Below are 62,854 nucleotides of genomic sequence, written 5' to 3' on the forward strand. Positions count from 1 at the left end.
TCAAAATACTGGCATGTAAGTATCTATCTGTTTCATATGATTTTAGTGCTAGTGTATTGGATTACGTTATAAGAACAATCCCAGTCATACTTCAAATATTTTTATTTCTTCATTTCTGCTGTCGTTGATATTTGTCACTTCAATTTATTCTCTTTAGCTATTTCCACTGCATCTCCAAATAATTTCTTTGAAAAATTGGGCATTCATAGTGAAGAGTTCTTAATTATTTTGTTTTCTTGAATAATTGCCATTGTTTTCGACGGTTTGGTTACACCTTAAAATGTTGGAATGCTTCTACCTTTTCGGCAGCTTTGTTAAGGAAAAGTTATGAGGATTTTCGATGGTTTGGTTACACCCTAATAGAAGTGCTTTTATAGCACATTACTAAACATTCAAGTGCATCATGAAAAAGTTCTTTTATAGCACATTACTAAACATAGGTTTTGTTATCCTTACAACGGTTGTCAATGACCGGGGCTTTGTACTTCGCGACCCTATCTAGATAAGTTAGGGACTCACTTTTGTTTTTCCATCCTAAATTTTTATTTGAACTTTTACACTGCGACCCATTGGGGTAAGATTCCTGGATCCGCCACTGTGTACCGGTCATATTGAAAAATCTCTCGAGGCATGCAATCTCTGCAACCAATCAGGGGTTTCTAGGAAGACGACATAGTAACCCAGAGAATCAATTTCAGAGCAGCAGCCAAGGGTTTCACCTTCACACCCCAACTCGGCGTTTTCGAATCCATTCCAAACTCTCGGGTTTTCAAGGCAAACAAACACCCACCAAATCCTTTTCCACGCACTGGGATTTCCTTCAGTTGAAGAGAGATACTTGTTTGGTTTCTAAGAAAACTCAGGAAAATTTGTAAATTTTGGGATTGGCTTTAATGCTTTATTTGCTTAAGAAAAATTAAGTTATCATCCTTCCTTTTGCTACTCCTTTGATTAAAACCTTATTTTTTATTCACTTTTTTATCAACGTCCTTGGTATTAATAACGTCATTAATTATTTCAATAATAAAATATTTTTTATTTCTAAATATATTCATTTAATGTTAAAATGTTACAATTAGTAGATTTATATTTATGGCTAAATTTTTTATCATATATTTTTATCTTTAGTTTGTACCCATTTTTAATTTGCAACCCTTTTTTAATTTGTACCAATTTTCTTTTCAGTTTTAATTTTTAACCATATATTAATTTCTTTTTATGCCCATATTTTATAAAGTTTTATTTGTATTTGTACCCATATTTTTTTATTTATTTGTACCCATGCTAATTATATGTACCATTCATGTATTTTTTTTTCAAATTTTTAATCTTAAAATGTACTCATTCTTAAATATACCAATTTGTTATATGTAAAATGTACCATTTTTTTATATATAAAATATATTCAATTTTTTTCTAATCCATTTTTAAACTTATATGGGTACACTCTTTTTTTCTTTGATTTGAGAATGTATCCATGTTAAGTTTAATCGAAGAAATTTACTAATTTTATTAAGCCTAATATCTTTGCCTCTTTTTTTTTTTGTGATTTTGAAGAATGTACCCATGTTTTGATACAATAATTTTTTGGTTAATTTTGATGAATGTACCCATGTTTATATATATATATATATATAGACACACACACGATAGTAAATTTATATTTTAATATTTTTATTCCCACAAATAATGGTTTTTTATTTAAAATCTCATTAATATAAACAACTATAAATTTTAATTTTTAATTTAAAAAAAATATAGTAACTTTCATAGAAATAAATTATCACATTAATTTCAGGAACTTGGATCAAAAATTAAAAACTAACAAGGTTTCAATTAAAGAATATTCATAACTAAGGACCGCATCCAAAGTCTCCCATTTGCTTATTTAGAAGTTAAAGACAAAAGGGTTTGAATTGTTATTAGATTTCATTAACTTGATTTTGGATTTAGGCCATTTACTTGTGTGTGTACGTTTTTGTGTGTGTGAGTGTGTGTGTGTGTGAGAGAGAGAGAGAGAGAGAGAGAGAGAGAGAGAGAGAGAAAGATAGAGAGAGAGAGAGAGAGAGAGAGAGAAAGATAAAGAAAATTGAGATTAATCAGAGGATATGTAAAGAATCCAATACAAATATCAAAAGTTTGAATTTTTGGATGCCTTGCCTGTGAAATCTTTGAATTTCTATACTTTTGTCAAATATGTAGCGTCAAACAAACAACACTGGGGGAGGGGCAAATGAAGCGCGGGACATTAGACGTTTCACGTATGCAACTTCTATCAAATCTTCTGTGTGCTAAAATATTTTCCTCTTTTGTTCAGATTCCAAGGGCTATGCGAAGCCTTCACGTCTCTTGCCAGCTACAGAAGTGAAAATCTGCACAGATAACTCAGTGGAAAAGCTTTTCTCGGCGATGACGATCTCAGCCTTTATACAAGTTTAAGTTAGGTACCGTACTAGTAATGTTTATGGCTCAAGTCTCTCTGACTTGAATGCTGGAATCCTCCTGTGCGTGATAGACGAAAATGGTGACTCAACATTACAGAGGATACCGTCGAGTGTTGAGTGTCGTAACAGACCATGCTACAGATTCGAAGGATGGCGTGCTTCACTTTCAAAGAGGTTCTGTTGATCAGTTCACCTTTGAGGGAACTAAGCTTGGAAAAATTGAAGCTGTTTGGATCAGTCTTGAATCATGTTAGACTTACTAGAATTAGTTTAGCATCCATATGCTAAGTATAAAACGATGAATGTGCATACCGAAAAATTGCTGCTAGCAGATTTCCTACGTGTACTCTTGTCTCTGGCGTATGCGTACTAGTTGAATTTCTGTAGGATCAAAACTGAATTAGAAAACTGGCATTACGCATGTTTTACCAAATCATGCTAACAATTGTTAAACTGTCCAAAATCAGGTCAATGGCGGTTAGGAAGTGTGTGCTTGACTGTTATCTGTGGGCGCCAAAGTTCGTTGGAAGAAAAAGATGAAAATAAACTACAATATACTGGTTTTTAGTTACAACTTTGAGGCTGAGGATATCTTGCTGGGGGAGGGAAGTGACAATTCCATGGTACAACTGAGACCTTACCTTGTCACCAAGCTATCCGGGCTTGACCCCGTCACCATCTTCACCAAATGCCTCCCTGAATCAAGTCTACCAGTGAGTGGGATATCCAACGAGGAAACCATGAGAGAATATCTTTGCTACTTTACGATGCCATGCTGATCTTTATTGGTACATCAGTCGCATCCTTCTCAGCTGGGGAAAACATAAGCTTCGCATTTTTAACAGGTGGAATGGACGACTTCTTTTATCTCCTGCTACTGGAAAGGTCGGTTGATGGATTGCCCGCTGCAGAATTGACTTCCACGAACACAGGACAGACCAACCAGACCTTCGGAGGATCTAAGGTTCCAATATTTGTCCTTGCATTGGCAATTGGTTTCACTTTACTCACAGTGAAGTATGGCTCGGGGGACGTCCCAATCGTATTCACGCCGAAAGAACTCATAGCTGGGATGATTGGATTGATGAAATTGAGGTTCCACCATAAAACCAATTGGCATATAAGCACATAGCAAGCCTTGTCCCTCACCAATGTGGGACAACTCTCAACACGCATCCGCACGTGTGATGGATTTTCAAGCCTGCATGTGGACAACAACTGGGTGACGTGGAGCGCGTGTGGCCATTGGGCTTCACACGTCGACAACTTGGCTCTGATACCATGATGAAATTGAGGTTCCACCATAAAACCAATTGGCAATATGGGAAGTAGCCCAAGATCATATAAGCACATAGCAAGCCTTGTCCCTCACCAATGTGGGACAACTCTCAACATGGATTTCTTGCATGTAAAGTTTCTGTGGTCTTGGCAGCAGTTAAGCCCTAGCCAATAAGTCTAAAGATAAACGAGTGATATATCTTCTGTGTAGACAACATGGTTGTATTGTATATATTCGGGAAAAAAAAAAGAAATTGCAGCTAACAGCCTAACACTTTCATAATTTCATACAAATTACACATCATTAAAGTTAATTAGATACAAAACTGTTCTATATATTCCTTGTTGATCTCTGTTTTTGTGTACCCAGTTTTTTCATACGACGAAGTTTAAGTTGCTCGATCGGGACAAACGACTTCGGGTTATACAGCTTTCCAAGATATAATGGCCTGGATCGTCTTCAACGCATGTCGTTCAAGATAACTCATATTTATCCCAGGCTGTGGGGTTAGGTTTTTTTTTGGTGGGATTCGGCACTTGATTTTGGACTTGTTTGGAAATACTTTTAAAATAACTAAAAATGTTTTTTATGAGAATATTTTTTATACCAATCCTTAACAAAAATACAAGTGAATCTCGAAAAAATATTTAAAGTGCTTTTAAAAACAAAAAACATTTTTTCTAAAAGCATTTCATTCATTTTAAAAGTGCTTCCAAATGACAAACTATTTACGTCATCTTTTGTTAGAGACTAGTGGAGTCGGACATGCCCAATTACAGTTTCTTATTGCCCTTTCTGCTTTGGGGGTTGTTTCTGCTTGCCTAAACCTTCATTACCCTCGCCGTTGTCATTAAAGCAAAAAAAAAACCGTAGCATCTATATATATAAAGGGAGAGCCCCAGAACCCCAGATTGGTGAAGCATTCCAAAATGCCAAGAATATCCCTATGTTTCCTTCACAATCAAAAACCAAAAAATCCAAAACAGGAGGACAAACTGGTAAAAAACTTAGAACCAAACATAAAACTGAATTGAAAGAAAAAAAACTAAATTTTTAATAAAAATTGAGAGCAAGAAATACAAAAAAAAAAAAATTAAACGGAAATTAAACCAAATACTGGTAAAACAAGTCCACGTAATTTATAATTGACGAATGCAATGTTGGTAACTGGTCTTGATTTAAAATAAAAAGTTGAAAACACAAAGAGACAGATGCAGTAAAAACACCAATAAAAAAAAAAATATTGGAAACTGAGGAAAGAAACGTGGGAGAGAGACTGCTGTTTTCAAACTGCTTACAGTTTAAAGGCTCTCATGTTATTGCTAAATGAATAAAACAAAAAAGAAAATAAAAAGAGACCTAATACGTTTAGAATAGAACTGCTATTCGGCAGTTCCAGGCTTGAAGCGTGTGAAGGAAACAGTTTTGAAGAAAGATAAACTTGCATGAAAATAAAAGCAAACGTGGGAGAGGAACCAGTTTTGCTGGACATGTAAATAAAACACAAAATAAAATAACCTCAAGAGAACGAATTGAAAATGTTGTGCTAGAGCCTGAAGGAGAAGATCAAATTGGCGAAAAACCAAAAAGAACTGGTAGTTCTGTAGTTCTCAATTATTAAATTTGTGTGTTTTGTTCTCTATCAAAATGCTTCTTATTCCTTAATCTTCTCTTGCATTTTCACAGGATTATTGAAAATTTTGCACTTTAATTGTAGTGGTTTGATTGTGGTTTTTGTTCTCGGCAGGTTTTTCTTCCCTTATCTTATCAAATAAATCAATTGATAGGTTAGGCTTTCATTTTTTTTTTTCTTCACAGGACTTTTAAGGACATCCACAAATTAAAGTGATGGAATCATAGTCTTCAGGTTTGGATTTTTTTTCCTTCTCTTTTTAGAGTAATTTTTAAAGGGATAAGTAGTCATAGCTAACAGCTGTCATTTTCAGATGTACAGCTATGTAGTTTTGGGCTTTAGTCTCATTTAAACCCTAAAAAAAAAGAAAAAAAAAAGAAACGGTGGTGTCGTTTTTTACTACAGAAACAAACAAATGGCATGTCGACCTAGCAATCATCTTCTTCGCGAAGCCTCCTCCACTAGATCGGGTCATCTCCATGCGACGCATTCCTTCGTCAAATTGCGTCATCTTCTTCACAAGGCGTCCTTCCACTAGATTGCGTCATCTTCGTCATGAGGTTTTCTTCCACGAAATTGCGTCAAAGGCCATGGTGCAGATATATGTATCCAGACAGTCGGATACCTGTATCCATTTGTCAAACACCGTATCCGTTGATCCAGATACGTATCCAATGCGTCTCCGACCGTATTATAGGCGTATCGTGTCCATTTGCATATTCGACACGTGATACGCGGCCAATGTGCCGTGTCTGTGCATCATAGATTTTATTATTATGAACTTAAAACAGCGGTTCCCTCCACTTAGCATCTTTAACTTTCCAAGTAATTGACTGAGCTCAAGTTGATGCAAAGATGAAAATATGTTGTAAATACACTCGCCCAAGATAATTAATTGTAAATGACACTATCCTAAGTACAAAACATATAAGCATACTGTTGTATGACACTATAAAATAATAGGTACGGCAACAACATTATCTTTGTGCAATCAAATCTAATTGGTAGACACTTCGAACAAATAGTCTGATTTCCACCTGCCAGTAACATCCAAAAAAAAGAAGCAACTTCTCCTGCATTAGCATAATATACACAACTGAAATTTTGTCCGTAAGAAAAAAGAAACTCCATACTACTTATTCTCTTTTCTTATTTTGATGGATAAAATGCACTTACAGGCATACTTTGTTTTAGTTCCTTGGTATATATGTACAAAGAGTGAAGCAAGAAAATTCCTTTAAGAACAACCAAATATACAAAGTAATCTGAAATAAGAACGTAAAAAGAAGGCATAAAGAACTCATAAAGCTATAAAATGAAGAAGAAGATATAGCACATAGCACTTTAAATAAGTTCCAATAACCAAATATTAGAACTCTAAATGCAATCACTTAAAACACAAATGGAAGACATACCTGAACAATTTTTTCGTTTGCAGTTGAGTTTGTACCCAAATTGTCTCTGGTTGCGTCATTCTCAATCGGTTTTTGAGCACCTAAAACGAAAGAAATTAAGCTTATAGAGTTAATGAAAACGAAAACTTAAACTACAAAAACTTTAAAGCTGAAATGTACATACAAAAATTGAAAATTAAACTATTTGGAGCATAATAAGTGCCATGATGTCCAATTCACTATTATTTTATAGTGTCATTACAATCTTATATATATTCATAATGTATTGTCCATTCTTGATATGATGAAATCCACTTTATTTTTTTTTCTTCGTATTCCTACACAAACCCAAAAAAGAAAGAGAACGCAATATTTTTTTTTGACAAAAGAAAAGATAACATGGGGAAAAAATATATGCAATAACAGTAACTTGCATATTAATATCAATACAGAGAAGAGCTACTTAATGTTTTAATCTACTCTTTTTTTATTTACATCTACTTACCATTGTTCATGAACTTTAGATAGGAACTTGCATCCAAATATCTCATGTTGTTTGACAATTGCATGAATAACATTTAAATCATTACTTTACGCAAAGTGAAAACCAAAAGCTTGACAACATTTTAGGACATGCCTGATAAAGAAAAAGTTCATCTTTGCACAATACAATTAAAATATATCTTGACAATTACAATGAAAAAGAATAACACAATACACTTTTAGGGGCGCGTAGCGCCCGTGATGCAAAAATGCCTCTCGCACGCATAAAACTGTATTGAAAGAAAAAAACTAAATTTTTAATAAAAATTGAGAGCAAGAAATACAAAAAAAAACAAAAAAAAAACAAAATTAAACGGAAATTAAACCGAATACTGGTAAAACAAGTCCACGTAATTTATAATTGACGAATGCAATGTTGGTAACTGGTCTTGATTTAAAATAAAAAGTTGAAAACACAAAGAGACAGATGCAGTAAAAACACCAATAAAAAAATAAAAAAATATTGGAAACTGAGGAAAGAAACGTGGGAGAGAGACTGCTGTTTTCAAACTGCTTACAGTTTAAAGGCTCTCATGTTATTGCTAAATGAATAAAACAAAAAAGAAAATAAAAAGAGACCTAATACGTTTAGAATAGAACTGCTATTCGGCAGTTCCAGGCTTGAAGCGTGTGAAGGAAACAGTTTTGAAGAATGATAAACTTGCATGAAAATAAAAGCAAACGTGGGAGAGGAACCAGTTTTGCTGGACATGTAAATAAAACACAAAATAAAATAACCTCAAGAGAACGAATTGAAAATGTTGTGCTAGAGCCTGAAGGAGAAGATCAAATTGGCGAAAAACCAAAAAGAACTGGTAGTTCTGTAGTTCTCAATTATTAAATTTGTGTGTTTTGTTCTCTATCAAAATGCTTCTTATTCCTTAATCTTCTCTTGCATTTTCACAGGATTATTGAAAATTCTGCACTTTAATTGTAGTGGTTTGATTGTGGTTTTTGTTCTCTGCAGGTTTTTCTTCCCTTATCTTATCAAATAAATCAATTGATAGGTTAGGCTTTCATTTTTTTTTTCTTCACAGGACTTTTAAGGACATCCACAAATTAAAGTGATGGAATCAAAGTCTTCAGGTTTGGATTTTTTTTCCTTCTCTTTTTAGAGTAATTTTTAAAGGGATAAGTAGTCATAGCTAACAGCTGTCATTTTCAGATGTACAGCTGTCATTTTCAGATGTAACAGTTTTGCAACTAATCTCTGTATTAGAGACCTAATTAAGTATAATTAGGTACTAAGCTTTATTAGAGAATTGTATATATATTGAGTTGTAATCCTTACACATTAAGAAATGAAATACAAAGAGTTATTTCTTATATGGTATCACCGCCTCTCTGCCTAACCGCCTCTCGATCCCTCTTTTTCTTGCGATTTTTTTTCGATCGATTTGTTCTTCGATCGTGTTGCTTCTCAGATCTTTGATCTTTGGCCATGGCGTCTTCGACTTCTTCTTATGTGCAACCTGAAGTTGTTGCTACTCCTCCTCCTGCAACTTTTTCCCCCAATTTTGCTACGATGAACCCTAATTCTTCCTCTTCTTCAATTTCTTCTATAACTGTTCAGAATATCAGTTGTATGGTTCATACGAAGCTCAAACGTGACAATTATCTCGTCTGGAAAGCTCTATTCGCTCCAATTTTCCGATGATACAAACTCACCGGCATTGTTGATGGCTCGAAAATTTGCCCTCCGCCATTTGTTCTTAATGCATCTGGTTGCAGCACTGGAGTTCCAAATCCTAACTTCGAGACGTGGTATGAAAAAGATCAGAATATCCTGATCTGGTTGAATTCCACTCTTTCTGAGGATATTGTTCCGTTTACTGTTGGTGTCGTCTCGTCTCGCGATCTCTGGTTAAACCTTGAGCATCGATTTGGTGGTGTGTCTGCCGCTCACATTCATCAGCTCCGTTCTCGCCTTCACTCTGTTCACAAAGGCGATCTCTCTATCTCCGATTATCTGCAGCGCATCAAAGGTCTTGCTGATTCCTTAATGGCTGCTGGAGCTCCGGTTTCTGATCATGATTTGATTGCCGTCACTCTCAATGGCTTACCTGATGAGTATGAGTCGTTCATTGACTCTATCATGTTCAGGATTTCTACCACAACACTGGATGAACTTCATGGATTGTTGATTAACAAGGAAGTTTTCATGCATCGCAAGAAGAAAAGTGTGGACTCCTCTGCTTCTGAGCCTTTTCAGGCATTTGCTGCGCAGTATCAACCTCCTCTTCTTCCTACACCATCCCAGTTCTATAATTTTCCTCAAGCATTTGCTGCTCAACAGTCATCTTACAGTGCGCCATCCAAGTTTCACAACAATAATCGAGGTCGAGGTTTCTCTCCGCGCAATCATCGTGGTAATTTTTCTAAGAACTTCAACAATCGTGGTCAATTCAACAATTCTGGTGGGAATCATGGCACTTACAGAAACACCTCTGGAAATCACAATCATTTTGGTGGTAATCGTGGTCAATTCAACAATTCTGGTGGTCGCACTTCCTGCCAAATATGTAATTCGTTTGATCACGAAGCTCTGGATTGCTATGCACGGATGAATCATGCTTTTGCTGGCAAAATCCCTCCTGCACAGCTAGCTGCTATGTGTGTTCACACCAACTCTAAGCCATCATCTCCCACTTGATTAATGGACTCGGGTGCCACCTCTCATATTGTTAATGATATTTCTGCGATTCAGTATCCCCGTCCATATTCTGGCGATGACAAGGTGTATGTTGGTGATGGTTAAGGTATGGCTATTCATCATACTGGTAACTCTACAGTCTCAACACCACATGCTTCTTTCCGATTAAATAATATTCTTCATGTTCCGCTGATGAAATTCAACTTACTATCTGCCTATCAATTCTTGAAAGATAACTATTGTTCTTTGACCCTTGATTCTGATGGTTCTGAAATCAAGGATCGTTCTTCGGGGATGACGCTTTTTCGAGGGCCAGTTAAAGAAGGTTTCTATCCATTTCAAGGTCTCTCTTCGGTTTCTTCTTCACATACTGCTCTTCTCAGCACTAAAGCCTCTTTGAAGACATGGCATCATAGACTTGGTCATCCTTCCTCTGCTATGTTTAGGAAAGTTTTAAATAAGCATTGTCTTGATCACATTGGTGACAAGTCTGTATCTTTCTTTTGCTCCGATTGTGCCATCGGCAAAAACCACAAGCTGCCTTTTTTCTCTAGTACTAGTTCTGCTTCAACTAGTTTAGAGTTGCTCCATTGTGATGTTTGGGGTCCCTCTCCAGTTCTTTCTGTTACTGGTTACAGATTCTACCTGTTGATTGTGGATGAGTTTACTAAATACACATGGATGTTTCCAATGAAAGCTAAGTCTGAGGTTTTTTCTCTATTTGTCCTCTTCAAAGCTTATGTAGAGACCTTGATTGGCAATAAAATAAAAATTTTGAGATCAGATTTAGGGGGTGAGTTCACCAGTTCCGTGTTCAATTCTTTTCTATCTCACAATGGTATTTCTCATCAATATAGTTGTCCTCACATTCCGGAACAAAATGGATGTGTTGAACGGAAGCATCGCCATCTTACAAAGACTGCAAGAACTCTTTTGGTTTCTTCTCGGGTTCCACACAAGTTTTGGGTTGAAGCTTTTGCAACTGCTCTTTATCTCATTAACCGACTGCCTATTTCTCGGTTGGATACATCTCCTTGGGAACTTCTCTTTCGACGTCCTCTAGATTATTCCAAGTTAAAGGTCTTTGGATGCAGCTGCTACCCTTGGCTCAAACCCTATGTTTCCTCGAAATTGGACGGCAAAAGCAAACATTGTGTCTTCCTTGGTTATAGCCTTCAGCACAAAGGCTATCGTTGCTTAGATCTCCAATCTCAACGCCTTTATATTTCAAGGCATGTTATGTTTAATGAAGAGCATTTTGTGTTTCATGATGCACATCACCTTTCTTCTTCCTCACTGCCACAGTCCACTGCCTCTACATCATCTCCACACTTCACTCTCCATTTCACTTCCCTTCAGCATACTCCAGCCTCCTCATCCATCTTTTCCTCTCCGCTAGTTCCACTTGCACTATCTCAGCCATTATCTTCTTCTCCGGTCCCGTCCTCTTCATCTTCCTCTCCATCTAGTGCTTCCTTACCTCTGCCATCTCATCCATCATCTTCCGTTCAACCCTCTATTCCCTCTAATTCTCATCCTATAATCACACGATCTAAAGCCGGCATTTTCAAACCCAAAGCTCTATCTGCCACTAAACATCCCATCGATATTAATACTTTTATGCCTACCACTTATCTGCAAGCATCTAAGCATGCTCATTGGGTTCAGGCCATGTCAGAAGAATTTGAGGCTCTTCGACACACCGGTACTTGGACATTGGTACCTTCCTCTCCTCACCAAAATATTGTTGGCTGCAAATGGGTGTTTCGGATTAAAAGGAAACCTGATGGCTCGATTGATCGTTACAAGGCTCGCCTTGTAGCCAAAGGATTTCACCAGCGGGCCGGTATTGATTTTACAAAAACTTTCAGCCCTGTTGCCAAACCAGTAACCATTCGCATTCTATTAACACTTGTTGTCCACAATGACTGGTTCCTTAATCATTGGATATTAGTAATGCATTTCTTCATGGTTCACTGAAAGAAGAGGTGTTTATGCAATAACCTCCTGGTTTTGTTGATGCTTCTCAGCCTTCTTTTGTCTGTAAGCTCAATCGCTCTTTTTATGGCTTAAAACAAGCCCATCGGGCTTGGTATGATAAACTTGGATCTACCTTGCTCTCTCTTGGCTTTGCTAATTCTAAATCTGATTGCTCTCTGTTTGTGTGCACCTCTCCTTCTTTGGTGATCGTCTTGGTGTACGTTGATGACATACTAGTCACCAGACCCAATGCCTCTCATTGCCAAGCTTTCATTCAAAAGCTCAGTACCTTGTTTCCTGTCAAAGACTTAGGTTCTCTCCACTATTTCCTTGGTCTTGAAGTCCATTGATCCTCTGATGGTATCTTCATGTCTCAAGGAAAATATGCTATGGATCTTCTTTTTAAGACGAAAATGGAAGGATGCAAGCCTTATGCCACTCCTCTTGGTACTGCCAAATTGGATCACATTGGAACTCTGTTGCCTGATCCAAAGGAGTATCGGTCCATAGTTGGTGCTCTCCAATATCTCACATGGACTAGGCCAAATCTGTCCTTTGCTGTGAACCAAGTCTGTCAGTTTCTTCATTGCCCTCGTGACACTCATTTTCAGGCCGTTAAACGCATTCTCCGGTTTCTCAAGGGTTCTGTTGATCAAGGCATCTGGTTCAAAAAGGGATCTCTGCAGCTCACAGCTTTCTCGAATGCTGTTTGGGCTGGTTGTGTTTTTGATAGACGTTCTACATCTGGTTATTGTGTTTACTTTGGTCCCAATCTTATCAGTTGGAGTGCTAAAAAGCAGGCAACTGTTGCCCGCTCTTCAACCGAGGCCGAGTATCGCTCTCTTGCTCTTACTGCTGCCGAACTTACATGGATCTGCAAGATTTTCAAAGACATTACTTTCCCTCTTTCTCATACTCCAACACTGTGGTGTGACAATGTTTCTGCAATATCTTTGGCTTCCAATCCTGTGTTTCATGCACGCACAAAACATGTGGAGATCGATTATCACTACATTAGAGAGCTTGTTCTTGCTGGTTTAGTCAAAGTGTTGTATGTTTCCACTGACCATCAGATTGCAGACATCCATACAAAGTCCCTATCCAAGGCCCGGTTTCACTTTCTTCAGTCCAAGCTTTCTCTGGGTTCTCCTCCGCTTAGCTTGAGGGGGTGTAAAGGGATAAGTAGTCATAGCTAACAGCTGTCATTTTCAGATGTACAGCTATCATTTTCAGATGTAACAGTTTTGCAACTAATCTCTGTATTAGAGACCTAATTAAGTATAATTAGGTACTAAGCTTTATTAGAGAATTGTATATATATTGAGTTGTAATCCTTACACATTAAGAAATGAAATACAAAGAGTTATTTCTTATAATTTTTTGGGTTTCTTCTCGCAGTTTTCGCATTTTTAGGCTTCTTCATTTTTAGACTCTCTTGGGGTTGGCAGACAAGGGGTTGCTTGGATTGAAACCTCGCCGTCTGGCTTCTCCTTTCTTATGAAATATTATCCCTTTCCTACGGCCAGTTCGTGAAGGTCGTTTTCAAATTGAGGTTTTGTATATTATGTCGCTTAAGATTTGATTCTTTCTATTTTGGCTTATTTTTTGTCTGATTTCTGAAACAATTTGGCTAATGAACAGTTTATGGATATACAATGGGACAGTATTATTTTCTCTCTGTTTTATGTGTTTATTTAGTTTTACTGGAGTTTTCATCTATCCCTTGAGTTTTGGCTTCTCTATCTTTTTATCTTTTGTAGCGTTTCAGGTAAATGGCGAGAATTATTCAAGTATGCGACATCATTTTAATTTCATGTGAAAAACCTTCTCTTATAATTCTGTTTGAGTGATTGAATGTGCATATGTGAGCTCTTATGTTTGGTTCTGTATTTATTGTTGAAGAAAAACAGGAAGTGAGGAACACAATAACCCTACCACGATTATGTATGAAATAAATTGGATCTATTAAAAACTCATAATTTGGGTGTGTTGTTAGGAAGAAACGCCTAAACTCCGAATTTGTATGGAACAGATTCATTATAGAATAGATTAATTGTATGTGTTATTGCTTTTAGTACAAAATTGACTTCTTTACCCTCCTACAAGTCATAGCTTTGCTAATAAATTGAGAACAATGTCTAATTTAGTTTTTTTCTTTCTTTTTATTTTTGTCGAAATGTCTTATTTAGTTTAACTCTTTTCATTTGATAATTCTCTTGCCATTGGTTTGAGATATAAAGTATTTCATTTCAGTCATCAAGTCACCTTTTTACTTCTATTATGTTGATTTTTGTCTGTAGGTACACAAAAATATGCAGATTTTGCTTTCAAATTGAGAGGCCTAAGGACAATCTCTGTTCATAGAAAAAAAAGTTGGAAAGAGAAGGCATTGGTATGGGAACATGATTGGTTGTTATATTGCTTTGGGACGTTTTGATATTTTAGAGCTTAATGAGTTTGTGGAGATTTTGCTTTTCACGTCTTGCTTTGTATTTGAACTTAATTACTATAACTAAACTTACTTTAAAATTATAGGACTTCAAAACGCAACTACGGTTAGAATTAGAGAGGACCAAGTATATATGTCGAGAAACTAGGCATTGCAAGTATATAAATTCCAATTGTATTATTGCTAAACCATATATATCAAATGTAGTTAAGAATTAAATTAAGTACAAACTACATGGGGATGGAGAAAGTTATATATAGGGGAGAGCCTAAAAATACTTGAAGAATCAAATACTGCAAAAATTTGTGATAAGTTGATGACTAAAGATGACTGCCTTTTGTCAAACAGTTTTTGACTTTTCTGCATTCTTTTATATAGTTTTTTCTTTTTTTTTCTTTCTATTTTGTCAGATTAGATAGATAGGGGCGCTGATAAAAAAAAGTAATTTTGCATTTTGCTGCACGTGATGTTGAAGGTATACAATGTTCAATGACTGAACCCTATTCCCTAAGCATAATTATACAATAGCTACACACAAAACATTGAAAGTATACATGCGTGCAGTAAGAATGAATGGTACAAATGCCATGTTCCTTTTAACATTGCGAATTACCGAGCTTTCTGGAGGGAGTATAAATACGAATGCTCTTGGTGGCCTTCATTTAATTTCTTACTAATATCATCTCAATGTTTTGGAACTTTTGACAGCCCTCTCACCAAACATATAATTTTTAGGGGTGCGCAGCACCCGTAATTAAAAAAATGCCTCTCGCATGCGCGTTAGCGCGTGCGGAGAGGCTAGTAATTAGGAAAATCACAAACCCATAAAGGCTTTGTAGCTCAAGTAGTTAAGACATTTACTCACTCTATACACATGAGATTCAATGTCCAAATCTCCTCCCTTGATATCACTTGTTTCCGGAAGAAAAAAAATTGAAGTGAATGCATGTCACGATGTCCATGTTAGTATTTTTGTCTTCAAATTTTTTTAAAAAGAACGATTTCCAAGTTAGGATTAAGATAATACATGAACATGCCTAGAAGATGTGTTCCATGAGTCAAAGATTGAATTTTATTATTTTATCATATTTTATTTTATATGTTACTTAGTCAGTGTACAATAGTGCAGTTACATATGCTTCAACCTACTTAGTAATTAATCCAGAAATCTCTGGATCGACCCATGGCATCTTCCATGTGTGAATGCAGTACTATACTTTGATAATTGGACAAAAGTTTGAGTTTCAACATGTCATTTTATACATGATATTCAAGTTCCAAAAAATTTTATTCCTCTGGCTGGATATTGTCAACAATTGTGTCCCCTCCCACCCAACCACCCCCGACCCGCCTTCTAGCCAACCAAAATTTTATTAATCTATCTCAATAGTGTCCACAAAGGTGGAGAGAACTGAAAGTGATGGAACTTCGCTCTTTCTATCCTCATAAAATATAGCGAGATTTGTAGCAATAAGTTTACTCTGTGACTAATTCATTTTTTACTTTCAACTTAGATAATATTTGAAAGTCAAATCCATTTACTTCTTCAACATATGTTGAATCCACAATTTTATCCAATCGAATCCGACCATAAACATCAAACGAGACCATAGGTCACATTTGATGCCTAGGAATAAATTAGTTAACTAGCTAAAATTAAACGCATTGAAGTAAGAAATGAACGACAATTTATAAATTATCCAAGTTAAAAAAGTTAGATAGTTTAGTTATAAAGTCCTGACATCCTATCGTTTTGTGCGGAATTAAAAATAGATTTTTGTCATGATTAATTCATCTTCTACCTTGAACCGTCGACTTATAGCCGTCTGCAGTGCCGGGGAAATTCCTAAACAAACAACAATAAACAAAAATATTCAACACTAATATTGAATCCAAAGTGCTTAATAATTAAATATACTTCCCTCGCCGACTTTAGTTTTCCAGTTCATACAAGATGACAACAGTTTTAATCTGTTTCCTCGTTGTTTCAGTCATGCTTTATTTAATCGCTATAGGAATCTTTTTCCTTCGAAGTTAATTTCCACTTGGAGCCCCAAAATATTGAAACTGAAACATCACTCCATGACAAAACACTGAAAAATGATTCAAGAAGCTCAAGGGAGCATCATATTTTGATGTTTTCAGAAAGATCCTGTCGATGAGATTGCAGAAAGATTCTATCTATGAGATTGCAGAAGAAAACAGTCTTGGCAACAACGTTTGAGTAGATAAGCTAAACACAACACAACACAACAGCCTCTTTGTAAATCACGTCACCTCCTACCCAACAAGGGTTTTGTACTCAAGTGTGTGTATTTGTTAGTTGACACCGTATAATCTACGGAAATATGCCCAAATAAAACCAGTTACAAATTTTTAATTAGAATAATGGACAATAAGCCATTTATATAACATGTTTTGGATCAAGACGGATTGGGTATATTCAAGAGGAAGATCCTATCCACCAATGCAATTCACCACTTGCTACATAACATGATTTAGAGCAAATTTTTTATTTGTTTAGTGCCCTCTAATTTGTAAAAATATTCTATTTCACTAGAGGGACACTAAACCGACAATAAAATAGCACTAAAAATTTTACTGCATGTTAGTGTCCCTATAGTGCAAACCTTCAGAAACACGTTTTGGATTTTCGATTTACTACAAACAAGAAGCGTTTGGGAAGAAAGTGAGGTGAAAATGTCTTGACTTTTAATCCAAGATTTGGCTTGTTTTACCCGTGGGCATTTCTGCAGTACATTCAACTTTTTTTAAAATCCTAGCTACAGTGATGTTACATCATGAAAGAGAGAGGGATATCTATTTAAATGCAGGTCTTCCATTTCACATTTCTATCTTACTCTCTAGACCCTTTTGAAAAGAAGTGAAAAACTTCCAAATGTGTTCCACACTTTCCTTCGCAGGAAAGACTTACATTGGAGAGAGCAATGAAAGAATTCGGTGTCGAAAATCTATGGTCACAGCAGCAAAAGCTCAAGTGATTACAGCTCCCAAGCAAAGAAGCAGGCCTTTTTTTCCTCAGCTTTCAATTCAAGGCATTCCTCTTGCTGATTTACACGTGCAAGAAATCGTTCAAAGGCAGTCTCAGACTTATAGTGTGGACGGGGAAGGCGGCCGGCGCAGGCCGCAGTTTAACCCTAGCTTTCTTGAAGAAGCATATGAGAGGTGCAAGAACCTTTGTGCAGAATATGCCAAGACATTCTATCTAGGTAAAACTTCATTACCCTTGTTTCTTTCTCCATCAAATTTTTTAACTGCATTCCAAAGCATTAACTTTATGATATTTTGCTTGCCACGCTACTGAATTCAAAATAATGATCAATTTTTTCATGACTATGAGATTTAATTCTGGTGCACTCTCTTGATGCAGGCACTTTACTTATGACAGAAGAACGTCAAAAGGCGATATGGGCAATCTATGGTGAGAATTCAACTCTCTATGTTCATGTAGTATCACATGGTAGATATTATTTAGGCCAGTTGATCAAAGCAATATGCCATTTGCAATCGAGCTTGAATTCTCGTCTTGCATATTACATTATTTTAGAGTATCACTTTGTTAAAAGAAAAGTGGTGTTATACAACTTAACATAATTGGAAGAAAAATCATGTTCATAAAGTTGCCACACAAGAAATCATTCTTTGTCAAAATAAATTTTGAATGATTATAATGTGATCTTTTGAAAAATGAAATGCAGTTTGGTGTAGGAGGACAGATGAACTGGTGGACGGCCCGAATTCCGGCTACATGACCTCAGAAGTTCTTGATAGATGGGAACAAAGATTGGAAGACATTTTCGAAGGACGGCCTTATGACATGCTTGATGCTGCATTGACTCATACTGTTTCCAATTTCCCCTTAGACATCAAGGTGCTTATAAAATATATAATTTAGTTCACTAAACTTATGATCATTTGCTGCTCATCAAATTTTTTATCTCATGAACTCACCTTCCTGTGACCAAAAGCCTTTTAGGGACATGATCGAGGGTATGAGAACGGACATAGTAAAATGTCGATACCAAAATTTTCAAGAGCTCTATCTTTACTGCTACTACGTGGCAGGGACGGTTGGCCTAATGAGTGTTCCTGTAATGGGAATTGCACCAGATTCTTTGATTTCTGCACAACGTACATATGATTCTGCATTATATTTGGGCATAGGAAACCAACTCACAAACATCCTTAGAGATGTTGGAGAGGAGTAAGTTTCTTTGATATGTACTAATTGCTCATTTCTAAGCTCCTCATTGTCAAACATGAGTTAGGCTAGTTGACTAGGGTAATGTGTTTGATCTCTCACACACAAGTTTGAGCGCACATCGCCTTTGATCTGATTTTTAATTCTATTGTTGTTTTAGTGCAATGAGAGGGAGAGTTTATCTTCCCCAAGACGAGCTTGCACAGTTTGGGTTATGCGATAACGATGTTTTTTCAAGAAAGGTGACTGATCAATGGAGAGCGTTCATGAAAGAACAAATTGCAAGAGCAAGGTTTTATTTCAACCTAGCAGAAGAAGGAGCTTCTCAGCTTGATAAGGCCAGCCGTTGGCCGGTATATACCTCTTTCTAAAATTTTATTAAGTAATTTTGTTCCATTACCAACATCATTGATGTCAGGGATGAAAAAGAAATTGATCCATCGCTTGTTTGAGACTTTTTTGGAAGGGCTAAAAGCGTTTGCTAACAATCAAAAGTGTTTCTGATTATATTTTGTAGAAAAACAAGTGCTTTTGTTCATAGAAGAGCTTGGTGGGTCTTAAAATTGTTAGGTGCTTCTTCAGAAAGCACTTTTCGGTATTTATCTAGGAAGCACTTAGACTTTTAATTATGAATTTAACGTGTTTCTAGCATAGAACTTCTAATAAAAGTGCTTCCTGCAGAAGCAATTCCAAATGGTTAGAAAACAAAACATTCTACTTCATAGGATATATAAACTAATAGAATATTCAAATACAAACAACAATACGAATCTGTTGTTGTTGTTGTCCCTTTGTCGTAGTTTTACCTGTTTATTCATCAACCATACACGTTCTTGTCATTCATGATAGTTTAGAGATTGTCACCCTTTTTCTTTATCTAATGATCTGCTGTAATTTTGCAGGTATGGTCATCGTTACTGATATATCGAAACATACTGGACGCGATCGAAGACAACGATTACGATAACTTGACAAAGAGAGCATACGTAAAGAGAGCCAAGAAACTTCTCATGCTGCCTTTGGCATACACAAGATCTCTATCAACACATACTTTGATGTCCCAATAACAAAAACACGAAGTTATACATCAAATTACTTAGACATGTTTTGTGCATGATTGAGCTATGTATAAATCGTGTACATTTTTGCTCGTTATAAATTTCAGAAGACTTATAGCTCAAGTAGTTAAGAGCGTTTACTGTATGTAGACTGTATCAATTGAAGAATTCACATTCATAACAAAATTGCAAATAATGATTGTTGGAACTTTCTTTCTCTTTGTACCTCATCTCGATAGAATCTCTCTAGTCCAAAGCAAATGACATTAAACTTTTAGCTCATCCAAATAGACTTTCGTTTTCTTGTCTAAAACAACAAACCAACTCTCTCTCTTGTCTAAGGCGAAGAATATAGTAGCTAATATGCTAGAGCAAAAAGTAATATAGAATATTATCTGTATTAATAAACTGAGGCATTCTCTTGTCGAAAGAAAATAATAGCTCATCTAAATAGACTCCCATCTAAAGGAATTTTTTCTCTCTTGGCCAATGCCATTATCATTTTTTACCGAGTTTTGGGAAGTTTGCCTTCCGATTAGCGAAACATAATTGGAATCTTCAAATGTCCCTCCTTTTGATTTATTTAATTCAAATAGTAGAATTAAAAGAAGCGCCTTCTTTGATTTATTCAATTCAAACGTTAAAATCAAACGGAATTGTGCACCGAAGAAATGGATGTGGAGAAATCAATTTCGCTATATCAAGTATATTCTCTCTCATTACCTTATCCATGTAATGACCAAAAGACTGTCTAAGAACTTGTTTAAATGGAGGTTTTTTTAGTCAAAATAGTCCCTAAAATTATCATAATTCCTCACTTTAATCTCTAAGATTTAAACTTGATAAATGTGATTTTTAAAATTATCCACCATCAATTATTTAGATAATTCTGCAAAAATATTCCATTAAATTGAAGAAACCACCTCCACTTCAATTCAAGTGGAGGGTTATGCTAATCTCAAGATCAAAGTAAGAAATTATACCAATCTCAGAAATCATTTTGACTGAAAGGCTTCAAATGTATTGATTACAATATCTGTTAACATCTAAGAAGAGCCAATTGCAACTAGTTTGATCGCAGGAGACCAAAAAATTCATGTCAAAGTCTACAACAGAGCCAAACAAAAAATAGATTCGTGTAGGGGAAATCAACAAGACTATCAATTGGACTATGACAAAAACAAAATTTAAAATAAACCTATTGGAACATTGAGAATTCATTAATTAAGGGGAAAACTTATAAAAAATTAAAAATTAAAAAAGCACCCATCGTAGGAAATGAGCTGATCATCCCTCTACAAATCACCAACCCCCCAAAAATACCATCCTTCTACAGAAAAGTTAAATTTAAAAAAAAAAAAATTTAAAAATCAAAACAGAAGATGCCACATTGTTTGCTGGAAATGGTACATATGCTGCAACAGCGTCGCCACTTCCGCGGCTTCCTTTCACAGAGACTCGTGCGCCATCCAAGGAAGCCTCACCTGCCAATCCTACATGATTTTTTTTCCCAAACCGACCACCACCACTGTTGTGTAATTCATAATCTTAAATTTAAAGAAGAGCCCTCGATACGGAGACCTTGCAGGCAGCAGCAGCAGCAGGTACTTCAGCAACTGATTCGTCAGTTTCATTATAGGAAGTAATCAGGTGTTCTTCGGGTCACATCTGGTTCTCCCCTCCTCGGAGCTGGCTCAAACTGAAATACAAGATAACAAAGTTTCAAACATTTCCCATGCAATTTGTGCAGGCATGCAACTTAATAGATCGCATGAACCCATATGAATAACCATTCACTGAACCATAACATATCATTTGTACTATTTGGCCATCATGTGTTTGCGATAGCAGAGAGAGTTGAGGAAGAGGAAGGGGGGTTTGGAGAGAAAGTAATGACCAACCTGAATGAATGTGTGACCTTTGCAGTCATCGACTTCCAAGATGGATGCCATATTTCCACAGCGATAACAATAATTGGGTGCACTAAATATAGTGACCACTTTTTGTTCCTGCCCAAAGGTAAACAAATTAATTACACAACTTTCATTTGCAAAATAAACACAGCCAAAGAATGAGGATAAATACTCACATGACCCCAGTTGTATCCTTCCATGACCAGCTGATGTGCTCTAGCAATCAACTTTAAGTTATTTGTATGATTAAACTGCTCAGATATGTCCTGTTAAAAACAACAAAAAGGAAGCAAATCAGCCTACACAGTCAGGAATCTAGAAGACTGGCCAACTGATTCAAACTATCAACCACAACAAAAAGTGAAATGAATAAATAGGTAAAGTACCTGGCCAAATGTATATCCAGCACCTCTCGGAGAGATACCCCAACCACAGCGATCATCAGGGTCAGACCATAAAAGATCACACATGGGACCCTCATGAGGAACCTCTTGTACACGGTCAAAATTACGTATGTTATCGAGGGTTTCAATGGATGGAGACAGCCCTCCATGCAAGCAGAATATTTCAGATTCAACCTTCAAACAAATAAAAGAATATATGTCAACACTTGGAAACAGAATTATTCACCCACACCTAAGACTAAAAACAATATATATAACAAAAGATGCAGAGTAGATCAATGTGTCACGTGGTGGTACAAGTAATAGCAGTTTACAGTCAAGCTGCAGCGCAACATGATTGACGAAGGCATTTAGAAAAGGAACTGCAGGTTCTCATGCAATTAACTGGTAGCAATGCACTAGAAGGTTGCACCCAGAAATTTTGAGGGTGCTTATTTTCAATAGAAACAATAAAAAGAATGTTCATGGTCATGCAGACGGCTAACTTAAACAAAGTGCAGGCACTGGCTCACTATCTACAAAGACCATTTAAGCATCATAATTATGTCACATATAACTATACTAACCAATGCTGTGAGCGGGAAATAGTCAAATAAATCTGTAAAGATCTTCCAAACATTGGCATTACCATACCTGCAAAGAGAAAAAGAACGGGTCACTTTACAAGCTTGACCAAGACGATAAATCAGGGAATGAGAAGCGTGAAGCAGGAAGACAAAACTAGGTGACTGATCACCAGTCAATGCAAGGGCATAAGCAAATAATCAAGAGCAACAGTAAGTTGAATTCTTTAAGGTAATACACTTCTGAAATAATATTGATTTGGTGGTGCACCCCAAGGATTTGATTCACACTAGTGTGATCATCTTTAATTCCTGATTCATATTATACTCTTTTAAGCAGTAAAAGAAGTATGTGAATATGATATGTGCAGATTATGTTGTAGAATAGCAATTGCAGCTGCAAATATACTATATAATTGTGTTCATGAATATGCATACCTACATTCATGAGTGTACAAATATATGCACAATAGCTCATCGGCCACTCATACAACATCCATCAAACTTAAAAGGCAACGTCCACAGGTGCAATTAAAGTTTTTCTTCAATTGATGCACACTGACTTCTATATACTGAAAATTTTCTAAGGAAAACTAAACATAAAGAACACCTTTACATGTATATATTTTTTAGGCCTGAACAAAGGCAAATGTAAAATGGAGTTCTTCTAGAAGTCACAAGCCACACATAAATCTTAGTTGTATAAAAATTGACCCACAAAACAAATGATGTTAAGAAACTCACTTCCGTAGGCACTCATCATAAAAACCATAAACTTGAGTAATCTGCATAGGAGTAAAATAAAGCCACAATCAAATACCACACATGCAATTAGTACCAAACTGATATGAACAATAATGCAATAACTAACGTAGGGAGGGGGAGTGATGCAGGAGCATCTACAAGGCTCTCCAATACTAATTGGCCATGCTAGTAGAAGCTACTGCATCAAGGGAGAGAGAGAGAGAGACCAGAAGTTAAAAATACCTGACGGCTTTCATGGTTTCCTCTTAGGATAGTAATACGCTGATGATAACGCACCTTCAAGGCCACAAGGAGCTGAATAAAAATGATAAAGAAGTTAGTATCATAATGATATACATCAAGAGTGCCAAAAGGGAAGATGAAGCATCCACTTTTTTTCCCCAAAATTCCCATCATAAGAACATTAAGTAGTAAAGTGCAATATAGCTTATACCCAATCTCATTATCTTTATGTGTACTACCCTTTTTTCAGTCTCCCCCGCTAGCAAAAAATCAAGGGGTCTCAGAGGTTGAGACAAATCAGGTTTCTGAGTATTTTACTACCTAACCTGACCTAATAAAGTTGCAACGCATACCAACCAAAACTGGCTGACAATAGGGTTGATATACAACCTTGGAAGCTTGCAAGCTCTATCATATCCCGACCAAACTATTTCATTATGGCTCATGTTCAACATGTATCCAACTCTCAAAAGTAAAACTTTAAGGTCTTACATTAGGAATTGAAAATTTAATTGTATTGATCACAACCCTAACTAATCAAACCAAATCATTGCCCAGAGTTTCCAAAATACCTTTTATCTTAGTGCCAGAGGAGAACCCTAAAGTTATAGTTTAACTAATTGAAAGATAAGAAGTAGAAATAAAAATACTCAATACTTACAGTCACTGTTTCAACTGAATAATAGCCACGGTCCACATAATCTCCCATAAACAAATAGTTTGTATCTGGGCACTGCAAAAAACAATTGCAACAGGAAATTAATGTTATTTTTGGAAAGTGAAACATCCAACAGAACAAACCAGAAAACTACAAATTAAGAAAGAGAAAACATCACCAATAAGTAGCAACCAATTAAAGAACACATACGATAAATTAAATAGCCCAAATCAGAACAATACCTTTCCTCCAATGCGGAAAAGCTCCGCCAGATCATGGAATTGTCCATGAATATCACCACAGATAGTTACAGGGCTTTTTACAGGCTGCAACACATAAAACCCAAAATGGTTATTCATTTACCTCATGACATGCCCAAATCATTATAGGTCCAAAACCTGTATGAAACAGTACAAAGAAAGACATGAAACAGAAACTTGCAACTAAAATGGCCCACCTGGACATTGCTTTCTTCCATTAATATTTCCTTGGCCTTCTCGCAGAGCACCCTTACCTATATTAAACAACAAATTAAGATGAAAATTATTGACATCATTGAATGAAAAAGAAACTCCAAATAAACCATAATATAAAATGGTCCTTTAACAAACATTAAATTGAACATGCTTGCACTTTCAATAACAGCTCATTAGCGCTTTCAAAAAGCAAATATTTTGGTCTTATTACGTATAATATTGTATAGGCTGGTGTACCATAGAACATAGCCAACGTTCTGAAATCCAAGAAGCACCATAGCAACTCAGTTTCGAAGCTAACACTCTTATAAAGTACGCTATCAGCCTAGCATACCCACACAACCCTTCATCCATCCCCAAGAAATATTGATATGCTTACATGCACTATAAAGCATATACGCAGCGGGCAGATTATTCGGCAAATCAAAAGTTGTATAGCGTTTCCTCCAACAATGGAACATAAACTAAGGAGGTTTAACATTACTGATTTCAGTACTGTCCAAATAAGGGAGAATTCAAGGTATCTCCTTAACAATGTATTACAATGTGCACATTTAGCCAAAACCAGACTCAAATACTGCGCTCCACAAAGTCTCTGTTTATTATAACTCCGCAAAGGTCTATAAATCTGTTGAAAGATTCAGTTTTATGGCCTTGGTCAGACACCCAAAATTCGTTTTTTCTGTTCACAAATCCCAAAGGCGGAAACCCGCAGTGTCACAGAAAATAGGATCTGACCACATTGCCAATACCCAATCCTAACAGCAGAACAAATCATTATAACCACCAAGTTCATGCATTTCCTTAGAATTTTTAACCCAGTGGTAAATCCAATAAAAGATCGAAAACCCACACAAGTGAATCAAAACATTAATCAATGGATCCCCAAACTATAAGAAATCACAGCCTTGGATCGGCCCCATACGAACCCTAATTCAGCAAAATTCAATTTACAGATCACGCACACAGTTACAAACAAAGAAATGCACCACATTTCTCGATCTGCCCCACTCAAGCCATAACATTTCAGAACCCGATCCGTCTCATTTCCCAAAATTCAACACAAAATCTTCCCAAAAACTCATTCAAACAAAAATTAAATTAAAAAAAAAAGGAAAGAAAAAGAAATGGACTAAATTTAAAATTAAAATTAAAATAGATAAAATTGAAAAGTTAGAGGCTTGGTTACCTCTTGCTCGGACAAGGGCTTGCACTGCATGAGTTGAGCAATCTGCTCATCCAGATTCCCATGGGAGTTCGAAGGGATCGAATCCATCCTCTTCCTCTTCCTCTTCCCCCGAAACGCACCGTGTTTCGCAAATCAAGATGCCCCTCCGAAACCCAAACCCTAGATCTGCAGGAAACCCTAGATTTCTCCTCCTCTTCTTCTTCTTCGTTTTCTTCGAGCCACTCAGAGATAGAGAGAGAGAGAGAGAGAGAGAGAGAGGGCGGTGGTGGAGAAATCAGAGGCTTTTTAGTTCTTTTGAATTTTTCTTTTTTCTTTTGTTTTGTTTTATTTTTTTGGGGTCTCGGGAGTTTAAAACGATAAAATGGGGAGTGTGGAGTGGTACGCGCGTGGGATGATTGGACCCGTGCATGGCTTTTGCACCGGGAGTGGGAGGTTTTTGATTGGGCGGTCGTAACACTTGGTTTTAAGAGCGCGTGAGAGACAAAGGTATTTGTGTCGTTATTTGAGATTGTGGATGTAAATAATGGATCGCCGATGGCTCCAGATGTTTTCTAACATATCAGGAGAGTGCGACTCTTAACACTCATCCAAATTTGTTGGTATGTAAGCAATTTTATTGACGTAGATGACGAGTTTAATATAAAATTATTATGGTTAACATATTATGAATAATGTGTTGAGGAATTAATGATCGATCGAGAAAAAATGTTATGGTTTTAGTTGTCATTGACCTTTGTCATTACGGATGACATCGAGCGTTTAGCAACTCAATTTTCCATTTTCAATTTTCATGCATTTTGTTTTGTTTCAGTCCTATAAATTGTAATAAAGTAGCTCATCAATTGGTTATATATGCTTTAAGCATGATATAGGACGGAAGTATAGCTAGATGGAGGAATAGAGATTTTTTAAAGTGTCGAAAATAAAACTCGATATATTGAAAATTTTCTCGTAAAAGGGGTTCTTTCATTGCTTACGGGTTGATCTTTGTATTTGATTTAATTTATTCCATCGAATAAGAAAAAAAAAAAGGTTTGAGATGCATCTAGGATTTATCTGCACATACTTTGTAAATTTTATCTCCCTACGTAAACTAAGGAAGCCAAACTTAAAAACCTAATCGTCGTGGCTCGAGATGTTGAGCTGATATATTTGACTTGAGCTCAAAATTAAGCTTGTGACTCGTGACATGGATTAGGGAAGCCAAATTTAAGACTCAAAACTTAAAACCTTTACATAAAATTCAAGGGAACTTTAACGAAAAACTCCCGGTACTGTTTATTTTAACGAAAAATCATATTTTTACAGTAAAAAGTCAATCCTATTACTATTCATTTTACATTTTTTTTGTCATTATGGTTAAAACTCAAAGTTTTCAAGTCATTTTCATTAGTTTTTCTAAAAATCAATAGCTTAACCCTAACCCTTAAAGCAACGACGAATTTAGTCTAGTCTTTCATATTTTAGAGTCCCCATAGCTTAAAGTTTTATGAATCCGGATCCTGGACGGATTTTTTTTGTGAGGATTATGGGGATCCGTGAAAAATGTCCGTTTATTGTACATCATGCCGTCAAAAACTATTTAAAATATTTTTATTTAAAATTAAATACAAACAGTACATGACAAAAACTAACCACATGTTGTACGATGAACAGATACAATTTACAGATCTCCATAATCTTCATAAAAAAAATCCGGAGAGGATTGGAAGTGTTACAACACAATAATTGTACAAGTTTTATACATGATACATACTCCAAAGGAGATTTCGAGGTCGGGGGCCAAAACAGCTTCATGTCTGTATGGCTCTCTGCCTTTCGAACCATGAACATAAGATCCCAACTCTACCCTGAACTTGCGTACCATCATGAGTTGGAATTGAGCAACGGATGATTTTAGTCTTATGAGCATAATTATCAAAAGGATTATATTAGTATGAAGGGTTTAACTTCTAACTTCTACATCATCTGCCTGACCCACAATATTTGGGGAGCGAGAAGGTCTAGCATTTGCTAAGTGGGTACTATGGAAGAGAGTCAAACCTCAGACAATTTGAGAGCAAAAACCAAAGACCTGATTGCTAGGCCAACAACTCTTAGGTGGGTGGAGCTTATTCTCAAACAATGTTTTACATCATCATACGTCCCTTAATCCAATAGATTGTGTTGTTAGTATTTCTCATATTCAAAAACAATTTCATTTATATTACCAAAACACATTTCCAATATAAGAAATACTAATAATACAATCTAGATTTAGGGACGTATCATGATGCAAAATGACCTGTTCTTTTTTAGTTGAAGACTTTACACTTGACAACTAATCCACATTGCTATTTAAGAATCTTGACAAATGACTTTGAGTTCGGTTTCATGCATTAAGGTAATAGCTATTGTGATATTTGTATTAGAAAATTGAAGTGTTAGATAATATTAAATCATGGATGGTTGTTGCGTTGGGTCTTCGAGTTCAGTCTCGAGCATCAATTTCTTACGTCTAGTCGTAGGCGTTGGGGCTCCGTTTTGCTCGTTGGTTACGTATGGGTGCACGTCTATGAGGTCGTTTGCCAGCATTAGATCACCAAGTCCAATCTAGGGTGAGAATTGAGCTCTCATGACACACGTTGATCCCAGCGTTGTAGGTGCCATGTCTCCAAGTCCTACGCATCAGGTTATAGGTATGGTTCGCCACCCCAAAAGTCAAATTCAGACCACAAATCTTCAGTCTAAATTTGTGAGAGATAGCTAAATTTAGAGTTCATTTGAAATTACTTTGAAAATGGTTGAAAATGCTTTTAGTGAAACTATTTTCGAAACCAATATTTAGTAAAAATGTAAGCAAATGTTTTCTTTGAGAGTATTTTTAGTCACTTTAAAAACAATTTCAATCGAGTTCTTATAGGTTCAATTTCAAACACCAAACTCAAATTTACGACATCTATGTTGGTCAGAGTATTGATGTTCGGCGGCCGAGTCACGAGCTCCTATGCACCGGGGCGGGGTTCGAATTGTATGAATCCCGATGCCGGATCAATTGTATTATTTTTGGCTTAAGTTGAATTTTGAAGTTCCCTTACCTTACAACACACTCTTGATGGTTACTAACCCCACAAACAAGACTTTGGTTGCGTATCCGTTGGGCACACTATGATGAAATGACAAAAGGCCCATATGTAATTTCCAATACGCATGTAATTACGAAGATTCGCGCAAAAAATGACCATAAATAAGGGATAAGTTGTGAGGTGTGGTGAAGGAAAATAGGATTGAATTGATAGATATTAGGAATTAGGATAGATGGTGAAGATATTAAGACCTCTCATTCCAATTCACCACCAACACGCCAGCCGCAATACTTGTTGGATATTCGGCTTCTCCTTCTCTTCTCCCATTTTTCCCTTTTATTTTCCTCCTAGTTTCAACAATAATTAAAAAAAAAAGACTCCTCCTCCTTTTAAAAAAAAGCAATAAAATAGGAAATAATAATTAAAAACCGTCGTGGATGTCACTCAATACTACTGTCTGTTAGTATTCTTCACTTGGAAATGAGAGATTTTATATTCGAATATCATAGATGTCCAATTCGATACCAAATTAGGTTGCTCATTGTGTGGTTTAACCAAATTCCCCTCCTTTTAGTGTAAAAACATTGATGTACTCAAAAGAAAAAAATCACCATGAGGTAGCTTAATGGTTGTGGATGAATTTCAAACCCGTATTTCACACGGCACACCTTAAGTTTGATTCACCATGAGGTGGCTTAATGGTTATGGATGAATTTCAGAGCTGTATTTCACACGGCATGTCTTAAGTTTCATTATTGACCATTTTTTTTGTCAAACTTGACCCTTATGAATCACACAATGATAGTGGTTGAAATAACTTTGTGAATCTTTCTTGCATTTGAAAAAGTAGACTGTTGATGTAAAGTCACTTCTCAAAAAAAAAAAAAAACTAAAATAAATAATTTTATTTTTTAAGAGAGAGAGAGAGAGAAAGGGAACGGCTTTTGGGTTAAGATATTTTTGTCTGCGTGCTGCACCAACAAAACATTAGGGTTTTCTTCTCTCTCAGTTCTTTTTCCTTATTCTCTCCTTCTTCCAACCTCCCGTCGTCTTCACGTCCGCGCTACTGCTTCAGGGTTTTGCATCGTACAGGTCTCTCTCTCTCTACTTATCTCTCTCTACATATATATATTTATATTTCTCTCTCTACTGTGCATGTCAATCTCTTGCCTTGCATTAGCATCGATTCTGCGGCTCTGCTGTTTTCATTGCATTATAGATCGGGGATTGTTCGTCTCCAATTGCTTTTGATTCGGTTCTGTTTGGTTGCCGGGAAAATTTTATCAAAGGGGAAGAGAAAGTGAGGGAAAATTTTATTAATTAGGTTGAGTGGTGAAATGGGTTTTCTTTTTTGGTGATTTTGGGTGCATTCTTGTTGAGTTGTTGGTTTTGTGTTTGGTGATTATTCCTTTTGCATATTTGAATTGATAATTCTGTAAAGTTTTTTGCTTGTTAATTTTTTCTTACTTGTGTTTACTTGTTCAGGGTTTTATCGTCTGCGTTGATTGGACTTTGTTGGAACTGTAATTGAATTAGTGATTCAATTGGTGGAGAATTTTGAAGTGGGTTCAAAGATTATATATTTTTTAAGGCTATTTTGGAGTGATAATTTTGTCCTAGTTGTATCAACTATGCGCACTTCATGGGCAGATTTGGCTGCAAATTCTGCAGCTGAGAATGTAGGTTCTGGCTCGTCTGGCAATGCTGGTTCAGGAAACTCTGCTGCTTCTGCTCCTAATCGATCCACCTACGTCCCCCCACATCTCCGTAACCGTCCACCTTCCTCGGACCCACCTGCTCCAAGCTACACTGGGCCTGCCAATGATCGAGGTGGCCCAGGTGCGTTCAGTGCACCTCGTTGGGGTGGTCCCAGAAATGACAACACTCGAACTGGATATGGTGGTAATGCTGGTCGCGGTGGTGGTTGGGGAAGCAGAAGTGGTGGTTGGGATGGGAGGGCACGAGAAGTGAACCCCTTTGGAGATGATGACGAAACAGTGCAGCCGTTTAGTGAGCAAGAGAACGGTGGTATTAACTTTGATGCGTATGAAGATATACCGGTTGAGACAAGTGGAGACAATGTTCCCCCTCCCGTGATTACCTTTGCAGATATTGACTTGGGTGACGCACTTAATAAAAATATTCAGAGGTGCAAATATGTGAAACCCACACCTGTGCAGCGTCATGCCATTCCTATCTCCCTTGCAGGCCGAGACTTGATGGCATGTGCCCAAACTGGTTCTGGAAAGACAGCTGCTTTCTGTTTCCCAATCATCAGTGGAATCATGAAGGGACAACCTGCACAGAGACCACCCCGTGGTGCACATACAGTCTATCCGCTTGCTCTCATTCTATCTCCTACTAGGGAGCTTTCAATTCAAGTATGTATAAAAAAATTGTTTTCTCACTTTTGTACATGTCCTTGCAGGACACATGATCAAGATTGAAAATTTCCCTTTGTATTTCAGATTCATGAGGAAGCTCGAAAATTTTCATATCAAACAGGTGTTAGGGTGGTTGTTGCGTATGGAGGAGCACCAATTAACCAGCAGGTTTGTCATCCTTTTATTTTATTCTGTTGACTTGGTTTTTTGCCCCACGTTGAATTGGCTTTGCCCTCATGTACTGTTCTGTAATTGTTGACTTTTTGTTGCTAATATATGTGAGAATGGTGTTTATATTGTCTAACTTATGAACTTTACAGTTTAGAACTTATGGTCTTATTTGCTTACAACTTTATTTACAAACTATGGTTGCGCCTTCTCTTTTTTTTTTTTTGTTTAAATGATAACCGAAAGAAATCACATGAAGTTCAATTTTGATATGCCATACTATTAAGGTTTCTATTTTGCATTTTGTAGCTGGGATTATATTCATGCATGAAAAATATTATAGCTTCACAGACTATGGATTTTGGACTGAACAGCGAGCTCAATTGTTCTTTGCTCATTGTATTTTATGTTGCATTGGGATTATCTAGGTATTTAAATTCAATAAGCAAAGTACTGGTTAGGCCTGCTTGGGAAATTTCTTTGTAGATATGGTTTTGGAGTTGGACTGGGACTGTTTTACTGGATCTTATTGCATCTTAATTTTCTTGTTTACTGAACTGGATTGTTATTTTTGAGATATATAGAAGATCTTGATCATGTATTTTTGGACAGCTACGGGAGCTTGAAAGAGGTGTTGATATTCTTGTGGCAACTCCTGGAAGACTGGTGGATATGCTGGAGAGAGCTAGGGTTTCGTTGCAGATGATTAGATATTTAGCCCTTGATGAGGCTGATCGAATGCTGGATATGGGTTTTGAACCACAAATAAGGAAAATTGTGCAGCAAATGGACATGCCTCCACCAGGTATGCGACAGACTATGCTATTCAGTGCCACTTTTCCGAAGGAAATACAGGTAATTTTTCTTTTTGTTGGAAAAAGTTTATAAATGCAAGACTTTCTTCATGGTTTTTGCAGACATTTTGCGAACTAAAACAGTATCACACTTTGTGTTTCACTTGTAACTTTGTTTTGCGTGCAGAGACTGGCCTCTGATTTTCTTGCAAAGTACATCTTTCTGGCAGTTGGAAGGGTGGGTTCTAGTACTGATTTGATTGTTCAAAGAGTGGAATTTGTTCATGAATCTGATAAAAGAAGTCACCTCATGGACCTTCTTCATGCACAGAGGGCCAATGGTGCACAGGGCAAGGTATTCTGGTGGTACTTCTTTTGAACTTTTTATATGCCTTTGATATGTTTGTTGGGTCGTCATGTAGCTCTACTTTAGCTATTAAAGTGAAAACTTTTACCAATTGGAAAATCCAAATTTGTGTGGTCCTGGATCTTCTTCATCCCCTTGCTGACCTTGTTTTTTTGATTTTGCAGCAAGCTCTGACATTAGTTTTTGTGGAGACAAAGAAGGGAGCTGATTCTCTTGAACATTGGCTGTGTATGAATGGTTTTCCTGCAACTACTATTCACGGTGACAGATCACAGCAGGTATGTGGCTTTTGCTATCTGGTTTCTATCATTCCCGGGGTACATGTCTTGATATACTGTTATGTATTTAACTTTAAGGGGAGTTACCTTGGTGTGTTTTTGTAATTGGTGCTATCACACCTCACTAATTTGGTTGGATAATATTTAAGTTATCAGACCCCGGCATCTTGTCATTGTAGAACAAACATGGACATTCTCACTCAGATCTTTGGAGTTAGTAGATTGTTCATGCTTGGGAATGTTGTGTTTATGGTTCTCCTTCCTGGACATTGAGATTCCAGTGAACATGAAGTAGCATGTTAGCTAATAATGGCAAGGTACATAACAAGAGGACTGTGAAATGCCTTGTTTGAATATCATCTTTTCCAGTGAACATGGGCTTGTTGGTGTTTATAAGCATGCATTGGTCCTTTTATTTTGGTATTGATCCATGTCGCATCACATTGTAGCACATGAGTTTTGGGTTTGGGACTTTTGTTGGTTTGTTGTCAAGTTCACACTGGGCAGTGATTGGAGATGCATTCTTCCTTATATATGTTGATATATGAATATGAATTGGGTGATAAAGTGGTGTGGAAAAGCTGTTATTAGGATATACACTGTTTAAATTTTCGGCTTAGAGGATAACTTAAATAATTTATATAATCAATTTGAGACTTAGGATTGGATGTTATGCCAGGGGCTTGAGGTCATATAGTAATTACGTTGTAGTGCATTGTTATAAGATTAATGTTTAAATTCTACCTTTTGTTTATATATTTGTTTATCTGTACTTTTGTGCAGGAAAGGGAACAAGCATTGAGGTCATTTAAAAGTGGCAACACTCCGATCTTGGTGGCTACTGATGTGGCCGCACGTGGGCTTGATATCCCTCATGTTGCGCATGTTGTGAACTTTGATCTTCCAAATGACATTGATGATTATGTCCACCGCATTGGTCGTACTGGACGAGCTGGGAAGTCTGGTTTGGCCACTGCCTTCTTTAATGAGAACAATTCGTCGCTCGCTAGGTCTTTGTCAGAATTGATGCAAGAATCAAATCAAGAAGTACCTGCTTGGCTGTCCCGGTACGCAGCTCGAGCTTCATTTGGTGGTGGGAGGAACCGTCGTTCTGGGGGAGGCCGGTTTGGTGGCCGTGACTTCCGAAGGGATTCCTCTTTCAACAGAGGTGGCAATGATTACTATAGTGGAGGCGGTGGAGGTAGCAGTGGTGGATATGGGGGTGCTTATGGTGGGTACAGTGGAGGAGGGTATGGTGCAGGGGTGGCCAGTGCGTGGGACTAACCGCTAACTCCTCAAAGCAGTTACAGTGTCTTAGGTAATGGATGCACACTTCTTTATAAGGTCATCATATTTTTGTTTCTGTAACGTTTGGTCTAAACAACCAGTGTTTTATACTGTCGGAAACGCTATGTTTGAGGGAGGGGGGACTTGTCTTTGGTATTGGTGCCACAGGAATAGAAGGTTTGTGTAATGTTAGTAGGTGTCGATTTAAAAGGTGCTAACAGAGTAGGGATTACTGTCATATTAGTTTATCTGGGCTCTTATTATATACTCTGGCGGCGCGTGAGTTTGGATGGGTTGTAGAATATGTAGCGGGAGACGGGAGAGGGTTTCTTTTCGGCCGCGTCTTTGTTCATCTCACAGGCATGTTCGTTTCAACCCAGTTTGTCGGGTTTATAGTGTTAAGAGGGTTCTTCTGTTCCTGCCATTTCTTTCCTCCTTTCACGGAGTTGAATACGCGGAGTTATAGGGCTTTTGTAATGTTTTGGTACTGACTGAAATAAATACAAAGCTCTTGGAAAACCAGATTTCTCCGATTTGAATGGGACCTTTCGGTACCAATCGGACAGGTTAAATCTTCGTTGCCAGTCATTGTTGAACGCGAAACGTTTGTTATTTTTATGCAAGCTTATGTTAATTCAGAAAGTCTGCAAAAAAATTCAGATCGGTCTTCTGTTGTTTTGGATGCATAGCCTCATATTGTACCTTAAGTTAACATCGATTTAATTTTGATGTGGTACTGAATGACATTTTAAAATAGCTATATATGGTGTGTGAGGGATTGATAGTTCAGTTGGTTAACGACATTCCTCTTACTCTTGAGAACCCATGTTCTGCTTCTCTCTTCGCCGATATCGTTTCTAATATTATAAAAAAAAATGGAAAACTAATGAAAATGATTTGAAAACTTTGAGTTTTAATGATAAGGACAAAATAAAGGGTAAAGTGAATAGTATCAGGATTGACTTTTTAGTGTTAAAATATGGTTTTTCGTTAAAGTGAACAGTACCGGGTGCTTTTCGTTAAAGTTCTCTATAAAAAATGGGTACATAATGTATTTGAAAATTTGCAAATGTTTGTTAGGCCAGTTGACTATAGCAACTTGCTTGCGTTTTGCGAGTTCAACCCTCTTTGTATATCGGAGTAGTTTAGAACTTTAGAGTGTCGCATCGTCGAAGTCTAACACCAAAGAGAAAGACTTTGATTTTTATTTTTGGTGTGTGGGACATAAGGAGAGGTGAGTGTCCATCAACAACTCGAAACAAGTGGTTAATTACGTAGGAAATAAAAGGTATCGACTCCCTTTGAGTCTTTTGACATATCAAGACATAAACAAAGCCTTCATCTCTTTTGACATGCGCATATGAGCCAAAAGAGCAAGTACGCATTTTATCTTATCTTTCTCACATCCAAATCAAAATGTTGGATATCTCCTCTTTCTTTTCTTTGTTGATTTTTATATTCTCTTTTCCCCCTTTCTTTTTCTTATTTCTTCAAATTTTCTTTAATCCGTGAGTAGTTCGAAAAATAAACGGCACTTTGATACCAAGAAATTAAACGGATGAATGTTTAAAAAATCAGACGACTTAGTAGGTTGGACTACCGAGGTCAAACCCTTTATTTTCATTTGGTAGTGTTTCTAATCAGTATCAACGCGGCTAACATAATGAAAATTGGTCTAGCGGTGCAAAGTCTTCAATTTATCGAACTTGTTGGACTAAGTCATGAGTTCAGATCTCATGAGCCACGTTAAAAATAATCGATTTCAATTGATTCATATCCAATAGAAACAAATGGACACCAAAACTTTGAGAAGAGGATAAGAGAGAGAGAGTTGGGTGGAAGTAAGAAACAGAAAATGAAATTTCATTAAACAGTAACCCAATGGATAGGTAAGCTCATTAAAGAGTGATGGAGGTGAGCTATTAATATTTTGTGAGACCAAAAGCAATATCCAACCCTTCCCAATGTCTTGTCTCTCTCCCTCACTCTGTTATCTGTCCTCTCCCCTAAATTGGAAGAAATTTTTAATTGTGACATGAATACGGATGGTACACAACGTGTTTTTATGTAAATGGTGGAAAATTTTAAATTTTAAGTTATTAACTTTTTAACACACATAACCCACCATTTATATAGGAACACGTGGTGTACCACCTCGTATGACGGTCACACTGAAAAATATCTCATAAATTGGGGTTTTGACATGCGCTCTATCACCCATGTTGGAGTTGAAGTTAAAATCAAACATTTAAGAAGGGGGGGGGGGTTTAAACACCATTTTAGTCCCTCTATTTTGCTTGCATTTTGTTTGATTCATTATGTTTTACATTTAACTTTCAAATTGTGTTATGCCTTAGTGGTATTCTTATTCGCTTGTAAGTGCGAAAATTCAGGTTCGATTTGAATGAATGACGAGTTTTATATCTATTTATGCTGATTAATTATGCATTTTAATCCAAAATTACCTTCCAATTTCGTTGTATATACAAATTTGTGTTTTGAGTTAGGTCATTGAGTTACGGCTTAGTGACATTCTTAGTCACTTGTAAGTGAGAAAATTCAGGTTCAATTTCAATAAATGATGAGTTCAATACCTAGTTATGCTGATTACTTATGCAGTTTAACCCAAAATCACCTTCAAATTTTGTTGTATAAACAAATTTGTGTTTTGAATTTAACTAATTAGGTCATTGTATTTCATCCCGTCAACGGCAACACTGGTCCATCTTATCTAATTTGATGTTAATTTATATATACGAGTCTTTGCATGTGTGTAACGTGTCAGAGTAACGCTCTAATTAAATGGAAAGAACAAAAAGCTTTAACCATTTTAGTTTTTCAGCCTATACATACAGAAATTACTTATCAAGATACAAAATCAGAAGTTGGTGAGCCCATGGTCCAGCTGTATTCTTTGGTCTAGAGAGATAAAGAAACAAGAGACTGCAAGCAAGTCTTCTCTTGTAGAGAGAGAGAGATTGAAAGAGAGAGAAGATGTGCCCTCACATTTTGATGTTGTTCTAAGTCTAACTTCTCAGTTGGTGGAGGACTTCTATTTTTTTTTTTTTCTGCATTTTTTGTTTGCATTTGCAGTGATAAAAAGGAAAAACAAACCTCCCCAGAAGAAAACAAAAGGCTTCCAGTTCATTTATGCTATCTGCTGGATCGGATTCAAGAAATTGAAGTTCCAGCTCCGAAGTGGCTTCTCGATCCAAGCTTCCTCCCAACCATTTTTCTATGAGCTTGTGATTCGCAGATGGACCAGAACACTGAACAGTCTTCCAATGCTCAGAGGGGCTTCAGAGTTCAAGCTCCACTGGTTAGTCTCCTCGCTGATATCTGAACCCAATTTCCTTTTTATGTTTTTATAAGTTTTTCTTTAAATTCATGGCATTTGGGAGATACCCAGATGAAAGTTTAGCTAAATTGTGAAAAATTGTGGAGAAATTTTGGATTTTTCTTTTTGGTTTGTGTTTTCTTAAGATTGTAGAGGTGCTCAGCAAGTATTTTTGTTGAATGTGTGATTCTTTGGGGAAAGGTTTTGAATTTTTATTGTATGAGGCTTCTTACTTCCCAAACGGATCTTCCTACATATATGTATAAACGCTGGTATACCAAGAATACGCAAGAAAGGTACTTTGAATTGATAATTCATCGCCAGGGACGGCTTAGAACCAATAGTTCATTATCTAACGGACTTTTACATAGGGGATGGGGAAATGTTTGACTTTGATTCTTATGAGAATTCAGCTGATTTGTGCAAAATTGTTGAGAAAAGATTGGACATTTGGTTGTGAGCTTGTGTGTTTGAGGTTATCTGGTTCTTCGTGATTTGCATTGTCCTTTTGCTTCTTCTGTTTTCATGAGCTTTTAGGGAACTTTGGAATTATTTTGTGAGCATACGGGTTCTGGAAATGCTAAAGCTTAACTTCTTCTTTTTGTGATTTATTTCAAGGGGGTTATGGTGATCTAGGGATTAAATCCTAGTTTTCCTTTCAAAAAAGGGATTAAATCCTAGTGATTTATTAACAGAGGGAACATTTTGGCGAAGAAGGAATTTGATGATCATTTGTTAGGATTGTTCTCACTCCGCAAGCTGCGGATTTTTTCTTCTTGAGTACTCTAATAAATGCCTTTGAGGTGCCTGTTCTGATTTCGTGGTGTTGGGATTGTGTTGGCTGCTAATCAATGATGATCAAGTTGGAACCTAAGACCTCTCTCTCTCGGTTTAATTATAAAGTGTGTTCTTCCCAAATGTCTGTATTAAAGAACGAAGTTAGAGAAAGGAGGTCATTCTTGTTATCCTGTCCTAGCTTTTTGTTGCTAAGAAATTAGTGTTTTTTCACAATTAGCTGCCTTCAACATGAGTTTCAATTATGTTCTTGTAACATTTACAAGTTTTTTTGGTGAAATTACTGCATTTACTTTTCAGTACCTGGAGGGTTATTCAAGCCATTTCCATCTTGTTCTCTGGTGTGCATTTGGATGAGGGACTTGGGCCAAATTTATTAGGAATGCACTACAAAAATTAGGAAGAGGATCTTGAAATGACTAGATGCAATGCGTTTGAGATAACTTTCAAATGACTCCTTAGAGGTCCTTAAAGGTGTCATATGAAAGTCCTTTGTTTAGTGTCCTTGTAGCATGTTTTTAGCATTTTAGCAATAGCTTTGTAGTGCTTGAGTAGTTCATTTGTTGGGCAACCATATCATTCTTTTTGCATGATAAATTATATGTAGATAAATACGTACATCCTTTAACTCCTCCACCTCTTTCGTGCTGTGGAAAAGGATTCAATTGCTACTATCATTTTTTTGTATTTTATACTTTTGTTACCATCCCAGATTTGTTTTTTATTTCAGTGGTGCAAATCATGTTATTAACCTAAGCAGTCCCATATAATGTCACCAAATCCGTACCTACCGTATATCTGTTGTCATAAGCACATCAAATTATATGTCACGGACTCGTGGCCACTAGCTTCCCCTCGGTGTTTCTAACTTACCTTTTACTTTGGTTATCTCATGCATCCTGTCATGCCTTGGTTTGCAGGTTGACTCCGTATCATGCTATTGTAAAGTAGATGCAGGCTTAAAAACAGTTGCAGGGGCAAGAAAGTTTGTCCCAGGATCAAAAATTTGCATCCAGCCTGATATCAATCCTAATGCGCACAGGGGAAAAAACTTACGCAGGGAAAGGACTAGAATCCAGCCACCCCTCCTGCCTGGTCTACCTGATGATCTTGCAATTGCTTGTTTAATCAGAGTCCCCCGTGTTGAACATAGAAAACTCCGTCTAGTTTGCAAAAGGTGGTATCGCCTTCTAGCTGGAAACTTCTTTTATTCACTTAGAAAAAGTCTTGGAATGGCAGAAGAATGGGTTTATGTTATCAAAAGAGACCGTGATGGAAGGATCTCTTGGCATGCTTTTGATCCTACATACCAGCTCTGGCAGCCCCTTCCACCCGTTCCTGGCGAGTATTCTGCCGCGCTTGGTTTTGGTTGTGCTGTCCTTAGCGGTTGTCACCTGTACTTGTTTGGAGGAAAAGATCCATTGAAGGGATCCATGAGACGGGTTATTTTTTACAGTGCTCGGACAAATAAATGGCACAGGGCACCAGATATGCTTCGGAAGCGCCATTTCTTTGGCTCTTGTGTTATTAATAATTGTCTTTATGTAGCCGGTGGGGAGTGTGAAGGAATTCAAAGGACTCTTCGTTCTGCTGAAATTTATGATCCGAACAAAAATCGGTGGAGCTTTATTTCCGATATGAGCACAGCTATGGTGCCCTTTATTGGGGTGGTTCATGATGGAATGTGGTTCCTAAAAGGACTTGGGTCACACCGTGAGGTAATGAGTGAAGCCTATACTCCCGAAGCCAATACCTGGACCCCTATTAGTGATGGGCTGGTTGCTGGGTGGCGCAACCCGAGTATTTCTTTAAATGGGCAGCTCTATGCTCTGGAGTGCCGTGATGGGTGCAAGCTTAGGGTCTATGATAGAGTATCAGATTCATGGATCAAATTTATAGATAGCAAGCTTCATCTAGGGAGTTCTCGTGCTTTGGAGGCTGCTGCACTTGTTCCCCTTAACGGGAAGCTTTGCATTATTCGTAATAACATGAGCATCAGTTTAGTTGATGTTTCAAGTCCAGATAAACATGTCGAAAGCAACCCTCAGCTTTGGGAAAATATCGCCGGTAAAGGTCATTTCAGAACTCTGGTCTCCAATTTATGGTCAAGTATAGCAGGCCGAACTGGTTTGAAGAGTCACATTGTACACTGTCAAGTGCTCCAAGCATGACAAGCTGAGAACTGGCGTCGGTGTTGCTTATGCTTTGTGTGAAGCAAGAGTTGAGATGAGAAGCATTGTTGGTGCATCTGTAGAGCCAAGAGGGTCATCTCTTGCAAGAAATCTGGTATGTGACTGGCGATACTGGTTTCGGAAATAGAATTTCGAGGTTGTTGGCCTCGGAAAAAGATTTATGAGGCCATTTCTTTACATTCATGATCAAGAGAGAGCAGATAAATGTGTAAGTCTAGGCCTTTTTGTCTTGTGCTATGGGGATTTTATGTTTAGTAGCATGTAATCTTAGAGATGCTTTTGTGAATATACATGTGTCATTAGAGATCATTCAATATATTTTTTTCATTAGAATAATGTTTGGCTACTCAAAGGATGAGTAGAAGCCCATACTCAAAACTTTTCGCTTCTAGTTCATAGGCTTTCGTGTTTTTTATTAGAACTGTATAAATCACTATAAAGATGATTTCTGCAAAAAAATCAATTAAAAATAAGGTGGTTTAGTCATCGAATTGTATAATCACAAATGAACGAAAATGGTAGAAGCATACAAAGTGATTTATAATATGAATTGTTCCGATTATAAGCATAAAGTTATGTGAATCAGATACGAAGAATTTTGAGTAGGAGTTCCTATTCATCTGAGTAATCAAACATTGCTCGTTCCATTAATCCATCATCTATTTCTTTTTTGAAATCCTTGTGCAGGGGGCCATGATAATCTTTAGAAACGTTCCAAATTCATCGGAACGGACATCAAATTTCTTATTTTGCTGGAATATATCAATGTCACGACACAAATAATTTTAGTTATTTTTGTTCCAAACAAGTAACAAAAGACATATTTCAAACTCCACGAGCAATCATATCCTGAAACCGTTTGAACGACTCTTCCCTTTGAATCTTGAGCTGGTTTCTGAACTTTTTGATGAAGGCATCAGCCATTTCATTGACGTCGACTTCCTGATCATCTGCCGCATTCATCCTCCGGCTCGCCATCTGTTTCTTCATTGTATTCTCCTTTTCCTTCTGCATCCTTTTGCTCCCGCCGGCAGCAGCAACCTCTCGACGAACATCCATCGCAGCAGCTTGCTTGGAAAGTTCAATAACCAAAAGGGTTTGATCAATTTCTTGACGTTGGATTCGGCAAGGGATTGAAGAGAAACGTGCCCCGAAATCAAAGTCAATTTTCGTTGTTTGGAATGAGCACGATGAATGTATTTATAGCTTCAAACGTTTCTAAAAACTTAAAAGCATGAGTTTCACATGGATTGAAGCGAAGGAAAGGAAAGGAAAGGAAAGAAAGAGCAAAGAAGTTACAAAAGAGTAACAAAATTATGCTTACCCATAGTGAAAAAGCATTGTTATCATTTTATGCATGTCAATTAGGTCAAAGATTGTTTATAAATATATAATTACTATTCTATTGGCAAGTTGGTGAAAAATTAAGTAAAATATTTGGAACAAAGCTTGGCTGCTTAAAAACAAGCAGAAAATCATGCTCTCTTCTCTTCGAATAACAACTTGACAAGTGTCTAAGTTGTTAGTTCAAGTTTTAATTTTTATTTTTTTGGATACTTGTTAAGTTGTTATTGGATGAGAGCAGAAGCTCCTGCTTGTTTTAAAGCAGCCAAGCTTTGTTCAAATATTTGGATGGATAATTGAGACCCTAATCATTAATTAATTAGGCTGATTTTAGATGACATAATCATAGACTAATAGTGCATGCTGATTGTTATGGTAATATTTTTTTTAATTTAAATATAATTAGCCATTATTGGCTGCCGGATTCAACCATCCAAGACTTTAAAATTGGTGTTATTTGTAGAGTTCACCCATTGGGTTTGGTTCTAAAATACATGATTAAATATGATTAATTAAGTCTTCGGTTTCTAAACAAATCTAATTACATAATAATAGTTGACCACAAGGATTTGGTTCTAGTTCATACTTCATAGTACATACATTAACCAATCGCTCTAGGAGAGTTTTTACCATTGCTTTCAGTATGAATCTGCCGCTTTACGCCGTTATACGGTCGATCTGTATCGTGTGTTGTGGCTCGAGTAGGTTTTACGAGGCTTTGATGGCTGAACCTGAAGTTCTTTTGTGTTTGCATGTTTCTCTTTAGATCATTTCATCTTTGCATTCGGATTCGTTACAGAAATGACGTCGAATGGTTTTCTAGGGAAACAGCTTTGCCTTCGGATTCGTTATATGAAAGCCAAGAATACGTCTGAAAGGTAAATTTCAGAATATGGATGAAAGCCAAGCAGCAGGGACAATGGGAGACTCAATTCCGATCCACTGCATAATGTTTCACTTGTAGAAACAGCTTAGTGCTACTGTATTTTTTTTTTTTTTTTTGGTCAAAGGTTTACTTTATTTATAACACAACAAATTACATAAGAGAAGACCCAAATACAATAGACACACAAACAAAAAGATGGACCTCCATAATAACCCAACCGTCCAAAACATAGTTTTAAGCCCTAAACAGGAAAAACACCAAAGCAAACCCTAGTAGCTTCCCACCTCCGTGGTCAACCCGCTTGTCGAACGAACATCCCATGCACCCATCTAAAATCAAAATAACTAGAGCCCCAAAGCTGGATGAAAACAGAGCTGCAACAGGACCCCAAAACAGAGCCCCAAACTCCTCCACAGCACACCACATCAGTAGCCACCACAAATGGAAGGAAGTTAGCGGGAAAACCCCACTAGCAACAGTGCCAACAAAGGCAAACCAAAGGAAGGAGGTGGTGTGAACATCCGAGCCAAAGCTCTACTCATCTTTCGGGAGAAGCACGATAAATCGTGTTGAAAAAAAGTGGGAGCCAAGCCAGACTGTGAAGTTGAAGAAGGAAGAAGCTGATATGGATTGGGGAACGTGGGGGGGTAAGAGGAGGAATAGACGGAGATTAAAAATGGGAAAAGGTGGAAAGACGGAGAAAAAATGGAAAAGGTGGAAGGAAGACGAAAGGAAACAAAGGGGAAAAGTGGAAGAAGGGAAGAAATGGGAGAAGTTGGAAAAGGGACTAAAGTCAAAGAAAGCAGATGCACAGGGGGTTGAGTGGCAAACAAGCCACTGGGAGGGGGTAAATGGAAGATGAAGGAGAAGGAGACGGAAAGAAAAGGAAAAAGGAGAAAGGAGAAGAGAAGGACTGCCACCAACCCTGGCCATAGCTAGGGTCGCAGCTGCGAGAAGAACGAAGTGGAGGACACTCAGAAAAGCGCTCAGAAGGAGAGAAAAGCGCGCTTTTTGCTGCTGCATCTTTTCCCTTACAAATTTAGGAAGAAAACAAGAAAGAAGAGACTGAAAGATCCACCAAATAATTTATTGACAAGCATGAAATTTATATATATATATATATATATATATATAGACACATAAATATACGCTCATTAATCATAATGTATACACCAGAATAACCCCTCTCTCTCTCTCTCTCTCTCTCTCTCGCTCGCTCTCTCTACTAGAAGAATTCATATGCACATTTATTTGCTTCTACTGGCCACTTTGTTCGAGCATATACAGATGACTGCATAAGATCGAGGGAAAGATCTGCAGATGGTTTCCTTCTTCCATGCAGTGATTGCATTGTACTTTTTCTACCTGCAACAATATCGGGGCAGCTTCATTAGTCCTCCCAAGATTACCCTAATTTTCGATTTTAGCAAGTAAAGCCTACTTTAAGGCAATGCCAATGAAACCAATTTAACGAAGCAAGTCAGTTTAACTTTTGCTTAAGTTATCTAGACAGAAACTTTTAACTTTTAAATAGAATCAAATCCTCCCTCTTTCAATAATTGGTGAAAATTTGGGTTTAAAATGTTTCGAATGTAAAACATACAGCCGGGAAGCTGCACAATGTTGTCCAGCTTCCCAGCTTTATGATTAGTGCTTCACATTTGAAGGTTTCAGGGCTTCAACAATACAAATTTGGTTTTGGTTTTGGTTTTGTTTTTATAGTAACCTAGAAAGCCTTTTCATCATGCAGCATCACTAGAAACTTCTTGTTGAATGATCCCAGCAGAAAACTTGAAGAGATTACAAGATTTTCACCAACATAGCTCCACCAAATCTCGTTAAACGGAGAAATGATAATGCAATGCCGCCCTTAACGATAAACAGATTTAGAGCAACGTTAGTACAAATTGCAAAATGACACATCAGAACTGCACCAGCTCATTAAGTACTGAGAACTTCCTGCATCAGAAATTAAGAAATTAAGGTCCAAGATGGGGTTGATAAAGTTGATCTTTCGACCTTAGACCTGAACCTCCAATATTTGAACACTACCTATAGGAGAAAACTAAGCAATGCCCCGAAGAGTTAGCGCATGGATAGTAGTGAAACAAAGCGAAAAATGATTGGAACAAGATTTGCAGTTCTGATGTCAAGTGCCTATATGGAAGTAAAGAATGCGAGATTCCAAATTTTGGTGATTCAAATGTCAAGTGCCTATATTATTGAAATCCTTGATCTTTCTTGAGCATGACCACAACATTCCATATTCAAATCGAACAAGTTAATCGGCAGGAAAAAAAAAAAAAAACAACTTCGCTGTTTATCATAGGTCCTGGAGAAATCGAAGCCAAAGGCAGATATATCCCTTTCAATCTGTCTGCAATAAATCTTTTGATCTTCTGTTGGTCTAATAATCTAATCTGCCGAGACTAACAATCAACAAACAATCAGTTTCCTCCGATTTGATTCAATTATTTTTTTTCAATAGCCTAGCCTACAATTAATCTTACAAAGATCAAACTCAAGAGGAAAAATATAAAAGGCTGAACTTCCTAAAAAATCCAAATGCTTCTGTAGATTTTTTGTTTTGTTTTGTTGCTGCAAGCTTTATTAGATAGGTGGATTTACACAAACCCGAGGTGCAGGAGTAAACGCTCATAACCACTCGAGCTACACGCAAAAACCAGTAACAAAAAATTCTAGTCTTTCCCATTTAATCCAACAAGAAACAAATAAAACCAATAATTCTGTATTTTCTACAAGGAAAGAATAATACCTCAGATTGACTCAACAGAACCACTTCCGACACCATGGCAAGCCTTGTTCTTACAATCAGGAATATCTTCAAACTGTTTCGCCGGCAGCTTCTCCGACAAGGCACCAACGTAAAACTCAACGGAATCCGATCCTTTGTCACGGTGAATCCCGGTAACAGAAACCCAAATAAAAAGCTTCTTGGCCTGAATCCCAGACACATCAGAAACTGCCCCATAACTCAGCTTCCCTTTAATATGCTTGTTGTAGTAAACCAACTGATCAAAGTGCACGTAACACGGGCTTCCGAGGAAGATCTCGAAGCTTCCATCTTCTGCGAGAGTGTAGGATTCTACGTTGTCGGGTAAGAGACCCTTTGGGAGGCCGTACTTGGGGAGGAGGTCGTGGACGTCTGCGATTGATACGGAGGTGTTGGATGGACCGTCAGGATTGGGTTTGAGGTATCTGAGGGATAGAGTTAGATCGGTTTTTGAGAAAAGGATTAGGAGGAGAAGGTAGAGAGAGATCTGAGCGGTGCCTGGTGCCATTATTGCAGAGCTCTGAGGAAGAAAGGTGAGAGTTTGACTTGGGGAAGAACAGAGGAGGAAGAGAGATGGAAGTTTAGGAGAATACTGAGGGGTAATATAGGAAGAAAAATTTGTTCTATGATTGGGCTGGATGGTTGTTGGTATCCAATGCACTTCTTTGTTACGAGGGTAATTTAATGACAATTTTAACCCTGTTCGATTATTCCAAATTGTAACATCCATTTCCCAAGGACAAATGTGAAAGTCCAATACAAGATGATTATATTGTCCTTACTTATTACTACGGTTTAATGTTATTTCTTTTCATTTTAAGTGATAAATTTTATGTTCGAATTTTATAAATAATGAGTTGGTAACCAATTTATTCCCCCATCATCTTATTATAAACGTATTGATTTCGATATTTAAAAAAAAAAAAGTTATGTTGTTGATTACAAATGTTATATCGATACAGATATAAATTTTTGGTAACATGAACGACACTCATATAGCAAATTGATGGCTTTATGGAACAAGAAAATGACAACGTAAGATAAAAAGTACATGTTGTCAAAAGAAGAAAGCAAACACAATCAAATTTCTAAGCCCTCTCTGCATCCTGGTCATCCACACGGTTACCATCGCACAGCCTATAATTTACATTGTCTAGGAATTGGAAATATGCATATCGCCACGTCTTCTTAACCATCAAGGGACCACAAACTCCCCAAAATCCTACGATGAACCCAAGTACAATGAAAATACGAAACCATGGAATTTGATTCCCATCTTGATCATCTGCATCTTGATTGTTCTTATTAGCCGTGTCATGCTGTCATCAACACCATTGATCTGTCTGCATTCATTTGGAAGTGGATCGCCACAAAGTTTCGGGTTCCCCTCAAATGCAGAAGAACTGAAGCTTTGGAGCTGAGTGCTTTACGGTATTGGTCCTTCAAGATTATTGTATGAGCAGTCGAAATCATTCAAGAAACTGAGGCTCGCCAATGATGCCATGTGATATTTGTCAAGCTACTCACTCTTCAGAGCTCATCACAGTGGATGGCAGGCTCGAGTCTGTTCCACCGCAAACAAATGTATCTACGACTACAGGATGTTCTACAGCTTCCTCTTGCTCGATGGCAACAAATCAACCTATATACATCGACTTGTTACAATTGTCTTGTATTTCTATCCCTTCCCCATTCAATCAATTCTTTAGGCAAGCAAATTCCAGCCAGCTATTTATGGCATGGTTGAGTTTTGATGGATCCGAAACCTTCAACGTCCCGATCATCAAATTTCAACATGCATGCTTCGATTAATTGGCATAATCTTCAGCAAACAACGTTAATACATTGTCTTTATGTTTATGTTTCCAGATTAGTCTGTCAAGTAAAGTAAAACGAACATTCATTTCAGAAGGATGTCAAAGAGAGGAGATAGTTTGCCTCCGATTTCCACCGACACTTGCGACAACGCTAACAAGGTAATATCACCAAGATGCACACATATCCATTTCAACTTTCACCCTTGATGTTAATGGGTAGAAGTAACAGTCTGAGTTTTAACATCCAGCTTAATATATACAAGATTTGATTACGTCATACACGATATTTGACGATATTGCGGTCTGCAGATACAAACTACGCAGTTCCAACGAGTAACACTAGTAAATTCCCTTACGGAGTACATAACACTGAATTCTTCTAAAACCAAACTCGACGGCTTTGTGAGTCTGGAAGTGTGAACTACTTGGAGAGCCCCTTTGCTCAGCCACTACATCGTACAGCATAACCACTCGATGGTGTCTATTCGGTAATTAGCATCTCAATTTCTTCCACTGGGGTTGGAAGCTGCAAATCACCACAGGAAAAGAACATGTTACATACATATCGGTAGGGTGAAGCACAAGAAGTACGTATTCCAATTTGAAAACAGCATAAAAATTTTCAGGAAAATAAACTTCTAACTTTAAAGCTCACTTATGCAGACATCAAGGCAACCTAACAGCAAAGGTTTAGTCACTTGTAATCATGTGATTCTAAGGCTTTTCCCTCCTTAAAACCAAAATACATAACTATGTTTTCTTTGTCATTGGTCTTTCCTTGCCTACTAAGGCGATAAAAGACTACACTCTTCACCCGGTTCTTATCTCTGCCAAGGTTCCCAACAGAGCAAAAATGACTTAAGGATTAACTTATAGCATCTTTAATATCTCTAAAACCGCGGTCACTCATTGTCAGTGTAAAATATAAGAATAAGAAACCAAATGGAGGTATTAATTTTCGTGTGATTGACGAATTCAACGAAATCCACTTGTTTGATTTTCAGAGTTTCTCTAGAGAACATTCCTAGTCCTTTAACTCCTAAGTTAACATTAAGAAGCCACGGATACAACAATCTCATCCTCACAAGACACAAGCCTATCCTATGCAAATACTTACTCCCAAAACTCAAGATTTCTCACATTTTCAGAAGAGAAATAACAATTAATAAATCTCAACACACCCTTCTTACCCATGATGGCACCACCCAATTTCCTATCTTTCACTTAATATCGTAGATTCTAGATCAATCTTTAAGGTGCAACACACACAACAGTTTGAACTGATAATGTTATGCATGAGAAACATATTGAGCATCCACAACCCCCCATCCCAGTTCCAACCCACATATTGAAACCCTATTAAAGTATCAAACCGATTGTAAACTACAAAACAGAAACGGCCTTATAGCACCTAACCCGACAAACTAGCAGAGGATGAGAGGATACAAATTACGCATGAATAGTCCCTTTCTTTCATGAAGAATTCAGTGTACTTACTTTCCAATAAAATGCTCCTAAATTTTGGTGACTTGGTTTTCATGATACACCCACACTAGACTTTAATTCAATTTCCATTAGACTTAAAAACATGATCTCATTCCCTATGAATTCAACCAATCAATGAAACCGACCATAGCTTCACTCAACAAATAAACATGCCAGTACATTCTATTTCAATGTAATGCATAAGCTTCGCATAAGACAAGTTTGCAGACTCTGTACACTGTGTCGTTTGTTACGCATTATTGGCTGTGTTGTCAGGTTGTAGACAGAATAATTTGCTGTCCAAGCTGTTATATGCTCATGACTTTCACATGCAGCCACCCAACTGTCTCAGTAGTTTATTAGGGACACAGCACTCTTAATTACTACTTTTTGGCCTTATATGCAAGCTGATGACTAAGGAAGTTTCTTGAGTAGATTTCCCCTCTAGGAGCACTCAACTCTGTCTTTTTTTTTTGGTAGTTTTCCATTTCGGTTCGTATCAATTACTTTCACAAATTCAAATAACTTCACTATCTCTTCACTACAAGGAAAAACAATGACAATTCAGAAATTGAATTAAACTTCTCATATAATCACACATAAAACACAATCTTTACAAACAAGTTTATTCTTTTTAACAAAGATGTTCACTTTGTTATGCAGGCAAACAATACTATACCTCTGCAATCCCCCATCCCAGTTCCCACCTAAAAATTGAATATCTCAGTCCTTTTGTTTCCAAAAATAATTTAGTGACTAAATCTAAATGAACTCACTATCTTTACCATAACATGCTCCTAACTTGGTTTCCATCATACTCCCACACTAGACTCCCATTCCATTTTAGACTCGAAAACAAGTCCGCATATCAATGAAACCCGCCATAGAATCCTTCTAATTCAATGTAATGCATAAGGTTCAAATAAGACAAGTTTACAGACTCTGCACACTGTCCTTCGTTACGCGCTGTTGGTGGTGTTGTAGTTTCGTCAGGCAGCAGACAGTAACTTAATTACCTCCTCAATTACCAGGAAAAATAATGACAATTCAAAAATTGAATTAAACTTCTCATATAATCACATAAAAAACACAATCTCTACAAACAAAATTGATTCTTTTTAACAAAGATGATCACTTCAAGGATTCAATTTATACTTTATTTATCTAATTTAGCTCTAAAACTACAAACCCACAAGCATAATGTTGAAAGAATTCAAAGCTCAAAAATCCAATTTACACACAATGATTCAAGAAAAAACATAAAATCATAAAACCCCAAAAGCAATCAAGACACAAAAGCGATAAATAAACAGTTACTTAAGTAATCAAATATATAAAATACCTGAATGCCCCGTTTGAACGACCCGACGCAAGAACCCGATAACCCGTCACGGCAAGACCGGACATTTTCAAACTGATCGACGTCGAGCTTCTTGTTAATGATCCCAACAGTGAAGTAAATGCTATCGGACGGCGGCAAATCGACCCTGATCTCGTCGACGTCGAACCAGAACAAGAACCTCTGGACCTGAATCCCCTTCAAGTCGGTGATCGCCCCGTATGTGAGCTTGCCCGTTATGGTCTTTTCGTAGTAGACCAAGTAATCGAACTGAATGTAGCAGGTCTTGGGCAAAACGACGACGAATCCGCCGTCGTCAGAGAGCGTGTAGTTGGAGACCGACGACGGTAAGAGGCCGCGGGGGAGGCCGTATTCGGGTAAAATGTCGAAGACTGTGGGTGGGGAGTTAGAGAGAGAAAGAGAGAGACTTGGGAGGACGGAGAGAGAGAAGAGGAGGATCGGGATCAGACCCAGATGGGGAGCCATATTCGGGTCGGGTGTTAGAGAAAGAGTGTGTGGGTTTTGATAAAGTTCGGTGCTTTTTCGGGTTCTTGACTATCCTTTGCAGGTTGGATTTTCCGGGAAAGATTTTTGGGTGTATATATTGAGGGTGAGAGGTTTAGAGGAATCTGTACCGTTGGATTTGAGAGGCTTGGACGGTTTGGATTTGTTTTTGAGGTTGGTGTGGTATTTATGGGAAATCATGGGTTTTTCTTGAAGTCCAGGTTGGTCGGCAGCAGAAGAACCAGACAATGGATAATGCTTTGGTAAAAACGAATGGAAAAGGATATTATGAATTAAGAAAAAAAAAGAAAAAAAGAGTTAAGATGGATGAGTCACGATTGATAAAAAAAATAAAATGGATGAGTCACTACTATAACCAAAAAGAGGGAAGGAGATATAAATAGAAAGGTACACCAAGGCATGGGTTACATTTCATGATTCATCAACCACAATTAGAATTTGAGTCTAAAAAATGCGTAACAATTTCTTGAACGACTTATTAATCTGACACGAAATAACATGAAAGTAATAATTTTTGGGTTAATTTGTCAACAAGTCGGGTCATTATCGGATTACACGTTAAGAACTCGTTAACGAATCAAATCGTTATTGGGTTACCTATTAAGATAATGGATATGACATGTAAATGACACAAATACAATTTGTTTATCTGGTCTAGACATTTAGGCATGACAATTTCTTGCACGTTCCTTTAATCTGACTCGAAATGACACGTTAGAGAGTCAGATTATTGTCAAGTCACCTGTTAAGAACTTATTAAAATAATGTGTTTGATACAAACAATTTGTTAATATAAAAGGTTTGACACGGAAGTGACACGAGTACTACGTGAAGTTTCTAGCATTTTTATATGCTAAGGAATATGTTACATTAAGTTTAGATCATCTGCACATACGTAATTTTTTTTACTTCAAGAGGATCAACTAGTGACCTTATCACGATAATCTCAGGTGGCTCACAGCTGGTGGCGATGCATATTGTTAAAATTTACTCATGGGCATACTTATGATATTGTCCTTCAATGCAAGGCCGGTATAGAAGCTTGAAGCCCATGTGGCTTTGTAATATACCATGGCCATAGCTTTGGGCTTGAATTGGAGATGACGAACAATAATGAAAAAGGGTGTGCTTTACGAACAATAATGAAAAAGAAACGACAAAGTGACTGTTTTCTATTGTAATTAAAAATTGCTACATATTTTAACTTTTTCGCATCGAGTCTCATGATTTGTATAAGATCGTTATTTTAACGTTCTCTTAAGGATTACGTGCACCCTTCGTCGTGAAAGAGGGATAGCTAGCCACTAGCTCTAGCTCCTCTCAAGAGGCACTTCTTTCTCTTTAATATTAAGGAAGTGAAAATTTGATCATTTGCCAAAACATTAACATCCCAATGAGATCTTTCAGGACTCTGAAAAGATTGAGGTCTACTAACATTCTTGACTGTGTCTACAAACTATAGTTTTAGATTGACAGTTTACTAACCCAATGTATCAGATTGTTTGAAAAACGAGCAATATTCATTATTATGAACACTGCGCCTGGTGAAGGCTCAAAACAAGTACGCGAAACATTCACCAAAATTTCATTTCCTTCAGATTTTGTGGGTTACCAAACAAAAAGAAGAGAAATTGAAGATATATAGTGTAAGAATATAAACTTGAGACTAGGTGATCTGGCATTGGCTATCTGAAACCAATTGGTATAAGAAAGCCTTATGGGAAGATGTATACTAGTTCTTGTCAATAGAGAATTCTGTTGGAGTAATGAAATGATATGGATTAGGAAAATATAAGTTGTTTTCCATAAGGATTCTAATAGGTAGTCCTCATCCCATTATGAGAAGGGATATGTGTATGAATATATAGCGACCTCTCCTTTCACAGGAAAACGCTTTTTTGGAACTGAGGTCTATTCTTAGTTTGAGCAATAAGCATCGTGATAGAGAGAAGAAGAGCTGCTGCATTCAGGTTGATCGTGAATAGCCATGGCTGCATCCAATGAAAGTTCTTCAGGTTAGTATGCTTCAACCTTATATGAATTGGTGTTTTGTATTTTGTTCGGTTGTGATTCGAGTAATTGGATCTTGTTTGTGGTCTAGTGTTAACATATAGGACATAAAAGTGATCAATATTTGTTGCCAAAAGTGACCATTTTAGTTGCTAGCTATAATTTTGTTAACATTTGTCATTACAAATTACAAAACATGATATAAGGTGTTAGAATGATCCCAATTGATCCATACACGCCCCATAATAATATCCAATTGATTAATATATAATTAGAGAGAGAAGTGCAGAGGATGAGAGAGAGAGAGAGAGAGAGAGAGAGAGAGAGAGAGAAAGAGATCATTACACACAAAACGATCAGCAGTAAGGAGACAAGACAGTCTTGTATCAAGCATAAAACACCAAGTGTGAAATATAAAACACCAGAAAAGTCCCAAATAGCATCTCTATTCCCATCAATCTATTTTCCAGGCTCCCACCATCACTCTTTGCTTGAGCAACTGTACCACTGCTTGTAGAATTCACTATAATAATTAACATAAAACCAAGTAAATTAAACATATATTACTAGATAAAGAACTATTAAATTGTAATTAAATTAATTACCAATCATAATATGCTAAAATTCTAGGAGTAAATTTGTTAGAATACCGCTGGATGTAGGGGCAGTAGTGTTGCTTCTAGCTTCAGTGTTGTTTTCAAAATCCCGGAACATCTTCGCGTCCGAAGAGTTTGATGGCAAATTCAAGAGATCTGAATCCATCACCAACGTTGAAAATGATCAAACTGGTGATCTATATAATCATGAACATTTCTAGAGAAATTAAACTAATTAATATATACTTCAGTTCAGTATATATATGTACTTACCAATACAGGTTGATATGTTGACAGGCACATGACAGGAACTAGGAAGGTTTAAAGCAAGAGTGGAATTGATCTTGAGGCCAAGTTTCGGATCGTCGCGGTCCTTAAGTAGGATACAGAGGCATTTCTTGCTCTTCTGCACCACTTCTTTAATTCCACTGCAACAATCTAAGGTTGGAGTTTTGGCATCACCGCCGACGTACGGAAGACACGGGGCAAGCCCTACTAGTTGGTCTGTACATTCTGCCCTATCCTGGTCTATGTTGCAGCTGCCAAAACCAACTAGAAATATCAACACCAAAGTGCATGTGAGTGCCTGCACACTCACATCCTTTGAGTTACTCATTGTAGTGCAGAAGAAAGGAGAGATGAGGGCTGCGAGAGAGAGAAGAAATGGGTTTGTGTGTGTGTGTGTGTGTGTGTGGTTTTTCTGCTTTTTCTTGGCTGCCCTTTTGGTTTTTATGCCATTTGAAAAGTAGTTGGGTGGTGGAGTGGCAATAATTGTGCAAGCATCTTGGTATAGTTTCATTGGAGGCTTCGCATGTGAAGGGACACGTTTTACCTTAAAATCGCAAATGCTTGTCACATAGTGCACCAAAATATCACATCTGAAAACTAGAAGAAATAATGGACTCATGTGCAGTACTGCCCTACCGTTTGCGCAAACCCTGAATGAACGGAAATACCGTCCTTTTTGCAACAGCAACACCCCCACCCAAAAAAATTGGGGAGTAAAGGACACCGGTGTGGTAACTTCTCTGTCCCTTGATTGTAGAAAAAAACGTGGCTTAAGGTGTTTGTATGTATCAAAAGTATTCAATTAGTAAGACTTCCGAAATAAAGATACACCAATGTGATAATTTATATAACTCTTTTTTTTTTTTTTTTGGAGAACCTCGGCGGTACGAAGGAATTTTATTGATAGGAAAAAAGAAGTTACACCTAGACAGGGGGGACATAAACCTAACCCCTCATAGAACAAGAGAAAAGAAATACAAAAGAAAAAGGGGGGGGGGGACATGCACCTTACCCCTTTTGAGAAAGGAAATGCCGGAAAAAGAGGGGGGGACATAGACCGTACCCCTCTTGGAAAAGAAAATACAAGGAAAAGACTAGGCGGACATAAGCCCAAACCCCTCTATAAACCTTAAAAGGTAATAACCTGCAAGACAAACTGCAAAACAAAAGGGAATCCAAAAAGGTTAGGAAAAGAAAGGAGAAGACACATCAATAAGAGGAGACAAACCTGTAGGTTGGCATGCCCAAGAAATCTGAGTGCAGAGGAGGGAGGATCTCAATCGGAGGAGTGGAATGCCAGACAAGTGAAGATGATAGAAGCCCTAAATTGGCTAATTTGTCAACAACAGCATTCCCTTCTCGAAAAATATGAGAGCAACGAAAATCCATGTTCTGCAAATGGAGAGTACAATTGTTCCAGCGTGTCTGGAACGACCAAGGGGGAGAGAAAGATCCAGAAGCAAAACATGATATTACACTCAAAGAGTCGCTTTCAAGCCATAAATTTTGCCAGCCCCGCGAGTGGGCCAATTCAACAGCAAGGATGACAGCATGGAGCTCCGCATAGAAAGAAGTACGATAGCCCAAGCTTAAGGAGAAACCACCAAGAAAATAACCCGCAGAATCTCGAAAAACCCCGCCACATGCCGCAGGACTCGGATTACCTTTAGCAAGGCCATCAGTATTCACTTTGACCCAATAAAAAGGAGGGGGATGCCAAAGAACAGGGACAATAGAAGGAGCTTTACAGGAGTTAGGCGATATTCCAAGAGAGACTAAAAGTTGCCTGTCCAAAATGCCTCGTACATGGCCAGGGGTGAGAGCTCCAACCTGCCTAATCCAGGCCGAGGTGGAGCGGCATAGACGTGAGAATGAGGGAGGTTTGCCTTCAAACTTCACTTTATTACGCATCTTCCAAATAGCCATGAGTAAGAAAAACCCTGAAGCTAGCCAGACATTGTGAAGATGTGGAGAAAACCGCTTTGACAGAAAATCAAGCCATAGATCAGAGAGGGAGCCCGTAGGTGGAATAATAGTGCCAAATTGGGTAGCTAGCCAACGCCAAGAACATTGTGCAAAGTCACAGCTAGAAAATAAGTGGTCAATAGATTCAGAATTCTTGTGACATAGTTGGCATATTGGAGCCAGCAGGATGCCTCGGCGCTGAAGTTGATCCTCCGTTGGGAGCTTGTTGAATAGAATCTTCCAAACTAAAATAGAGTAACGAGGTGGGATGAAAGGACGCCAGATAATGGAAGCCCAACTCTTGACAGGAAACCGATGATGAACAATTTCATAGCCATCAGAAAACGAAAAAACACCAGATGTAGAAACTTCCCAAATTAAAACGTCCTTATCCTCATCAATTGGAAGAGGCATTTCTAAAATCTCTTTAGTTAGGTCTGGGAAAGTAGAAGAAAAAATAGAAGGAATAACCCATTGTCCCATACGAATAATATTTGAGACCTTAGTACGAGATAAAGAAGGGGTAATCTCTGTTGCACCAACGACGTCCACAATAGGCTTATCCAGCCATTTATCAACCCAAAGGGAAGTAGTAGAACCATTTCCAATCACCCAACGACAATTCTGAAACAAGATATGAAGAATGGATTTAATACCAGGCCATATAGAAGATCGCTTATAAGTACAAGAGTATAGGTGGCCATGTAGCTTGAAACGATTCCGAAGATAAATACTCCAAGGGGAATCAGTAGTAATAATAAGCCATCCAAGCTTTAAGAGAGCTGTAGTGTTAAGAGAGCCAAGATCACGCAAACCCAAACCACCTTCATTCTTCAGAGCACATATCTGATGCCAAGAAACGGTAACCAACTTCTTGGAGGTTACGTCACCAGACCATATAAAATTGCGAGCACATCGTGAAAGAGACCTTAGCAAGGAAGAAGGCCACTTATAAATAGAAAAGCTATGCAAGAGCATACTTTGAAAAACTGATTGAGTGAGTTGAACTCTTCCTGCCATAGATAAAAGTTTCCCCTTCCAACCAGTTAACTTAGCTTTAGCTTTATCTGCCAAGGCTTGAAGATGACTCCTTTTAGGCTTGCCACAGAAGATTGGAACTCCTAAGTAGACAAAAGGTGTTTTGCCTTCTTTGAAACCCAAGTAACTCTCAACCACAGCTTTGCGATGCCTTGAGGTAGAGCCCAAGTAGAAAGTACTTTTTGCCTTATTGATAAATTGACCAGAGGCTCTACTATATCTATCGAAGAAACCTTGCAAATTACGCAGGGTGCCACCATCACTTCTACAGAAAATGAATAAGTCATTTGCATAGAGAACGTGAGAAGGAGAGATACAACCTCTTGGAGCAAAAGTTGGCTTAGTAAGCCCATCAAGTTGAAGACGACTCAGGCCCCTTGATAAAGCCTCATCAGCAAGATAGAAAAGTAACGGAGAAAGAGGATCCCCTTGGCGCACTCCTCGGGAACAAGAGAAAAAACCATGCGGGGAACCATTGATTAGGATGGACAATTTAGCAGATCTTAAGATGGTAGAAACCCAGTCTATAAAACAAGTGGAGAACCCAAAGTTAGTAAGCACCCGCAATAGAAATGACCAATCTAAAGTATCAAAAGCCTTAGCTATATCAACTTTGACTCCCATATTGCCACCACGAGTTTTTTTGTCAAGCACATTGAAACATTCTGAAACTAGGCCAATACAATCTGTGATACGTCGGCCAGGTATGAAAGCAGCTTGATGTGGAGAAATAATGCGTTGAACAACATGAGAAAGGCGAACTGCCAAAATTTTGGGAATAATCTTAAAGAGAAAGTTTGCCAAAGCAATAGGTCTAAAATGAGTCATGGAAATAGCGTCTTCCACCTTCGGTATCAAAACTAAGAAGTTACTATTGGTATTGGGGTATAGCCAATTTGATTGAAAGAATTGCTTCACAAATTGAATAACATCAAAGCTGACAATATCCCAACAGTGATGATAGAAAAAACCTGGAAAACCATCTGGCCCTGGCGCACTGGAAGCACTTAATGAGAAAACTGCCTCCTTAATTTCCTCATCAGTAGGTAATGCAGATAAGAGATCATTTTCAGAGTCTGTGACCATCGGCTGGATGACCTCACAAACCTCATCAATACCTGAAGGGGTGAAAGAAGAGCCGAACAAAGTCTGATAGAAATTAACAATATGGTTCGCAATAGCCAGCGGGTCAGTAAGAAGATTGTTTCCATCAAGAATACAACTGATATGAGAGCTGGATGATTTAATACGAGCATAGGCATGAAAGAAAGAAGAATTTCTATCCCCTTTAGTTAACCACTTAACACGAGCTCTATCTTTCCAAAATGCCTCCTGCATTTGAAGAGACTCCATTACTGTAGTCTTGGCGACAATCTCCTCCTCGAAAAGATCATTATTTATACCCTCAGTTGAAATTCTTTGTTGAATCATAGAAAGATTATGCCGAGCATTAGCCACTCTATTATGAACATCACCAAAAACCGAAAAATTCCATTGGCGCAAGCAGGTTTTTAGAGCTTTCAATTTTTGCAGAATGATAAACATAGGACAACCATAGACAACTGTATTTCTCCAGCAATGAGTTACAGTTTCTCGAAAAGATGGATGTTGAACCCACATTGATTGAAAACGGAAAGGACGATGACCATTGCGCAAAACTCTAGAACCAGAGAAGATAAGGGGGTTATGATCTGAGACTACCTTTGGCAAAGCTATGCAGTTAGAGTGGGGCCAAGAATCAAACCAACTTATATCACACAATGAACGATCTAACCTTCGTTCAGTGCGACCACGAGACCTCCAGCCATTAGACCATGTAAAGGCTGCCCCAGATGTGTTCAAGTGGGTAAAGTTACAAGTGTCAGACATGTTACTAAACTTAGCGCATGAAGCTTGGGACGGTCAGCCTCCTCCCATCTGCTCGTGGGCACCCAGTATAGCATTGAAATCGCCAATAGCCATCCATGGAACTTGTGTTTGTGGGCGCAGAGAGATAAAGTCAGCCCACAAGTCTCTTCTTTTGATAGATGAAATGCTTGCATAAACAAATGTGAACTGGCTTGGGATATGATCAAAAGTACAACGAACTGTAACCTGTTGATCAGATATAGAAATAACTAAAGGGTCTGCACAAGCCGAAGATGTTAGTAACCAAAGGTTGGGGGCAAGAGTTCCTCTAGAATTAAAAGTAAGAGCAGATAAATTTAAAGAATCCCAATAAGCAGCTGAAATAGAATTAAAAGTCACCATGGGCTCCGCAATGCAAACCAAATCCGGGTGATGCAACCGACAGATGTTAGAGAGCTCCGTCTGAGAGTCATCGTTACCAATGCCACAGATATTCCAGAAGAGAACCTTCATTTATAACGAGCTGGAAGTCCTCGGACCCTACTCGGATATGGTTTATCACAGGGTTGATTAAGATTGGCAAGCTGCTTTTGTTTTTTCTTTTGACTGTTAGATAACACAGGAGTAAAACCATCCATATCACAGCCTTCTATGTGATTGACAATATCGATGACATCCTTAGCTAATGTCGCAACATGTTCAAAACCAGGGGGAATGCTATGGTCGTCTTGAGGATCCTGCATGCCAAAATTATTTGGGACATCGGTGTTGCCCAAGTGCTGACTATTCTGAGCTACCGTCTCGACCTGTTCAAGGCCAGGAGGAGTGCTAGAGTCGTCACAGAGATCATGTGGGCCAAGAATATTTGGGACATTGGTGTTGCCCAAATGCTGACCATAAGAAAGACCATTCTGAGGATGTGATCCATCTGGAGACAGCGATCCGGTCATAGAATTGCTAATATGAGAGATCCCAGGGAATTGAATACCATGTTCTTCAAATTCAGAGTTATTCACAGCTTGGGCAATGATTGTATAATTGCATAATTGTATGCAATTATATAACTCTTAATCATATATAAGACGTGAATTACAATGATTGTATGAATCAAAATTGTTCAATTAGTAAGACTTCCGTAGTAAAGAGACACTGGTGCAATAACTTATATGTAACTTTTAACCATACATTACGTATGAGGTTTCAGAATCGTTGAATTAGTACATACTACTTAAAAGTACATTAATATGGTAATGTTTTTCTTCTGTTTTTTCCACACATGAGGACAGTTAGTTGGGGGATCTTTCAGTTGGCCTGAAGGATGAGTTCTGTAATTGGATAAACAAAAGGGCACTTCATTGTATTGTGTTGTATGGTTTTTTTTTTTTTTTTTTTGTTTCAGTATCAATCTCAAAACCAGAAGCAGAAAACACAAAATTTAAAATATTTCTCTAATTTGTTTCACTCAAGATCATTTTGTACGTATTTAGTTTTGGAAACTCGTGATTATCTGGATTCAAATCTCGAACCCGTGACCATTTTCATTCATCCGTGATTAGATAATGCCTACTTTATATCTCTGATATTCTTTGTAGGCAGACAAATCTGCATTGTGCCTTACAATGATACTGGTGAACAAGGAAGTCGTAAAGAAGCTTTGGACTTGTTTTGCTTTTAGAAACTAGGGTTTGACTTCTTCCCCGTGTGATCAAATGCTCTACTGTTTAGAACTTTGTTTCCATGTTCATGATGCTATAAAATTGGTTTTCTTTCCAACTTCCAACAGAGCAATATAAAGTCCAGTAAGATTGTTTCCAGAATTAATGTTTTAGAGGGATAAGAAACACTTTCTTAAACAAAAATCGAATGACATAAATTAAAAAACTATTTCTGCACACTTCTTTTAATTTTTATAAGTATCTTTGAAGAATAAATTAAGAATTATCATACACAAACCTAAGATGAATGAACACAATAATTTTTCTCTTAAAGATATCTATAAGTAGCAACACGCGACGAGATGAACATCAAATCCAATAATTTATCATGTACAAACTTCATTTATTTAAACACCAATAATGTATGGATGTAGATTTGTAGTTCAAGGTAGATAAATGGACCATTCCTTCTCTATCAATATTTAGGACATGTGTGGATCACAAAAACAGGAAGGAGAAGGTAACCATGTAATCAGATCACACCAGCACATAGGTGTTAGTTATAAATCACACCCTTATATTTAAAGCCTTTCTCCTACCTTCTAACAGCGTTACGTCGATCGATCATATTGCGATCACTAGTGTCCATCTTCATTAATAGGACAGTTATAACCATTTATTTGGTTTCAATCTCGAGTTTTTGTTTTCATAGTCTTTTTATTAACATCTCCTACGTTTCACGACCAAGTTCGAATCTTCTGCACCTAAATTTGTCTGTAATCTCTCTCTGGCTTCTCTTAGTTTTTGACACGTGGCCACACGAACTTCTGTGGCCTGTCTTCCTCGGCAAATCCAAACAACCCGACCAAGAAGACGACGCCGGCGACGAAAAAAAGGAAACCGATACTCAGATGCAGGAGGTCGAGTTCTCAGGCAATCAGCTGGTATTGCTCCAATCTCCAATCGCATCTGGTTGAGAGTTCAGGCAAAAATCCGACATTTCTGATCAGATTTGCAATTTCAGGTCAGTTTTCTTATCTGGGTTTTTCGAATTCAATTTTCTCATCTGGGTGGCATGCAACGCTTCCACTCAATTCGTTTTAGCTACATCTTTTGTATAAAAAATGTAAAAAAGATGCCTACTTTTTGTAGAATTACTCCCTTATAAAAAAGGTCAGTGCTTTCTAGTTATTTTGCAGGGATTTTTCTAGTTATTTGGAATTCGAGCTTAAGGAAATAGAATTCATACTTACTTAATAGTTAACACTTAGAGGAGTTCTTGGTTCTTTATTTTGTTCAGTAATGTTAAAAAGACTAAATTTGTAAACAAAGTTTTAAAAATTAAAGAACATAAAAATTAAGGATTGGTTTATTACTTACACATGCTTATTCTTATTGGTGACATATAATTTAGTTTGCAAATTTAGTCTTCAAATTTAGTATCCTTAGCATTATTTCCCGAAGAGTTAACACCGTCTATAATTTGAAGTTAGTGTGTACACATGTCAAAAGCTGGTTATGTCACAGAGAGGCCGCAGGGAAATTTCGACGCAGAAGATTTTAACTCCTGAAACTCATCCTCCCTCCATCGGGAAATTTGGAAAACTAACCAAAATTTAGATTTCATATAGAATTATAGTCACTTTTTTTAATTTTATGATAATTATAACCAAATATTGATGTGAAAATACTAACATACCCTTAATGACTAAAAACTTTGTCATTTGCTCTTAATGGTGAAAAAACTATCAATAGGCACTGTCTACCTCAGCCAGTGCAATTCTTTGCAGTCGCATTTCTTATGCATAATTTGGATTCTGGGTTTCAGAAATTTGGATGGCCAGTAGGCCTGGCAAACGGGTCGTGTCAGTCGTGTTCGTGTCGTTTTCGTGTAACACCTGTTATCTTAACGGGTCGTGTCGTGTCACACCCGTTATCTTAACGGGTCCTTAACAGGTCGTGTCACTTTACCCAACGGGTAAAGTGACCCGACCCGTTATGACCCGTTAAGAAAAATATATTTTTTTTCTTAAATTTGCACATACCACACATTGCCACATAAATATTACTTCAAAACATTAAAACACATTTGTCGTTTAAGTACTACATCTACACTCGAAAATAAGAGCCTAATAAAAAAATAATACATACACTATTAATCTATTACAAATTTTAAATGTGCAAGGATATGCAAAATGAAACAGTTTTTGTTTTCAAGGTTGTGAAATCTTTCTCAAAAGTTTAAACCTCAATTTACAAAATCCTCGATTTACATCGATCATCATGAAATTGCATTGGAACTTTGGCTTGATCTATTGCCTTCAAGAGTTATGTTGATGATGTTTTAATTAAGGTTTTCCACGTCATAACTATCTTCTGCATAAACTAAGCATAGAAAAACCAAACATTAAAAATCATTCAAATTATGAGAAGTTTACCAAAATAATTATGAAAAAAAATAAAACAATAGTACTATACCATACTTTTATTAAGTATAAACATAAGATTTTGTGGTATCCACTAGTGTAAATATTTTAAATTGAAGATCGAATTCAATCATTGTATTCATATAAGGTCAAGGAGTGTAGTTGTAAAAAATCATCAAAATCGGAGTTAAATTAACCGTTAAATCGTGATTTTTCGTTTATAACTATCGAAAAGTTTTGTCCCGTTACGTGCTCTCTGAATGTTTGTTTTTTTCAATTTTTGGTGTATGCGATCTCGAAATATATACAAACATGTTTGACGGTTG

The 62,854-nt window shown here is 37.4% G+C and overlaps 9 protein-coding genes and 1 pseudogene across 11 annotated transcripts in view; 5 read left to right on the forward strand and 5 right to left on the reverse strand.

Annotated features, from left to right (window-relative positions):
- LOC126588689 (mitochondrial import inner membrane translocase subunit TIM10-like) overlaps positions 1-84 on the forward strand; it is a 1,228-nt gene extending 1,144 nt beyond the window's left edge. Inside the window, exon 4 of the mRNA XM_050253798.1 lies at positions 1-84. This exon is cut by the window's left edge and continues 55 nt beyond it. Within this exon, the coding sequence (XP_050109755.1) occupies positions 1-72 (72 nt within the window). The 3' untranslated portion in view covers positions 73-84.
- Positions 85-2,233: 2,149 nt separating this feature from the next.
- LOC126588979 (uncharacterized) lies at positions 2,234-5,434 on the forward strand (annotated as a pseudogene).
- An 11,813-nt stretch (positions 5,435-17,247) lies between these two features.
- On the forward strand, positions 17,248-19,868 carry LOC126590835 (phytoene synthase 2, chloroplastic-like). Its single transcript, XM_050256345.1, has 6 exons — positions 17,248-17,605; positions 17,767-17,817; positions 18,095-18,267; positions 18,365-18,600; positions 18,758-18,950; positions 19,500-19,868. The coding sequence occupies exons 1-6, from the start codon at positions 17,275-17,277 to the stop codon at positions 19,662-19,664; spliced, it is 1,149 nt and encodes a 382-aa protein (XP_050112302.1). The 5' UTR covers positions 17,248-17,274; the 3' UTR covers positions 19,665-19,868.
- Positions 19,869-20,819: 951 nt separating this feature from the next.
- Positions 20,820-26,174, reverse strand: LOC126590157 (serine/threonine-protein phosphatase PP2A catalytic subunit-like). Its single transcript, XM_050255688.1, has 11 exons — positions 25,846-26,174; positions 24,638-24,694; positions 24,423-24,506; positions 24,184-24,255; positions 23,523-23,594; positions 23,280-23,320; positions 22,539-22,605; positions 21,955-22,146; positions 21,745-21,834; positions 21,557-21,664; positions 20,820-21,354 (listed from the first exon to the last, which is right to left on the reverse strand). Exons 1-11 carry the CDS (start codon positions 25,930-25,932, stop codon positions 21,289-21,291), a joined length of 936 nt encoding a protein of 311 aa, XP_050111645.1. The 5' UTR covers positions 25,933-26,174; the 3' UTR covers positions 20,820-21,288.
- Positions 26,175-29,854: 3,680 nt separating this feature from the next.
- Positions 29,855-34,707, forward strand: LOC126589857 (DEAD-box ATP-dependent RNA helicase 37-like). The gene is made up of 7 exons (XM_050255292.1): positions 29,855-30,002; positions 30,396-31,291; positions 31,379-31,462; positions 32,075-32,317; positions 32,444-32,611; positions 32,788-32,901; positions 33,685-34,707. The coding sequence occupies exons 2-7, from the start codon at positions 30,542-30,544 to the stop codon at positions 34,183-34,185; spliced, it is 1,860 nt and encodes a 619-aa protein (XP_050111249.1). The 5' UTR covers positions 29,855-30,002; positions 30,396-30,541; the 3' UTR covers positions 34,186-34,707.
- A 2,361-nt stretch (positions 34,708-37,068) lies between these two features.
- On the forward strand, positions 37,069-40,848 carry LOC126590928 (F-box/kelch-repeat protein At1g55270-like). The gene is made up of 2 exons (XM_050256445.1): positions 37,069-37,507; positions 39,241-40,848. The coding sequence occupies exons 1-2, from the start codon at positions 37,445-37,447 to the stop codon at positions 40,489-40,491; spliced, it is 1,314 nt and encodes a 437-aa protein (XP_050112402.1). The 5' UTR covers positions 37,069-37,444; the 3' UTR covers positions 40,492-40,848.
- Positions 40,849-43,808: 2,960 nt separating this feature from the next.
- On the reverse strand, positions 43,809-46,122 carry LOC126590515 (uncharacterized). Of its 2 annotated transcripts, none has more exons than XM_050255951.1 (2): positions 45,519-46,119; positions 43,809-44,107 (listed from the first exon to the last, which is right to left on the reverse strand). In XM_050255951.1, exon 1 carries the CDS (start codon positions 46,042-46,044, stop codon positions 45,520-45,522), a length of 525 nt encoding a protein of 174 aa, XP_050111908.1. In that variant the 5' UTR covers positions 46,045-46,119; the 3' UTR covers positions 43,809-44,107; position 45,519. The 2 variants fall into 2 exon arrangements, with proteins under 2 accessions (XP_050111908.1, XP_050111909.1); XM_050255952.1 differs by lacking the exon at positions 43,809-44,107 and adding an exon at positions 44,260-44,701 and having other exon boundaries at positions 45,519-46,122.
- A 1,391-nt stretch (positions 46,123-47,513) lies between these two features.
- LOC126590783 (uncharacterized) lies at positions 47,514-50,895 on the reverse strand. The gene is made up of 2 exons (XM_050256289.1): positions 50,181-50,895; positions 47,514-47,879 (listed from the first exon to the last, which is right to left on the reverse strand). Exons 1-2 carry the CDS (start codon positions 50,661-50,663, stop codon positions 47,835-47,837), a joined length of 528 nt encoding a protein of 175 aa, XP_050112246.1. The 5' UTR covers positions 50,664-50,895; the 3' UTR covers positions 47,514-47,834.
- A 1,483-nt stretch (positions 50,896-52,378) lies between these two features.
- LOC126591317 (non-specific lipid transfer protein GPI-anchored 6-like) lies at positions 52,379-54,031 on the reverse strand. 2 transcript variants are annotated; one of them, XM_050256968.1, is made up of 4 exons: positions 53,582-54,031; positions 53,363-53,464; positions 53,058-53,235; positions 52,379-52,693 (listed from the first exon to the last, which is right to left on the reverse strand). In XM_050256968.1, exons 1-3 carry the CDS (start codon positions 53,922-53,924, stop codon positions 53,099-53,101), a joined length of 582 nt encoding a protein of 193 aa, XP_050112925.1. In that variant the 5' UTR covers positions 53,925-54,031; the 3' UTR covers positions 52,379-52,693; positions 53,058-53,098. The 2 variants fall into 2 exon arrangements, with proteins under 2 accessions (XP_050112925.1, XP_050112924.1); XM_050256967.1 differs by lacking the exon at positions 52,379-52,693 and having other exon boundaries at positions 52,956-53,235.
- Positions 54,032-54,805: 774 nt separating this feature from the next.
- LOC126588983 (uncharacterized) lies at positions 54,806-58,468 on the reverse strand. The gene has a single exon (XM_050254151.1). It carries the CDS (start codon positions 58,466-58,468, stop codon positions 54,806-54,808), a length of 3,663 nt encoding a protein of 1,220 aa, XP_050110108.1.
- Between the last annotated feature and the right edge of the window lie 4,386 nt (positions 58,469-62,854).

The sequence above is a fragment of the Malus sylvestris genome, chromosome 11 (assembly GCF_916048215.2).
Source record: "Malus sylvestris chromosome 11, drMalSylv7.2, whole genome shotgun sequence".
Lineage (NCBI taxonomy): Eukaryota > Viridiplantae > Streptophyta > Magnoliopsida > Rosales > Rosaceae > Malus > Malus sylvestris.

What these genes read in the sequence shown, in the direction of transcription:
- LOC126588983 (XM_050254151.1), bottom strand. Translation starts at nt 58,468, where the DNA reads ATGTCTGACACTTGTAACTTTACCCACTTGAACACATCTGGGGCAGCC.
- LOC126590928 (XM_050256445.1), top strand. Translation starts at nt 37,445, where the DNA reads ATGGACCAGAACACTGAACAGTCTTCCAATGCTCAGAGGGGCTTCAGA. An exon ending in TCAGAGTTCAAGCTCCACTG is followed by an intron (nt 37,508 to 39,240) that starts GTTAGTCTCCTC and finishes CTTGGTTTGCAG; the next exon opens with GTTGACTCCGTATCATGCTA.
- LOC126590835 (XM_050256345.1), top strand. Translation starts at nt 17,275, where the DNA reads ATGTGTTCCACACTTTCCTTCGCAGGAAAGACTTACATTGGAGAGAGC. An exon ending in GGCGATATGGGCAATCTATG is followed by an intron (nt 17,818 to 18,094) that starts GTGAGAATTCAA and finishes AATGAAATGCAG; the next exon opens with TTTGGTGTAGGAGGACAGAT. An exon ending in ATTTCCCCTTAGACATCAAG is followed by an intron (nt 18,268 to 18,364) that starts GTGCTTATAAAA and finishes TGTGACCAAAAG; the next exon opens with CCTTTTAGGGACATGATCGA.
- LOC126590157 (XM_050255688.1), bottom strand. Translation starts at nt 25,932, where the DNA reads ATGGATTCGATCCCTTCGAACTCCCATGGGAATCTGGATGAGCAGATT. An exon ending in TATGATGAGTGCCTACGGAA is followed by an intron (nt 22,606 to 23,279) that starts GTGAGTTTCTTA and finishes TTCTCTTTGCAG; the next exon opens with GTATGGTAATGCCAATGTTT. An exon ending in ATTTCCCGCTCACAGCATTG is followed by an intron (nt 22,147 to 22,538) that starts GTTAGTATAGTT and finishes ATTTGTTTGAAG; the next exon opens with GTTGAATCTGAAATATTCTG.
- LOC126590783 (XM_050256289.1), bottom strand. Translation starts at nt 50,663, where the DNA reads ATGGCTCCCCATCTGGGTCTGATCCCGATCCTCCTCTTCTCTCTCTCC. An exon ending in CGTTCAAACGGGGCATTCAG is followed by an intron (nt 47,880 to 50,180) that starts GTATTTTATATA and finishes GGTGATTTGCAG; the next exon opens with CTTCCAACCCCAGTGGAAGA.
- LOC126591317 (XM_050256968.1), bottom strand. Translation starts at nt 53,924, where the DNA reads ATGAGTAACTCAAAGGATGTGAGTGTGCAGGCACTCACATGCACTTTG. An exon ending in CAACATATCAACCTGTATTG is followed by an intron (nt 53,465 to 53,581) that starts GTAAGTACATAT and finishes TGATGGATTCAG; the next exon opens with ATCTCTTGAATTTGCCATCA. An exon ending in TACTGCCCCTACATCCAGCG is followed by an intron (nt 53,236 to 53,362) that starts GTATTCTAACAA and finishes TAATTATTATAG; the next exon opens with TGAATTCTACAAGCAGTGGT.
- LOC126590515 (XM_050255951.1), bottom strand. Translation starts at nt 46,044, where the DNA reads ATGGCACCAGGCACCGCTCAGATCTCTCTCTACCTTCTCCTCCTAATC.
- LOC126589857 (XM_050255292.1), top strand. Translation starts at nt 30,542, where the DNA reads ATGCGCACTTCATGGGCAGATTTGGCTGCAAATTCTGCAGCTGAGAAT. An exon ending in CTTTTCCGAAGGAAATACAG is followed by an intron (nt 32,318 to 32,443) that starts GTAATTTTTCTT and finishes TTTTGCGTGCAG; the next exon opens with AGACTGGCCTCTGATTTTCT. An exon ending in ACGGTGACAGATCACAGCAG is followed by an intron (nt 32,902 to 33,684) that starts GTATGTGGCTTT and finishes ACTTTTGTGCAG; the next exon opens with GAAAGGGAACAAGCATTGAG.